The following is a 72089-nucleotide window of genomic DNA, read 5'->3' on the forward strand; positions in this document are numbered from 1 at the left end:
GAGTCTGGATAGTCTTTGTGGTTTGCAAAAGGAGCAAGGATAGTCCAAATTCCTAACGTCGGTTAACTTTTCTGTTAAATTTGGTCATGTGCAAAGTGTAACATCCCGCATTTTTTCCGTTAAATTTATTTTAACACTGTCTTTTTTTTTTAAATAATATCTTTCATTATTTAAATTCATAGTTTCCGTTGACTAACGTTCATAATATCCCCGTTATTTAATTATAACATCACTCGTTTACTCGAGCATTTTTAAAATATTCGTTTGGTTAATTCACGCACCCGCTTTCAAACTCGAGGGACTAATGTTGTCAAGTGAGCAAAATGGTAACTAGTGGTTGACTAAGTCAACCACCTCCCACCATCCTCATCCATTCATTCTCACTTCTCCTCCTACCTTCTTTTCTCTCTTCCATCTTTGAACTCAAAACACCCATTTCACTAAATCATCATCTAAATCCGAATCAAGAAGCAAACATCAAAACAAATTACATATTTGGAATCCTCTCTTCATCCTCTACATTTTGGTACCAATTTCATCACATTTGGGTAACATTTCTAAACCACTAGATTTCTCTAAATTCATTTTATATACTTGAAATGATGTTAGTTAGTGTCTATGGCTCGTGTATAACATGAATATATGTTTTGTTTGCTCGATTTGTTGTTTTGAGTAACTAGTTTAAACATTTGAAATGGGTTTGCTTAACCTTGTGTTTTGGGTGATTGAATGTTGTTAAATGAAATGTCCCGTTCTTATTGATTAAAAACGTTCCATATTAATTGATTTCGTTGCGAGGTTTTGACCTCTATATGAGACGTTTTTCAAAGACTGCATTCATTTTAAAACAAACCATAACCTTTATTTCATCAATAAAGGTTTAAAAAGCTTTACGTAGATTATCAAATAATGATAATCTAAAATATCCTGTTTACACACGACCATTACATAGTGGTTTACAATACAAATATGTTACAACAAAATAAGTTTCTTGAATGCAGTTTTTACACAATATCATACAAGAATGGACTCCAAATCTCGTCCTTATTTAAGTATGCGACAGCGGAAGCTCTTAATAATCACCTGAGAATAAACATGCTTAAAACGTCAACAAAAATGTTGGTGAGTTATAGGTTTAACCTATATATATCAAATCATAATAATAGACCACAAGATTTCATATTTCAATACACATCCCATACATAGAGATAAAAATCATTCATATGGTGAACACCTGGTAACCGACATTAACAAGATGCACATATAAGAATATCCCCATCATTCCGGGACACCCGTCGGATATGATATAAATTTCGAAGTACTAAAGCATCCGGTACTTTGGATGGGGCTTGTTGGGCCCGATAGATATATCTTTAGGATTCGCGTCAATTAGGGTGTCTGTTCCCTAATTCTTAGATTACCAGACTTAATAAAAAGGGGCATATTCGATTTCGATAATTCAACCATAGAATGTAGTTTCACGTACTTGTGTCTATTTTGTAAATCATTTATAAAACCTGCATGTATTCTCATCCCAAAAATATTAGATTTTAAAAGTGGGACTATAACTCACTTTCACAGATTTTTACTTCGTCGGGAAGTAAGACTTGGCCACTGGTTGATTCACGAACCTATAACAATATATACATATATATCAAAGTATGTTCAAAATATATTTACAACACTTTTAATATATTTTGATGTTTTAAGTTTATTAAGTCAGCTGTCCTCGTTAGTAACCTACAACTAGTTGTCCACAGTTAGATGTACAGAAATAAATCGATAAATATTATCTTGAATCAATCCACGACCCAGTGTATACGTATCTCAGTATTGATCACAACTCAAACTATATATATTTTGGAATCAACCTCAACCCTGTATAGCTAACTCCAACATTCACATATAGAGTGTCTATGGTTGTTCCGAAATATATATAGATGTGTCGACATGATAGGTCGAAACATTGTATACGTGTCTATGGTATCTCAAGATTACATAATATACAATACAAGTTGATTAAGTTATGGTTGGAATAGATTTGTTACCAATTTTCACGTAGCTAAAATGAGAAAAATTATCCAATCTTGTTTTACCCATAACTTCTTCATTTTAAATCCGTTTTGAGTGAATCAAATTGCTATGGTTTCATATTGAACTCTATTTTATGAATCTAAACACAAAAAGTATAGGTTTATAGTCGTAAAAATAAGTTATAAGTCATTTTTGTAAAGGTAGTCATTTCAGTCGAAAGAACGACGTCTAGATGACCATTTTAGAAAACATACTTCCACTTTGAGTTTAACCATAATTTTTGGATATAGTTTTATGTTCATAATAAAAATCATTTTCTCAGAATAACAACTTTTAAATCAAAGTTTATCATACTTTTTAATTAACTAACCCCAAAACAGCCCGCGGTGTTACTACGACGGCGTAAATCCGGTTTTACGGTGTTTTTCGTGTTTCCAGGTTTTAAATCATTAAGTTAGCATATCATATAGATATAGAACATGTGTTTAGTTGATTTTAAAAGTCAAGTTAGAAGGATTAACTTTTGTTTGCGAACAAGTTTAGAATTAACTAAACTATGTTCTAGTGATTACAAGTTTAAACCTTCGAATAAGATAGCTTTATATGTATGAATCGAATGATGTTATGAACATCATTACTACCTTAAGTTCCTTGGATAAACCTACTGGAAAATAGAAAAATGGATCTAGCTTCAACGGATCCTTGGATGGCTCGAAGTTCTTGAAGCAGAATCATGACACGAAAACAAGTTCAAGTAAGATCATCACTTGAAATAAGATTGTTATAGTTATAGAAATTGAACCAAAGTTTGAATATGATTATTACCTTGTATTAGAATGATAACCTACTGTAAGAAACAAAGATTTCTTGAGGTTGGATGATCACCTTACAAGATTGGAAGTGAGCTAGCAAACTTGAAAGTATTCTTGATTTTATGTAACTAGAACTTGTAGAATTTATGAAGAACACTTAGAACTTGAAGATAGAACTTGAGAGAGATCAATTAGATGAATAAAATTGAAGAATGAAAGTGTTTGTAGGTGTTTTTAGTCGTTGGTGTATGGATTAGATATAAAGGATATGTAATTTTGTTTTCATGTAAATAAGTCATGAATGATTACTCATATTTTTGTAATTTTATGAGATATTTCATGCTAGTTGCCAAATGATGGTTCCCACATGTGTTAGGTGACTCACATGGGCTGCTAAGAGCTGATCATTGGAGTGTATATACCAATAGTACATACATCTAAAAGCTGTGTATTGTACGAGTACGAATACGGGTGCATACGAGTAGAATTGTTGATGAAACTGAACGAGGATGTAATTGTAAGCATTTTTGTTAAGTAGAAGTATTTTGATAAGTGTCTTGAAGTCTTTCAAAAGTGTATGAATACATATTAAAACACTACATGTATATACATTTTAACTGAGTCGTTAAGTCATCGTTAGTCGTTACATGTAAATGTTGTTTTGAAACCTTTAGGTTAACGATCTTGTTAAATGTTGTTAACCCAATGTTTATAATATCAAAAGAGATTTTAAATTATTATATTATCATGATATTATGATGTACGAATATCTCTTAATATGATATATATACATTAAATGTCGTTACAACGATAATCGTTACATATATGTATCGTTTCAAAATCATTAAGTTAGTAGTCTTGTTTTTACATATGTAGTTCATTGTTAATATACTTAATGATATGTTTACTTATCATAATATCATGTTAACTATATATATAACCATATATATGTCATCATATAGTTTTTACAAGTTTTAACGTTCGTGAATCACCGGTCAACTTGGGTGGTCAATTGTCTATATGAAACCTATTTCAATTAATCAAGTCTTAACAAGTTTGATTGCTTAACATGTTGGAAACATTTAATCATGTAAATATCAATCTCAATTAATATATATAAACATGGAAAAGTTCGGGTCACTACAGTACCTACCCGTTAAATAAATTTCGTCCCGAAATTTTAAGCTGTTGAAGGTGTTGACGAATCTTCTGGAAATAGATGCGGGTATTTCTTCTTCATCTGATCTTCACGCTCCCAGGTAAACTCGGGTCCTCTACGAGCATTCCATCGAACCTTAACAATTGGTATCTTGTTTTGCTTAAGTCTTTTAACCTCACGATCCATTATTTCAACGGGTTCTTCGATGAATTGAAGTTTTTCGTTGATTTGGATTTCATCTAACGGAATAGTGAGATCTTCTTTAGCAAAACATTTCTTCAAATTTGAGACGTGGAAAGTGTTATGTACAGCCGCGAGTTGTTGAGGTAACTCAAGTCGGTAAGCTACTGGTCCGACACGATCAATAATCTTGAATGGTCCAATATACCTTGGATTTAATTTCCCTCGTTTACCAAATCGAACAACGCCTTTCCAAGGTGCAACTTTAAGCATGACCATCTCTCCAATTTCAAATTCTATATCTTTTCTTTTAATGTCAGCGTAGCTCTTTTGTCGACTTTGGGCGGTTTTCAACCGTTGTTGAATTTGGATGATCTTCTCAGTAGTTTCTTGTATAATCTCCGGACCCGTAATCTGTCTATCCCCCACTTCACTCCAACAAATCGGAGACCTGCACTTTCTACCATAAAGTGCTTCAAACGGCGCCATCTCAATGCTTGAATGGTAGCTGTTGTTGTAGGAAAATTCTGCTAACGGTAGATGTCGATCCCAACTGTTTCCGAAATCAATAACACATGCTCGTAGCATGTCTTCAAGCGTTTGTATCGTCCTTTCGCTCTGCCCATCAGTTTGTGGATGATAGGCAGTACTCATGTCTAGATGAGTTCCTAATGCTTGCTGTAATGTCTGCCAGAATCTTGAAATAAATCTGCCATCCCTATCAGAGATAATAGAGATTGGTATTCCATGTCTGGAGACGACTTCCTTCAAATACAGTCGTGCTAACTTCTCCATCTTGTCATCTTCTCTTATTGGCAGGAAATGTGCTGATTTGGTGAGACGATCAACTATTACCCAAATAGTATCAAAACCACTTGCAGTCCTTGGCAATTTAGTGATGAAATCCATGGTAATGTTTTCCCATTTCCATTCCGGGATTTTGGGTTGTTGAAGTAGACCTGATGGTTTCTGATGCTCAGCTTTGACCTTAGAACACGTCAAACATTCTCCTACGTATTTAGCAACATCGGCTTTCATACCCGGCTACCAAAAATGTTTCTTGAGATCCTTGTACATCTTCCCTGTTCCAGGATGTATTGAGTATCTGGTTTTATGAGCTTCTCTAAGTACCATTTCTCTCATATCTCCAAATTTTGGTACCCAAATCCTTTCAGCCCTATACCGGGTTCCGTCTTCCCGAATATTAAGATGTTTCTCCGATCCTTTGGGTATTTCTTCCTTTAAATTTCCCTCTTTTAAAACTCCTTGTTGCGCCTCCTTTATTTGAGTAGTAAGGTTATTATGAATCATTATATTCATAGATTTTACTCGAATGGGTTCTCTGTCCTTCCTGCTCAAGGCATCGGCTACCACATTTGCCTTCTCCGGGTGGTAACGAATCTCAAAGTCGTAATCATTCAACAATTCAATCCACCTACGCTGCCTCATATTCAGTTGTTTCTGATTAAATATGTGTTGAAGACTTTTGTGGTCAGTATATATAATACTTTTGACCCCATATAAGTAGTGCCTCCAAGTCTTTAATGCAAAAACAACCGCGCCTAATTCCAAATCATGCGTCGTATAATTTTGCTCATGAATCTTCAATTGTCTAGATGCATAAGCAATCACCTTCGTTCGTTGCATTAATACACAACCGAGACCTTGCTTTGATGCGTCACAATAAATCACAAAATCATCATTCCCTTCAGGCAATGACAATATAGGTGCCGTAGTTAGCTTTTTCTTCAATAACTGAAACGCTTTCTCTTGTTCATCCTTCCATTCAAATTTCTTCCCTTTATGCGTTAATGCAGTCAAGGGTTTTGCTATTCTGGAAAAGTCTTGGATGAACCTTCTGTAGTAGCCAGCTAGTCCTAAAAACTGGCGTATGTGTTTCAGAGTTTTCGGGGTTTCCCACTTTTCAACAGTTTCTATCTTTGCCGGATCCACCTTAATACCTTCTTTGTTCACTATGTGACCGAGGAATTGAACTTCTTCCAACCAAAATGCACACTTTGAAAACTTAGCGTACAATTCTTCCTTCCTCAATACTTCTAACACCTTTCTCAAATGTTCACCGTGTTCTTGGTCATTCTTTGAGTAAATAAGTATGTCATCAATGAAAACAATGACAAACTTGTCAAGGTATGGTCCACACACTCGGCTCATAAGGTCCATGAACACAGCTGGTGCATTATTTAAACCAAACGGCATGACCATAAACTCGTAATGACCGTAACGTGTTCTGAAAGCAGTCTTTGGAATATCATCTTCTTTCACCCGCATTTGATGATACCCGGAACGTAAGTCAATCTTTGAATAAACAGACGAGCCTTGTAGTTGATCAAATAAGTCGTCAATTCTCGGTAGTGGGTAGCGGTTCTTGATGGTAAGTTTGTTCAACTCTCGGTAGTCGATACACAACCTGAATGTACCATCTTTCTTCTTGACAAACAAAACAGGAGCTCCCCACGGTGATGTGCTTGGTCGAATGAAACCACGCTCTAAAAGTTCTTGTAATTGGCTTTGCAGTTCTTTCATCTCGCTGGGTGCGAGTCTGTAAGGAGCACGAGCTATTGGTGCAGCTCCTGGTACAAGATCTATTTGAAATTCAACAGATCGATGTGGGGGTAATCCCGGTAATTCTTTCGGAAATACATCGGGAAATTCTTTTGCAATGGGAACATCATTGATGCTCTTTTCTTCAGTTTGTACTTTCTCGACGTGTACTAGAACAGTATAGCAACCTTTTCTTATTAGTTTTTGTGCCTTCAAATTACTAATAAGATGTAGCTTCGTGTTGCCCTTTTCTCCGTACACCATTAAGGGTTTTCCTTTTTCTCGTATAATGCGAATTGCATTTTTGTAACAAACGATCTCTGCTTTCACTTCTTTCAACCAGTCCATACCGATTATCACATCAAAACTCCCTAACTCTACTGGTATCAAATCAATCTTAAATGTTTCGCTAACCAGTTTAATTTCTCGATTCCGACATATATTATCTGCTGAAATTAATTTACCATTTGCTAATTCGAGTAAAAATTTACTATCCAAAGGCGTCAATGGACAACTTAATTTAGCACAAAAATCTCTACTCATATAGCTTCTATCCGCACCCGAATCAAATAAAACGTAAGCAGATTTATTGTCAATAAGAAACGTACCCGTAACAAGCTCCGGGTCTTCCTGTGCCTCTGCCGCATTAATATTGAAAACTCTTCCGCGGCCTTGTCCATTCGTGTTCTCCTGGTTCGGGCAATTTCTAATAATGTGGCCCGGTTTTCCACATTTATAACAAACTACATTTGCATAACTTGCTCCGACACTACTTGCTCCTCCATTACTCGTTCCGACACCATTTGTTCCTTTTGTTCTATTAACCCCTGGTCCGTAGACCTCACACTTCGCCGCGCTATGACCATTTCTTTTACACTTGTTGCAAAATTTGGTGCAGAACCCCGAGTGATACTTTTCACACCTTTGGCATAGCTGCTTCTGATTATTGTTGTTGTTGCGGTTATTATTGTTGTTGGGATGGTTGTTGTAGTTGCTGCTGTTGTTGTTGTTGTTGTTGGGCCGTTTGTTGTAGTTGCGATTGATGTTGCGATTGTTGGGATAATTGTTGCGATTATTGTTGTAATTGCTGTTGTTGTTGTATTGGTGATTCTTATCACCGTTTTCCTCCCACTTTCTTTTAACTTGCTTCACATTGGCCTCTTCAGCAGTCTGTTCTTTAATTCTTTCTTCAATCTGGTTCACTAGTTTGTGAGCCATTCTACATGCCTGTTGTATGGAGGCGGGCTCGTGTGAACTTATATCTTCTTGGATTCTTTCCGGTAATCCTTTCACAAACGCGTCGATCTTCTCTTCCTCATCTTCGAATGCTCCCGGACACAATAGGCACAATTCTGTGAATCGTCTTTCGTACGTGGTAATATCAAATCCTTGGGTTCGTAACCCTCTAAGTTTTGTCTTGAGCTTATTGACCTCGGTTTTGGGACGGTACTTCTCGTTCATCAAGTGCTTGAATGCTGACCACAGTAGTGCGTACGCATCGTCTTGTCCCACTTGCTCTAGATAGGTATTCCACCATGTTAACGCAGAACCTGTGAAGGTATGCGTAGCGTACTTCACTTTGTCCTCTTCAGTACACTTACTTATGGCAAACACCGATTCGACCTTCTCGGTCCACCGTTTCAATCCGATCGGTCCTTCGGTTCCATCAAATTCTAAAGGTTTGCAGGCAGTGAATTCTTTGTAGGTGCATCCTACACGATTTCCTGTACTGCTAGCTCCAAGGTTATTGTTGGTATGTAGCGCAGCCTGTACTGCGGCTATGTTTGAAGCTAGAAAAGTACGGAATTCCTCTTCATTCATATTCACGGTGTGTCGAGTAGTCGGTGCCATTTCCTTCAAAATAGTCAAATGGAACAAGTTAATCATACAGAATATTAAGAGTAGTTAATAGTATTTCGTAGCATAATATGAACTCATTTATAAAAGCTTTTTCTTCATATTAGCGTTTTATAAGTTTAAATTCGGGTAGTACCTACCCGTTAAGTTCATACTTAGTAGCTAATATACAATTCAACTACTACAATTCTATATGAAAAACTGATTATAATGATATTTCGCGTTCAAACTTTTACACAATATTTTACAAACTTACAATACCGCTTATTTTACATATAGCATGAAATATAGCACACAATAAATTTGATACAAGATGGTTGTGAAGATAATTCTAGCTAGTACACAAGTCGTTCAGCAAAGGCAATAAAGACACGTAATTCATACGTCCAGAAACAAGTCATGCATTCTGGTTTTACTAGGATTACTTCCCATCCTTGGTCTTGTGGAACATAACCGTTATGGCCGTTGATAAGACATCGTGTTGTAACGTCGTCAAAGGGACGAGGGTTACGTAATGTCCAACAGTCCCGTAACAATCTAAAAACCTCATTTCTTACCCCAATTACCGACTCCGTCACTTGTGGAAACGTTTTGTTTAATAGTTGTAGCCCGATGTTCTTGTTCTCACTTTGGTGAGAAGCGAACATTACTAATCCGTAAGCATAACATGCTTCTTTATGTTGCATGTTAGCCGCTTTTTCTAAATCACGAAGTCCAATATTCGGATATATTGAGTCAAAATAATTTCTTAACCCATTGCGTAAAATAGCATTTGGGTTCCCCGCAATATATGCGTCAAAGTAAACACATCGTAACTTATGGATTTCCCAATGTGATATCCCCCATCTTTCGAACGAAAGCCTTTTATAAACCAAGGCATTCTTGGAACGTTCTTCGAATGTCTTACAAACTGATCTCGCCTTAAATAGTTGTGCCGAAGAATTCTGACCGACTCTAGACAAGATTTCTTCAATCATGTCTCCGGGTAGGTCTCTTAAAATATTGGGTTGTCTATCCATTTTGTGTTTTTATACTGTAAAATAGACAAGAGTTAGATTCATAAAAAAAAATACTTATTAATACAAGCAATTTTTACATATATCATAAAGCATAAGCACACTATATTACCTATATTACACCACACGAATACAACTATCTTATTCCGACTCGCTTGTTTCTTCTTCTTCGGTTTTGGTTCGTTTTGCCAAGTTTCTAGGGATATATGATGTTCCCCTAATACGAGCCGTAATTTTCCACATTGGTTTAGAAAAACCTGGTGGTTTAGAGGTTCCCGGGTCATTGTTACAACTTAAGGACTTCGGGGGTTGACGATACATATAAAGTTCATCGGGGTTGGAATTCGATTTCTTTATTTTTATGCCCTTTCCCTTATTATTTTCTTTTGCCTTTTTAAATTCAGTTGGGGTAATTTCTATAACATCATCGAAATTCTCGTCGGAATCCGATTCATCGGAGAATTGGTAATCCTCCCAATATTTTGCTTCCTTGGCGGAAACACCATTGACCATAATTAACCTTGGTTGGTTGGTTGAGGATTTTCTTTTACTTAACCGTTTTATTATTTCCCCCACTGGTTCTATTTCTTCATCCGGTTCTGATTCTTCTTCCGGTTCCGATTCTTCTTCTGGTTCCGACTCTTCTTCCGATTCCTCTTCGGGAACTTGTGAATCAGTCCACGAATCATTCCAATTTACATTTGACTCTTCATTATTATTAAGTGAGTCAATGGGACTTGTTCTAGAGGTAGACATCTATCACATAATATCAAACGCGTTAAGAGATTAATATATCACATAATATTCACATGTTAAAAATATATAGTTTCCAACAAAATTTGTTAAGCAATCATTTTTCAAGTAAACACGGTCGAAGTCCAGACTCACTAATGCATCCTAACAAACTCGATAAGACACACTAATGCAAAATTCTGGTTCTCTAAGACCAACGCTCGGATACCAACTGAAATGTCCCGTTCTTATTGATTAAAAACGTTCCATATTAATTGATTTCGTTGCGAGGTTTTGACCTCTATATGAGACATTTTTCAAAGACTGCATTCATTTTAAAACAAACCATAACCTTTATTTCATCAATAAATGTTTAAAAAGCTTTACGTAGATTATCAAATAATGATAATCTAAAATATCCTGTTTACACACGACCATTACATAATGGTTTACAATACAAATATGTTACAACAAAATAAGTTTCTTGAATGCAGTTTTTACACAATATCATACAAGCATGGACTCCAAATCTCGTCCTTATTTAAGTATGCGACAGCGGAAGCTCTTAATAATCACCTGAGAATAAACATGCTTAAAACGTCAACAAAAATGTTGGTGAGTTATAGGTTTAACCTATATATATCAAATCATAATAATAGACCACAAGATTTCATATTTCAATACACATCCCATACATAGAGATAAAAATCATTCATATGGTGAACACCTGGTAACCGACATTAACAAGATGCACATATAAGAATATCCCCATCATTCCGGGACACCCGTCGGATATGATATAAATTTCGAAGTACTAAAGCATCCGGTACTTTGGATGGGGCTTGTTGGGCCCGATAGATCTATCTTTAGGATTCGCGTCAATTAGGGTGTCTGTTCCCTAATTCTTAGATTACCAGACTTAATAAAAAGGGGCATATTCGATTTCGATAATTCAACCATAGAATGTAGTTTCACGTACTTGTGTCTATTTTGTAAATCATTTATAAAACCTGCATGTATTCTCATCCCAAAAATATTAGATTTTAAAAGTGGGACTATAACTCACTTTCACAGATTTTTACTTCGTCGGGAAGTAAGACTTGGCCACTGGTTGATTCACGAACCTATAACAATATATACATATATATCAAAGTATGTTCAAAATATATTTACAACACTTTTAATATATTTTGATGTTTTAAGTTTATTAAGTCAGCTGTCCTCGTTAGTAACCTACAACTAGTTGTCCACAGTTAGATGTACAGAAATAAATCGATAAATATTATCTTGAATCAATCCACGACCCAGTGTATACGTATCTCAGTATTGATCACAACTCAAACTATATATATTTTGGAATCAACCTCAACCCTGTATAGCTAACTCCAACATTCACATATAGAGTGTCTATGGTTGTTCCGAAATATATATAGATGTGTCGACATGATAGGTCGAAACATTGTATACGTGTCTATGGTATCTCAAGATTACATAATATACAATACAAGTTGATTAAGTTATGGTTGGAATAGATTTGTTACCAATTTTCACGTAGCTAAAATGAGAAAAATTATCCAATCTTGTTTTACCCATAACTTCTTCATTTTAAATCCGTTTTGAGTGAATCAAATTGCTATGGTTTCATATTGAACTCTATTTTATGAATCTAAACACAAAAAGTATAGGTTTATAGTCGTAAAAATAAGTTATAAGTCGTTTTTGTAAAGGTAGTCATTTCAGTCGAAAGAACGACGTCTAGATGACCATTTTAGAAAACATACTTCCACTTTGAGTTTAACCATAATTTTTGGATATAGTTTTATGTTCATAATAAAAATCATTTTCTCAGAATAACAACTTTTAAATCAAAGTTTATCATACTTTTTAATTAACTAACCCCAAAACAGCCCGCGGTGTTACTACGACGGCGTAAATCCGGTTTTACGGTGTTTTTCGTGTTTCCAGGTTTTAAATCATTAAGTTAGCATATCATATAGATATAGAACATGTGTTTAGTTGATTTTAAAAGTCAAGTTAGAAGGATTAACTTTTGTTTGCGAACAAGTTTAGAATTAACTAAACTATGTTCTAGTGATTACAAGTTTAAACCTTCGAATAAGATAGCTTTATATGTATGAATCGAATGATGTTATGAACATCATTACTACCTTAAGTTCCTTGGATAAACCTACTGGAAAAGAGAAAAATGGATCTAGCTTCAACGGATCCTTGGATGGCTCGAAGTTCTTGAAGCAGAATCATGACACGAAAACAAGTTCAAGTAAGATCATCACTTGAAATAAGATTGTTATAGTTATAGAAATTGAACCAAATTTTGAATATGATTATTACCTTGTATTAGAATGATAACCTACTGTAAGAAACAAAGATTTCTTGAGGTTGGATGATCACCTTACAAGATTGGAAGTGAGCTAGCAAACTTGAAAGTATTCTTGATTTTATGTAACTAGAACTTGTAGAATTTATGAAGAACACTTAGAACTTGAAGATAGAACTTGAGAGAGATCAATTAGATGAATAAAATTGAAGAATGAAAGTGTTTGTAGGTGTTTTTAGTCGTTGGTGTATGGATTAGATATAAAGGATATGTAATTTTGTTTTCATGTAAATAAGTCATGAATGATTACTCATATTTTTGTAATTTTATGAGATATTTCATGCTAGTTGCCAAATGATGGTTCCCACATGTGTTAGGTGACTCACATGGGCTGCTAAGAGCTGATCATTGGAGTGTATATACCAATAGTACATACATCTAAAAGCTGTGTATTGTACGAGTACGAATACGGGTGCATACGAGTAGAATTGTTGATGAAACTGAACGAGGATGTAATTGTAAGCATTTTTGTTAAGTAGAAGTATTTTGATAAGTGTCTTGAAGTCTTTCAAAAGTGTATGAATACATATTAAAACACTACATGTATATACATTTTAACTGAGTCGTTAAGTCATCGTTAGTCGTTACATGTAAATGTTGTTTTGAAACCTTTAGGTTAACGATCTTGTTAAATGTTGTTAACCCAATGTTTATAATATCAAAAGAGATTTTAAATTATTATATTATCATGATATTATGATGTACGAATATCTCTTAATATGATATATATACATTAAATGTCGTTACAACGATAATCGTTACATATATGTATCGTTTCAAAATCATTAAGTTAGTAGTCTTGTTTTTACATATGTAGTTCATTGTTAATATACTTAATGATATGTTTACTTATCATAATATCATGTTAAATATATATATAACCATATATATGTCATCATATAGTTTTTACAAGTTTTAACGTTCGTGAATCACCGGTCAACTTGGGTGGTCAATTGTCTATATGAAACCTATTTCAATTAATCAAGTCTTAACAAGTTTGATTGCTTAACATGTTGGAAACATTTAATCATGTAAATATCAATCTCAATTAATATATATAAACATGGAAAAGTTCGGGTCACTACATTAAATGGTTAAAGTTCATGTTTTAATTATGTTACTAGTATCACTAGCTTCATTTTGATGTGTAGGTTGATTAAGAAAACTTCAAGAACATGATTATTGATTTTTGTGAATTTTGGTTAGGGTTGATAGACTTAAAATGAACTTTTAATGCTTTGAATGCCATGAAATGTTATTAGTTAGTGATTAGTTGTATTGTATGTTTCATTACCTTCAAAACGGCGTATCGTATGTGTAAATTGGTTTCCCGAGTCAAGAAATGCGTTTTGTGAACTCGAAACTTTGATTTTGAACGTTTAATGAACATTTGATGAGATTTTCATTGTTGTTAATGATGGAATTGATTCATGAAATGTGTTTACTTATGTTCCTCTTTAAATTACCTTTACAACGATATAAGATACGTGTTTTGAATGTCTACGGTTCATAAGTTACGTTTGTTTAAAGTTTGGTTCGAGCATATACATGAAACTGCCCAGGTATTCTGTTGTGACACCGCTGATTTTTTTTTTTTTTTAAATACGTGGCGGAAGCATTTATATTAATTGAACCATTATAATAACATAAACATATAATATTTACATATCCAAAACATTTGACAGCTAGCATTAAACTAATACATCTGGTGTCACGTGACATTACAACAAAATTTAGTTTTAACAGAAAAGACACATCAGAGTTTCTTCATTGTCAAACACAACATCGCAAGCCCGTCTTCTCCCCAAAAGCATAATCTACAAAAGCTAATAACCTGCAGGGAGGAGATGGAGGGGAATTAGCACGAAGCTAAGTGAGTACGACTAACTACAGGCCATAGCATACATAAGTGTTATACTAATCATGTCACATAGTCTAACACACAAACATCACCCAGTAGTGCAGTCTACAGAGACTCCGGCGGTTCGGCCAAACCATTAACCTCCAGTTGATCGGGCTGGGGTTTACCGGAAGTTCCTCCTACATACCGTGCTGCATAAATCATCCACACGCGACGTACGCGTCATTCAAACATATACTACACGGATGCAAATAGGCTACCACATGAGGAACCCAACCCGCAGGTTGATCTCTCCTATCGAATTAGGCTACCACAAGATAGGGACGCACTGGGCTCCAGCAGACAAACATCAACTAACATGTAGTCATCACAACAACTAACTAACCACAACAATAAGTATATCTAACAAGCATGGCAATCATAATATAACATGCTTCTATATACTATATTCTCCAGTTAATCCCACTCACCAAATACCAGCAAACAAGAAGGTATTCAGCTATCTAATCACTGAACCTTCTCTTTCTCCTTTTCTCCTGAGAAAACATATACACAAGTTAGTTTCTGTCCGTTAACACCAAATAACACAATATAAAAATTTTTGTCAAAAAAACTGTCCGCTAAAATTTTTCTCCTTAAAATTTACATCAAAATCATCAAAATACAAACGGGCAGCATAACGGCTAAAACTCAACACTTTGGTAAAATATTCTGCCCTGGACACTCAGTCGGTCGACTGACACTGACAGTCGGTCGACTGTCTACACAATCGGTCGACTGACCTTCTCAGTCGATCGACTCACTTGGTATTACATCAATCGGCCGAATGTAATTCTCAGTCGGTCGGTCGGTCGGTTGTCTGTCAATCGGTCGGTTCACTACGTCGGTCGGTCGACTGTCGACTGACAGTCGGCCGACTGTGTTCATCTTCTTCAGAAACTGAACATAGGCTACGGACTTCAAGCTAAATTCACCAAAACTCGATCTAGAGCTCGTTTTCGACATCAAAACTTACCACAACTCAATTACTACATGTTATAGACTATAAACCCACAACAATTTGACCATAACAACACTTAAATCACTTGTTTTGACACAAATTCAAGCTTTTGAACAAATACACTTAAAAACACCATTTTAACACCAAATTGATCATGAAAGCTCATGATTCATACCTTAAATGAATCAGTAGAGTGTAAAGAACGTGATTCCAAGACCAATTCGAGCTCAAGATCAACAATGGGGAATTAGGGTTTTGGTAGTTGGAGAAGATGAAGAACGGGGTGGTTTGGGAAAATTCTGGAAAATGCAAGAAAGGGATAGACACAAGTCTATTATTTGGGATTAAATCCCATACTGTGTGACACACGGGTATTTATCAGTTATCTGATATCTTTCGTACATCATTTGGTAACCCAAACGAAGTCCAAATTAGATAAACAAACCTGTTCTGTGACCCTTGTCACAAACTGGTCCTAACCACATCATTATTTAATAATAAATATTAAATAAAAATAAAAGCACATAGTAACACAATACTAACTTAAGGGTACTTTAGTAATCTTACATCTAGGCCCGAATGAGGATGTTATAAATCTACCCCCTTAAGAAGATTCCGACCTCGGAATCTGGTCAAGGTCAAACAACTGGGGATAGCGTGCTCTCATTAACTCCTCGGTTTCCCATGTCAAGTTAGAACCTAAATTGTGCCGCCATTTCATCTAACACCATTGGAATCTGTTTCTTTCTCAACTTTGTGACTTTCTTGTCCACTATTCTAACCGGCTCTTCTACTAGTTTCTTAGTCAAGTCGACTTTCAAATCTTTCAATGGAAGAATCTGACTTTCATCGTCTATTTTGCACTTTCTCAGATAGCACACGTTGAACGTGTTGTGAATTCCTGCTAACTCTGATGGAAGATCTAAAACAACAGTTTGATCATTCAGAATTTCTATGATTGGAAATGGCCCAATAAACCTCGGAGCTAGTTTACCACGTTTGCCAAATCTGATCACCCCTTTCCACGGTGATACCTTCAAGTATACACGATCACCTACATGAAATGTTACCGGACGTCTGCACGGATCAGCATACATCTTTTGTCGATCTCTAGCTGCCTTTAATTTCTCACGTGCAATTTCAACTTTTTCTGCAGTTATCTGAACAATCTCGGGACCTGCAAATTGTTTCTCACCTGCTTCTAACCAACACGTAGGAGTTCTGCATTTTCGACCATACAACATTTCATACGGTGGCATTCCGATACTCGAATAATATGAATTGTTGTAAGCAAACTCTATCAATGGAAGATGTGAATCCCAAGAACCACCATACTCTAAGATACATGCTCTTAACATGTCTTCTAACGTTTGAATCGTTCGTTCACTCTGACCGTCTGTTTGTGGATGATATGCTGTACTTAAATTCACACGCGTACCCAGATTCTGTTGTAGACTGTTCCAGAAGTTCGATACAAACCTAGTATCTCTATCGGAAACTATTGACAACGGTACACCATGACGACTAACGATTTCTTTCAAGTACAACTCTGCCAAATCACTCAACGAGGCTGTTTCACGAGTAGCTAAAAAGTGAGCACTCTTTGTTAAACGATCCACAATCACCCAGATCATGTCGTGACCTTTATGGGTTCGGGGTAACTTGGTTACAAAATCCATCATTATATGATCCCATTTCCACTGAGGAATTTCTAACTGTCTTAGAGATCCATACGGTTTCTGATGTTCTGCCTTAACTTGCGCACAAATATGACATTTTTCGACAAAATTTGCAACATCTGTCTTCATTGTTGGCCACCAATACAATGTTTTCAAGTCTCTATACATCTTTGTACTACCTGGATGCACTGATAATCTCGATTTATGCGCTTCAGTAAGGATTAAATCCCTCAAATCTCCAAGCATAGGCACCCAAATTCGGTCATTATAGGTCTTTAATCCTCTAGAATCATTGCATAGGTCAAATTTTCTTTTAGTCATTTGTTCAGTCTTTAGGTTTTCGTCATTCAAAGCTACTAACTGAACGGTTTTCAATCGATCAATCAGGTCTGAAACTATCTTAATTCTCATAAATCTAACATTTTCGACTGTTTTCTTGCGACTCAGAGCATCTGCGACCACATTTGCTTTACCCGGATGGTATTTAATCTCACAGTCATAGTCTTTAATCAATTCTAAACATTGACGTTGACGCATATTTAATTCTTTCTGCGAAAAGATATATTGAAGACTCTTATGATCTGTATAGATTTCACAATGTGTACCATACAAATAATGTCTCCAAAGCTTCAAAGCAAACACAACTGCAGTTAACTCTAAATCGTGAGTAGGGTAGTTTCGTTCATGATTCTTCAACTGTCGTGAAGCATACGCTATGACTTTATTTCTCTGCATCAAAACACAACCCAGACCTGCGCGCGACGCATCACAATAAACTACAAAATCTTCTGATCCCTCTGGTAAAGCTAAAACCGGCGCTTGACATAACAACTGTTTGAGAGTTTGAAAAGCCTCTTCTTGTTCATCAGTCCATCGAAAGGCTACATCTTTTCTGGTTAACTTATTTAATGGACCTGCTATTTTAGAAAAGTCTTTGATAAATCTGCGGTAATAACCTGCTAAACCCAGAAAACTCTTGATTTCTGTCGGCGTTTTCGGCGATTTCCAATTCATTACGGCCTCTATCTTAGACTGATCCACTTTAATACCCTGTTCACAAATTACATGACCCAGAAACTGTACTTCCCGCAACCAAAATTCACACTTAGAAAACTTTCCGTACAACTGTTCCTGTTTCAAAAGTTCTAACACCAATCTCAGATGTGTAGCATGATCTTTCTCGGTTTTTGAATATATCAAGATATCATCTATGAAGACAATCACAAACTTGTCAAGATACTGACGACAAACCCTGTTCATGAGATCCATAAACACTGCTGGCGCGTTGGTTAACCCGAATGGCATAACTAAAAATTCATAATGACCATATCTAGTTCTAAACGCTGTTTTCGGTATGTCGATCTCTGCAACACGTACCTGATGATACCCTGAACGTAAATCAATTTTTGAAAAGTAGGAAGCACCCTGTAACTGATCAAATAAGTCATCTATTCTTGGTAACGGATACTTATTCTTGATTGTTCTCTTATTTAAGTCGCGGTAATCTATACACATACGAAGCGACCCATCTTTCTTTTTCACAAACAAAACAGGAGCACCCCACGGTGAAGAACTTGGCCGGATAAACCCCTTATCTAACAGTTCCTGAATTTGAGACATCATTTCTCGGATTTCTGACGGAGCTAATCTGTAAGGAGCTTTTGCAACTGGCGTAGCACCTGGAACCAAATCAATTTTATACTCTACTTCACGTACTGGAGGTAATCCTGGTAAATCATCTGGAAATACTTCTGGAAATTCTGACACAACGGGAATATCGGTCACCTGCTTCTTCTCTTTCTTAACATCAATCACGTAGGCTAAGAATGAATCACACCCTTTCGTTATTGCCTTCTGAGCTTTCATTAGGGAAACCATAGGGAAGTTAAATCCACTGCGCTCTCCCCTAGCTATCACTCGGGATCCGTCGGCCAAACGGAAAGAAATCATCTTCTTATAACACTTAATATTAGCCCTATTAGCTCTTAACCAATTCATACCTATGACTACATCAAAGCTAGGTATAGGCATCAACAAATAGGTTAAAGGGAAGGAATGGCCGTCAATTTCGATGGTAATTCCAGACACAGATGATGTGCATGGAACCATTTTACCACCAGCTACTTCTATTCCCAAAGGCTCATTTAACATCCTAACAGACAACTTCAACTTATCACAGAAGCCTAAGGACATAAAAGACCGATTCGCTCCAGAATCAAATAACACACGAGCTGGAAAGGAATTAACCAAGAACATACCGGTAATGACGTCATCGGTAGCGGTTGCAGCGTCTACCGTCATCTGAAACGCCCTTGCCTCTGCTGTTGGAGGATTCTTCCTCTTCTGCCCGGCAGAAGAAGCAGAAGATCCCCCGGAAGTAACTGACCTCGCCCCTGAACCTGCCCCAGAACTAGCTCTTGACGCAGATGGACAATCCGCCGATCTATGACCTTCCTTATGGCAACTCCAACAAACATTTGACTTAAAAGAACAAGTTGTTGATTCATGACCTTTCACTCCACATTTCAAACATCTTCGGGTCATTGGAGAACACGGTCCGGCATGAGTCGACTTACAAACATTACACCAATCAGGCTGACTTGAACCCGATCCGCTTATACCGGACTTACTCTTCTGTTTAAACCCACCTGACTTCTTCCCACGAAATCCTGATTGCTTACTTGATTGCTGACCAGACTGACCACCAGTTTGACTTTCTGATTTTCCCCCAAAAGATCCACTTTTTGAACTTTCTCTTTTCGCTGCCATGATATCACCTTCAGTAATCTTCGCCATCTCATGAGCCTGTGCCAACGTGGTTGCAAATCTCGCAACTGTTCTATATTCTGGCTTAATCACCCGCATAAAATGTTGAATCTTTTCCTTTTCAGTCGGTACCCACTGTTGAACAAACCTTAACTTCGATGTAAAATCTATGAAAACTTCATCAATCGTCATACTTTCTGTCATCTTCATACTCAGAAACTCAGTTTTCAATCTTTCCATCTCATACTCAGAACAATACTGCTCCCGAACCTTAGCAGCGAACTGTTCCCAAGTTATTTGACTGATCTGTTCTTTGGGTAAATATGCAGTAATAGAATCCCACCACTCCATTGCTTCACCTTTGAGAAGCCTACTAGCAAACAGTACCATAGATTCAGGCTCACAAAAACATGCTTCTAATGCTCGTTCTACTTCTCTTAACCAATTGAGCGTCGCTGTAGGGTTTGTGTGACCACTGTACTCAGGAGATTTGCAGTCCATAAACTGTTTATAGGTACACTTCCTTCTTGTCTCAGGGGCTTGAAATGGGTACATCATTTGATTAGGAAAAGTCTGGTTAAATGGAAATGGCATTTGATAGTTTTGATAGGTATTTTGTGGAAATTGTGACTGAGAACTGCCACCGGCTTGATTATAAAAATTAGGAGGAAAGGTTGTGTTCAACGCAGTGGTATTTGGGTTCCATTGCGCCCGTTCTTGTTCTAATTCCTTAATTTTCTCCTGAGCTTCTAGTAACCGACTTTGAAGTTCTATTACTTCTTGAGAAGTTTCTTCTTCTGAAGACACATGTCCATCTTCGTCAGGGGCTCTAAAAGTACCAGTTCCAGGGACAGTGGGGCCAGTAGCGTTAGCTTCGTTATCTGCCATTACTGCACTACCACAACACTCACACCAAAGCTTAGTATAAACTCTGTTAGTACTAACAACTAACACATAACCTGTCCTAATACTCACTTAACCCATCCCCAGCATGTTATGTTTGACATGACTCTTCTAAGTTTGGGAACATGACATGTAGATCACAATGCACATGCTGCCAAACTCAGCTCTGATACCAACTTGTGACACCGCTGATTTTTATTTTTTTTTAAATACGTGGCGGAAGCATTTATATTAATTGAACTATTATAATAACATAAACTTATAATATTTACATATCCAAAACATTTGACAGCTAGCATTAAACTAATACATCTGGTGTCACGTGACATTACAACAAAATTTAGTTTTAACAGAAAAGACACATCAGAGTTTCTTCATTGTCAAACACAACATCGCAAGCCCGTCTTCTCCCCAAAAGCATAATCTACAAAAGCTAATAACCTGCAGGGAGGAGATGGAGGGGAATTAGCACGAAGCTAAGTGAGTACGACTAACTACAGGCCATAGCATACATAAGTGTTATACTAATCATGTCACATAGTCTAACACACAAACATCACCCAGTAGTGCAGTCTACAGAGACTCCGGCGGTTCGGCCAAACCATTAACCTCCAGTTGATCGGGCTGGGGTTTACCGGAAGTTCCTCCTACATACCGTGCTGCATAAATCATCCACACGTGACGTACGCGTCATTCAAACATATACTACACGGATGCAAATAGGCTACCACATGAGGAACCCAACCCGCAGGTTGATCTCTCCTATCAAATTAGGCTACCACAAGATAGGGACGCACTGGGCTCCAGCAGACAAGCATCAACTAACATGTAGTCATCACAATAACTAACTAACCACAACAATAAGTATATCTAACAAGCATGGCAATCATAATATAACATGCTTCTATATACTATATTCTCCAGTTAGTCCCACTCACCAAATACCAGCAAACGAGAAGGTATTCAGCTATCTAATCACTGAACCTTCTCTTTCTCCTTTTCTCCTGAGAAAACATATACACAAGTTAGTTTCTGTCCGTTAACACCAAATAACACAATATAAAAATTTTTGTCAGAAAAACTGTCCGCTAAAATTTTTCTCCTTAAAATTTACATCAAAATCATCAAAATACAAACGGGCAGCATAACGGCTAAAACTCAACACTTTGGTAAAATATTCTGCCCTGGACACTCAGTCGGTCGACTGACACTGACAGTCGGTCGACTGTCTACACAATCGGTCGACTGACCTTCTCAGTCGGTCGACTCACTTGGTATTACATCAATCGGCCGAATGTAATTCTCAGTCGGTCGGTTGTCTGTCAATCGGTCGGTTCACTACGTCGGTCGGTCGACTGTCGACTGACAGTCGGCCGACTGTGTTCATCTTCTTCAGAAACTGAACATAGGCTACGGACTTCAAGCTAAATTCACCAAAACTCGATCTAGAGCTCGTTTTCGACATCAAAACTTACCACAACTCAATTACTACATGTTATAGACTATAAACCCACAACAATTTGACCATAACAACACTTAAATCACTTGTTTTGACACAAATTCAAGCTTTTGAACAAATACAATTAAAAACACCATTTTAACACCAAATTGATCATGAAAGCTCATGATTCATACCTTAAAAGAATCAGTAGAGTGTAAAGAACGTGATTCCAAGACCAATTCGAGCTCAAGATCAACAATGGGGAATTAGGGTTTTGGTAGTTGGAGAAGATGAAGAACGGGGTGGTTTGGGAAAATTCTGGAAAATGCAAGAAAGGGATAGACACAAGTCTATTATTTGGGATTAAATCCCATACTGTGTGACACACGGGTATTTATCAGTTATCTGATATCTTTCGTACATCATTTGGTAACCCAAACGAAGTCCAAATTAGATAAACAAACCTGTTCTGTGACCCTTGTCACAAACTGGTCCTAACCACATCATTATTTAATAATAAATATTAAATAAAAATAAAAGCACATAGTAACACAATACTAACTTAAGGGTACTTTAGTAATCTTACATCTAGGCCCGAATGAGGATGTTACATCTGTCTAGTGTTAAGCCGCGGCGCGGCTCCTCTAGCCACGGCGCGGCTTAAAGCGTGGAAATGCGGCTGTCCAAAATTTCCAATTTTCGTAAAAATCTAACTATGCTACGCAACTCCGATTGACATGAAACTTGGCCAACATGCTTAAATATGGATTCTAAGCTTAGAAATATTGTCCGAGACCCGACCCGAACACGCTGACTTTTTCGTTGACTTTGACAAAAGTTTGACTTTTAGTCAAACTTAACCAAACACTTATGCAATCCTTCTAATCTTCTTTTATACTTGTTTCTTGCATGAAACTTGACAACATGATTCACATGCTATATAATCGAGTCGTAACGAGCCATAGGACTAATTGAACACATTTCTCCCGATCTTGTGTCGTAACCAGTTAATTGATACAACTTACTTGTTTAGGTCAAGGCTAAGCAACAATCATGCATACGTTTACTTTGTGAAGTACTTTTATACTCGTGCACTCGAGGTGAGATCATAGTCCCACTTTTACTCTTTTGAACTTACATTTGGGATGAGAAAACATAAACATTACTTTTAAACTAAGTGAACACAAGTAGAGGAAAACAAACATTCTACATACGAGTTTAGAACAAAATCCTCAATTCGATTATCATTAGTTACTCTTGCAGTGTGTAAGTGTAGGCGTGAACTTATGTTGTATGGCCATATGGGTTTGACAAACCCTCATCTAGGACGGTTCGCTACCGTCTACGGATGAAATATATTTTCGAGAAACAGTGTTGTTCTAGCACTATTAATGGGGTATCAACGGACGGAATGTTAAGCCTTGATAATTGGGTGCTCGTGAATATTAACTTTTAGAATGTATTACTATTTTATCAATGTTGCAAATCTTGTGGTTCGACTTACTTTTACTCACTTACTTACTTAAACCTATGATTTCACCAACGTTTTCGTTGACAGTTTTCTATATGTTTTCTCAGGTTCATACTTGGTTACTTGTTACATGCTTCCGCTCTCTTTGATTACTTGATTGGAGTCAACCATGCATGCATACGCTAGGGATAGCACTTTTGGATTCAAACTTTTGTCTACATACTTACGCTATTTATAGCAACTGGGATTTTAAACTAATTATGTCGCGAGTTATTTCATTCATACTTTATAACTTTTGTAAACTTGAACATATTGTCGATCCGTTTGGTAAACTAAACTTTGCAAGTTTTGTACATTTCAAATGAATGCGACATAATTTTGGTCAAACGAGTCTCTTATAGGGACTACGACCACGTAACGGGACCTCAGTTAGCGACGCCGTCAATGACGTTTTTGGTCGGGTCGTTACAGATGGTATCAGAGCGTTGTTTGTAGGGATCTAGGATGTGCATTAGTGTGTCTAACAGAGTCGTTAGGACGCATTAGTGAATCTAGACTACAACTGGATAGTTAATCATTGCATTCTGACATACATTTGCTATAGATAGCACTTACTTGACTACTTGTACATTATACTTGAATCATTCTTAGGAAAACTTTTTAATGGTACCAGGTTTTCATCATACGAATCTGTAATCTACCACTTTCGAGTAACACTCGTAAACTTAAGATTCATACGCGTAAGGACGACGACGACTTCATTAGTCATACTTGTTCGGGAACTCTGTTTCCCAGATTGTTATTTGCCACCGTTTCAACTTACTATCGGTGTCACACCGGTGTTCCTTACTATCTACCACTTCTTGTTACTACCATCACTACTTGAGGTGAGTATCATCATCACCATTTTATCACTACGGTTGCGTACTATCCGTTATCATGATTCGTTACACTTCTCGTACCGGAATACATTATTGTTTGACTTGAACCGCTTTGACGTGAACAATCATTTATACACTTCCCTTGGGGAACGCTTCTTTAGAGTTGCACTAATTCTTTCGATTAATACTAGTCACGTTAGAGACGTCATTACACTTTGTTCATTTTAAAACTTCACGATTACACGAACTTGAATCTATGGAGTGATGTGGGAATGGAGGTATGAGTTAGCGTAATATAACGACACTCGATCAACGTGGTTATATTACGGTAAGTCATACCAAAGTTCTAATTACTCGTGATGGTGATTGGACTCGATCAACCTAATCACCACCATGTGCCATGTACATGACTTCATCTTTTCATGTTTGGACATCTGAAAACTCCGAAAGTACTGACAACAACCATACCGGGGACACACCTTAGATTATTGTCGAACTATATTTATGCTTCCGAATGAATGACAAATTCTTTCGACTTCAACCATATATTACACGTGTATACTATCTCGTCCTCGCACAGTCTTATTGATTAACTACAATTTACTCGTTATGCTTACATCGGGGCAGAAACTTCTCTTGCATCACCCTCATAATTTCGGTTCAGGAAATCTTTTATTCTAAACTCTCAATGGAGAGAGAGACTCTCCACGTTATACTAGTATTCGCCTCGAGGGTGAATAGTCCCGACGAACGTTTTTGGAAATCGATAAATCTTCCGTGACGCGAATTTCTTGAGAAATTTGTTCTAACTAACGTTTTCGAGTCCTAACGGACTTGTTCAAACATACCTTACAGAAATGTACCTCGTTTCAGATCGAGATTCTCGTTTCACTTCTAGATTTCGGAGTGCCCTACAAAAAGCCTCGGGACCACATTTAGACATGAGTACCGCATATCATCCACAACCCGATGGACCCAACAAACACATGATTCCAACCTTGGGAAAACATACCACGAACTTGTATTTTTATCCTTTAGACGATTCCCCTTACAATGATGGTTATCATTCGAGTCTTAACGTCACACCTTTTGAAATCTTATATGACTGGAAACGTCATTCTCCTTTGTCGAACCACGTAAACAATGATCAATTCACCGGGCCCGAGTTTATTCAGGAACGACCGAGAAAATTATTCAAATCCTAGAAAGTCTCGAGACGGCCCGTAGTCGCCAAGGGAGCTATTCCGATGTTAGACGTAAACATTTCGGATTCCAAGTGGGTAACCGTGTAACGTTAAAAGCCGCACCTTGGAAAGGTGTAATCCGTTTCGAGAAACGTACAAAGCTAAATCCGTGATATTTTGATCCTTTTGAAATCTTGGAGCGTTTTGGACCCGTTGCTTGCCGTTTAGAATTTCTGACTCATTTGAGTCTCCGTTCATCCTACATTCTATGTATCAACTTAAAGACGTGTCTTGCGAAACAAGAACTTGTTATTCCCTTTCGATGAGCTTACTAACGACGATAAACTTCATTTCCTAGGAGGACCGGTTGAAACTATGAATCGTGAAACCAAACTCCAATACAATGTAAAATCCCGACTGTCAAAGTTCGTTGAAATGCCCAAGGGAGTGCCTTCAACTATTCGTAGAATTGGCAACGCAAGATCTCGATGAAGAATCAACAACTACTACTTCCAACTAAATTTCGGGACGAAATTTCTTTTAAGGTGTAGGTAATGTAACATCCCGTATTTTTCCGTTAAATTTATTTTAACACTGTCTTTTTTTTAAATAATATCTTTCATTATTTAAATTCATAGTTTCCGTTGACTAACGTTCATAATATCCCCGTTATTTAATTATAACATCACTCGTTTACTCGAGCGTTTTTAAAATATTCGTTTGGTTAATTCACGCACCCGCTTTCAAACTCGATGGACTAATGTTGTCAAGTGAGCAAAATCAACCACCTCCCACCATCCTCATCCATTCATTCTCACTTCTCCTCCTACCTTCTTTTCTCTCTTCCATCTTTGAACTCAAAACACCCATTTCACTAAATCATCATCTAAATCCGAATCAAGAAGCAAACATCAAAACAAATTACATATTTGGAATCCTCTCTTCATCCTCTACATTTTGGTACCAATTTCATCACATTTGGGTAACATTTCTAAAACACTAGATTTCTATAAATTCGTTTTATATACTTGAAATGATGTTAGTTAGTGTCTATGGCTCGTGTATAACATGAATATATGTTTTGTTTGCTCGATTTGTTGTTTTGAGTAACTAGTTTAAACATTTGAAATGGGATTGCTTAACCTTGTGTTTTGGGTGATTGAATGTTGTTAAATGGTTAAAGTTCATGTTTTAATTGTGTTACTAGTATCACTAGCTTCATTTTGATGTATAGGTTGATTAAGAAAACTTCAAGAACATGATTATTGATTTTTGTGAATTTTGGTTAGGGTTGATAGACTTAAAATGAACGTTTGATGCTTTGAATGCCATGAAATGTTATTAGTTAGTGATTAGTTGTATTGTATGTTTCATTACCTTCAAAACGGCGTATCGTATGTGTAAATTGGTTTCCCGAGTCCAGAAATGCGTTTTGTGAACTCGAAACTTTGATTTTGAACGTTTAATGAACATTTGATGAGGTTTTCATTATTGTTAATGATGGATTTGATTCATGAAATGTGTTTAGTTGTGTTCCTCTTTAAATTACCTTTCCAACGATATAAGATACGTGTTTTGAATATTTACGGTTCATAAGTTACGTTTGTTTGAAGTTTGGTTCGAGCATATACATGAAACTGCCCAGGTATTCTGTCTAGTGTTAAGCCGCGGTGCGGCTCCTCTAGCCACGGCGCGGCTTAAAGCATGGAAATGCGGCTGTCCAAAATTTCCAATTTTCGTAAAAATCTAACTATGCTACGCAACTCCGATTGACATGAAACTTGGCCAACATGCTTATATATATGGATTCTAAGCTTAGAAAAATTGTCCGAGACCCGACCCGAACACGTTGACTTTTTCGTTGACTTTGACTAAAGTTTGACTTTTAGTCAAACTTAACCAAACACTTATACAATCCTTCTAATCTTCTTTTATACTTGTTTCTTGCATGAAACTTGACAACGTGATTCACATGCTATATAATCGAGTCCTAACGAGCCATAGGACTAATTGAACACATTTCTCCCGACCTTGTGTCGTAACCGGTTAATTGATACAACTTACTTGTTTAGGTCAAGGCTAAGCAACAATCATGCATACGTTTACTTTGTGAAGTACTTTTATACTCGTGCACTCGAGGTGAGATCATAGTCCCACTTTTACTCTTTTGAACTTACATTTGGGATGAGAAAACATAAACATTACTTTTAAACTAAGTGAACACAAGTAGAGGAAAACAAATATTCTACATACGAGTTTAGAACGAAATCCTCAATTCGATTATCATTAGTTACTCTTGCAGTGTGTAAGTGTAGGCGTGAACTTATGTTGTATGGCCATATGGGTTTGACAAACCCTCATCTAGGACGGTTCGCTACCGTCTACGGATGAAATATATTTTCAGGAAACAGTGTTGTTCTAGCACTATTAATGGGGTATCAACGGACGGAATGTTAAGCCTTGATAATTGGGTGCTCGTGAATATTAACTTTTAGAATGTATTACTATTTTATCAATGTTGTAAATCTTGTGGTTCGACTTACTTTTACTCACTTACTTACTTAAACCTATGATTTCACCAACGTTTTCGTTGACAGTTTTCTATATGTTTTCTCAGGTTCATACTTGGTTACTTGTTACATGCTTCCGCTCTCTTTGATTACTTGATTGGAGTCAACCATGCATGCATACGCTAGGGATAGCACTTTTGGATTCAAACTTTTGTCTACATACTTATGCTATTTATAGCAACTAGGATTTTAAACTAATTATGTCGCGAGTTATTTCATTCATACTTTATAACTTTTGTAAACTTGAACATATTGTCGATCCGTTTGGTAAACTAAACTTTGCAAGTTTTGTACATTTCAAATGAATGCGACATAATTTTGGTTAAACGAGTCTCTTATAGGGACTACGACCACGTAACGAGATCTCAGTTAGCGACGCCGTCAATGACGTTTTTGGTCGGGTCGTTACACAAAGCATGTGAGGGTATTTTTGACATTTGATCTTAAAATCATCCCTGCACTTGCACTTTTTCTCTCCAACTCAAATACAAGTCGAGATTAAAAACCAATATCAAATATTCAATATTCAATAAATAAGATCTAAACTAATTGGAGATATAAACTTAAAATGGGTTTTGCAACTTGATATGAGGGTTCGTCATATTAAAGTTGGTATGGCCATACGCAGCATATTTAAATGGTTCATCTGAATCTCCATTCAATATATTAATGGTTCATCAGCTAGCATTTCCAGATCTAAGTTCAAAGCTTTCAAGCTTTCAAGGTTTTGTGCTCTAATACAGGTGCACGCAAAGCCATTCAGATTTCATATATATTTTTCAATTCAGAGGCAGGTACGATCACATGATGGCCCATAGGTTGGTGAATATATATCTACTTCACAAAATTCCAAAATACAAATCAAAATTTTAAATGAAACCTAAAGTATACTTCAAACCTGTATTTTTTCAACCAAACCATTTTGCTGGAAGCCTTTAAGTATATCGATGGAACTCAAATCCAGAAACGAAAACGACACTGTCCAGATCCATAAAGTTTGATTTTTGAATCTGCTGTTGGTGGTGTCCGCTGCCTTCGTTCTCTTCCGTCGCCGTCCTTCCACCCAATCGGACCTCTGAATGAAAACCCAAATGAATCTCCGGGCTAATGACGGTAACACTCAGCTTGGCTGAAATGAGATTGAAAAAGAACAACGGAGCTGGTATGATGCGTTTGGGCAACTAACAGTTTATGGTTTTTGATTTTGATTTTGAGTGGGTTATAAATTTAGGGTTTTAATTTGGAGTTATGAATTTTGGTTTTGATTTGGAGTTTTATGTTTTAGAGTTGTGTGAACCCATCTTTATTAATTTTGGGGTTTTATGTATTTTCAATTTGGGGATGAAAGAGAAGTCGGAATGAAGTTAGGATGAAGGTGATTGTAAAAGGACATATTTACCCTCACGTGCTTGTCACATGAATAACTTTAACAGAAAAAATTAACAGAGTTAGTGAGTTGGACTATCTTTGCTCCTCTTGCAAACCACAATTGCTATCCACACTCAAAACTGATACTATGGTTAACCGTGCAATATGGTACAAACTACATGGACTATCCGCGCAATTTTCTCTTATAAGAGAAAGTCATCCCTCTTTCTTCTATAGGGTAGAGAGATTGCTTCCGTGAGGACCTCCGGCAAAAAAAAGTAATACAAATAAAACTAATAATAAAAAGAGACATAATGAAAATGGTGGGATTAAATTTTTATGGGTTTTAAAGCCTGTATGCGATTAAATTTAGGCTCAAAGCGACAGTCAAGTCGTAAATGAATCGACGTTTGTTGTTCCAATAAATAGAACCAAAAGGCATTGAAAACAAAAATCGAAAGACATGCCAGGTAAAAGTTGTTGTGCAAGTAAAAAGCCAATCACCAGTAACAAACCAAACACGACTCATTCACTTTTATCCCCGAGATCAGATAGTGAAAACCATCCGAGAGCAAGGTCATAGGGGCTGTTTATTTATGGCTTATTGACCTTAATTGACCACAAGCATTATTCGGTCACCATGGTGGGTCGTTTACTTTAGCATTATTGATTAATACATGCTGATTGGAGGACTGTCTGATACATCTACAAATGCTATGTCCTCCCCATATAGCTCAAACTTTTTCAACATTTACCAACAATACCCTTTTTTTCTTTTCTTTTTTCTTTCTTCCAATCTTTTTTTTCCAAAAACATTTCCATTCGTTCATCTTCTGTATATCAAAGACCAAATTGGTTGAAAAAACAAAAACATTTCTTATCTTCCATCTTTTTCTTATGAACCACAGATCTCGATGATGCATATGCACGGTAACCACATATCTCGAAACCCACAATCACTTGAAAGCCAACTTCATTTGTTCCTCTATGAGAGCACGATTATGTTACCGTATATTCTGATTACGATACACGAATTTCAGATATCGATATTTTTTGAATACTAGGGTGAAATGTTTTTCAAAATCAAGGGTTTTAGAACTAATTCAAGTTACATAACTGATGAAAAGTTTGAATGATTTAAGAATTGCTTGTAGCATCTATTGTATGATTACTTTACTTGGTTAATTATTAGATAATAGTGCATGACGGATTGACGACGATGGTGAGTTCTAAAAGATGAAGCGGTGTTTTTTTTTGGTTTAAAAGGAGACAAATGTCCAACCATTTTTATGATAGCTATCTTTTTTATTTATTAATAAAGGAATTCGAGTTAAATTTATAGATTATATATATGAGAAATGATTTTATGAGTGTAAAGGTATATACTCTAATAATTATTTCATTGTAATGTAAAGGTTAATATAGTAATTTATTATCATTCGTCAATTTATTTAGCAAAAAAGTAAACTTCGATTTCCATTATCTTCTTAGTACATATAACTCTTCATTACCCATATTGTCATCTATACCCATCCAAAACTTAATGAAAAAAAGTAAACTGATCGTAGCGACCCCATATAGTGAAGTCTTAATTAATTCATACGGAAACAAAAGGAGACATGATTGACGGGGGTTTCTAGTACTCACTCAATTTCCGCGGGTATCTTTCACCCTAAACCCTCCCACCCATTTCATTTCCACCTCTCATCGATCATCATGCTCTCTTCCGATTCTTCTAAATCCAGAGTCTGTTTTTCCCTCTTTCCCTCTCTCTTTATATATATATATATATATATATATATATATATATATATATATATATATATATATACACACACACACACACACACGTTTATATTGATATTGATTCATCTGCTAATGCATTGTTCGTTTTCTATTTCAACTATTCGTGTGTTTAATTACCTATTTATTAATGAATTTTCAACTTGTTAGTCTATAGTAATTCAATTGATGATCGCGACTGTTTATTTACGCTATACGATCGAATACGATCAATTTTAGATTATCCTCATCATATATAATCACGTAAAGTTCACTCTCATATGTGATATGTGAAATTGAAGTTAATTTAATTTGGTACTATGCTGTCTATGTGCTTTATTCGTTGATAATAGTAACTCCTTTGACTATGATTACTGCTTAAACTCTTACCTTGTTTCAATTATGTAAACAAAAACAAGCATTTTAGGCTGATTATTTATAATTCACGTAATGCAGAGTTATAATTTACTTTATCTGGTTCTATATTGTCTTTCTGTAGATAATTGTTCAATTGACGATCAGTACTGCGAAGTGATGTTGTTTGTTCGGCCTATATGAAAATTAGTATATTAGGCTGAATATTTGTATCTGGCATAAAAGTGTTGTTGGAAGTTGCTAGGAGCAAGTTCAACTGATTAGCTTTATTCTTTAAAATGTTGTGATATTTTGTTTGAGTTACTGGAATTTGGAAGCTGCAGATCATATTTATTTGCTAACTGTATGATACTTATCGTTGTTGTGATATCGTTATGCTTTTTATTGACAGAATTCTCGAAGAGAGCAACTAGCGGGTGATTTAGATGGATTAGCAACTAAGATAAATCGACTGAAGAAGCAGATTCAAGCAGAAAGGGCTCTTTTTATTAAAGTGAGTTGATATCGGATAAGTTTTTGAATTGTTTCTTTTATATTCTTGCTGTATAACCTGATTTAGTATTCTCTTACTTCGAGATAGTAGCTTATATACAGCATATTTTATTTCTTCACATGTGATATGCGTTACATATGACCAAACTTACACTTAGCCTGCTACAAATGGAAGTGTTCAACACAAGGAAACACTACCTTCTAACACTTGTTACTTACTTGTACTTGCACCTACTAATTACCACTTACACCCGGACTTACATACATTTGATGCTGGTTAGTATTACTTTTCATGCACTCAGCTGACAAAGTAGAACACTTCTAATGAGAGCAAAAAGTTGTGAAGGTTGCATTTGATATGCGGTTGAATCAAATAACAAAAAAACATGCAGTCATGTAATGTAACTTCAATGATTGTGGTTGTGCACACAGGGGCGGACCATAGAATGGGCGGACCATAGAAGGGTCAACAGGTTTTCGGCCGCCCCCGACTCGACGTTTAGTGTATTTATATGTTAAAAGTCGACATTTTGCCCCCGTTTTCTTGTTTTTGCTTTCGTTGAAATTTGTGTGCATGTTAGGGGCGATGTCCTAAACACTTTTGGTTGAAATAGTGTTAGTGAGATGAAGGATAGAGTATCGGTTTTCCATGCCTCTATTTCCTTTTAAGTTATTGAATTCATTTTATGCAGACACAATCTTGGTTCAAGTCTTGACCATGTATCCAGTAACATACAACACTACTCTGCACAAAACTATGTGCCACTAACAATTAGATTCACATAACCTTTATCATAACTAGTATGGAAAGCAATTTTACGTGCTACTGTTTATGAAATTTGTGAACTATGATTTAATCACTGAAGTACCCCACAAATCATTTTCTAAAGCACAGGTTCAACTATTGTCAAGTACTTGTAGCATTTTTATTACGTATAAAAGAAAATAGATAAAAATGAATGGTATCATGGTAATGTTAATTTGGATGTCATGTAATAGTATCACTTCTACTATTGTACAGGATAGAGTTGAGAAGAACAGGGAGAAGCTAAGAAATGATGTATCACAGCTTCTGTCATTATTCGTTATTAGAAATGATGATACATCTAAAGAAAACAGTGACACGGGTAAAATGTTATCTTCTAGAATTAAAAATCCCATGTGCATTCTTACTGCGCCAGGCCAAGTATTGGGTGATGATACCACCAGCTCCCAAGAAGCAGCTATTTCAATAACTGCTAAGCTTCCAGTTGTGGATACAATACCACCTTATACTACATGGATCTTTTTGCACAGGTTTTTGTCATCTACTTTTTTAATTTGAATATTATGTTTTCCTTTTTTTTTTTTTTTTTTGATGAATCTGATAGTTGCTCAGTTTCTTTTTACGGATTACAGAAATCAGAGAATGGCTGATGACCAATCTGTTGTTGGGAGGCGACGTATCTATTATGATCAAAATGGAGACGAAGCTCTGATCTGTAGTGACAGTGAGGAAGAGAATACTGAACTAGAGGAAGATAAGCATGAATTTTCTGATGCAGAAAATCGCATCATGCGGTTAGTTCAGATGTACACTACTTTTTTGATTTTGAAAACCTTTGCTTAATAATAACAGTCTATTTGAGCTAGTTAAACAATTCTCCTTTGGTGCAAAAAGTACTTAATTTTATGATTATAGCTTACTCTTCAGTTTTCATGCATATTTAATCAATATTAATATAATTCTAGTGTTTGTAACTTAATGTCTAGAAAGGATTTTTGCAAATTGCACAACTGTGCTTGTAATGATGATTATCAGGGAATTATGTCATTTCAGTTTGAAAAAACTTTACCATTAAAGAAGTCTATCCTTAATACAAGACTTGCTGAAATGGAATATTTAGCAATCATAATGAAATGGATGTGTATCTTTATAGAATCTGTTTGAGTTGAGGGCATCATTAAAGAGTGTTACAGCTTATTTATGAAGAATTCTTGTACCCCCTTTTCAAGCTGTTATGGTATCATTAGCACAATAAAGGTTAACAGATAGTTATGGAAACTATCACAATCGTCACACTTCTTAGCAGTTTATCTTTTATGTCCCTGGCTTGTTGGATGATTATCTAAAAAATTTTATATTGCCCCATTGTGATCTATAAATGCATGACCTGATTTTCCTATTAAGATACAGTGGTTTTTCTTTCTTATATCCGGATTTACTTTTGTAGCACACACTACATTGAGCACATCATGCATATAGTTTATAATGTATTGACTACATGTAATTTCATTGTTGAAATCTTCAGGATGGTTTGTCATGACTATGAGCCAAGTGAGGAAGTAATTAAAATCTTGAGACAATATATCAGTGGAAGCTTTTCAGAAATCTATGTATGTAAGCCACCCTCATACCTTAATCACGAACCATTTTCTCATGTCAAGTATTATCTTTATACTTTAATGATATTGTTGTTGTTTTTTATGTAATGCAGGAGGCTTTTAACACGTTGAAAACAGAAGGTGAAGAAAAGTTGAACCATGAGCATGATAAGAGAATATCTCTAGACAGAAGCCTTAGTTCTTCATTGGATTCTCTTGATAATCTCTTTTGTCGTCGGTGTTTGGTACGTTTGGTTAATTGTATCACATTATACTACAGAGTATTAGATTTGTCATATGTATGTTCATTTCTTTTATTTGTTTTAAAGGTATTTGATTGTCGTCTTCATGGCTACTCTCAAACTGTTATTAATCCTGTAAGCATTTGTGCTCTTTGTACTGTTGCCTTTTGTAGTGAATTTTACTACATTTCAAAATAATGTGCTTGTATTTGCATCATAAACAGACCGAAAGACAGTACTGTCCTCTTGAGCCTCAAGAAAGTGTGAAACCATGTAGCGATCATTGTCACCTTCAGGTATGGCATTCCTATTGAATGTTTCGTTAAATTTCAATGCTCGTGGCTTTATCTTTTTTTTTTTTTTTTAAATTACTTGTTACATGTTCTTTTGTTGAACTTTTTCCTCTTGTTGTACGTTGTATAGATGTATACACGTCTTCATATGCTGCTTCTAAGCTAACCCTTCTTTGATTCTTACTTTGGGGTTACTTGGTCTTTCAAACTACTTAATTTTTTACATAAGTAGTACATGTTAAAAGTTTCTTATCGTATTTCATAACAAGTCTAGTAATTTTTCAGTTTCAAAATGTGAAGAAGCATTCGGATCATTTAATGATCTTAAATGAGTCACACAATACAACTTCGGATGAGTGTATGCACAAGATCCATATAGATGCTGATCCAGGTGATGATTTCACAAAACATTATTCTAAAGGATATACGGGACTTGGCTGTAGTTTCCCGTGTTTTGACTTGTTTATTGTTCGGTATTTGGTCCTTATTTCTGGCTTTTGGGTGAAATTGGGATTTTGTTTTGCCAAGTCAAGTGTTTTTTTTCATATACGAACTGTTATGTTTGTCTATATGACGGTGCAATCCTTTGAAAATACAGGAAAGCGCAAGGTATCTGAGCAAACGATAACAATGTTAGAAGAACCAAAACATGTTACTGATAACCAACAAGAATCTTCCTTAAAAAAACAAAAAACGTTGTCCGTACCTGATACAGTTTCAATTACAATTGAGAATACACAAGTTTCTGATGATAACATAAACGAAAAGAAATTGGAGGTTGATGTTACTATGACCCGTGACCAAATGGACACCAACGATGATGCAACTAGTTCCGCTGTTCAAATTAGTTCGTCTCCATGTGGTTCAGCAAATATGATTAATAACACAAAAACAATCGATGAAACTCCTAAAAGTTCAAAATGGAAGCCGCTTGAAAAAGAACTTTACTTGAAGGGACTAGAGATTTTTGGAAGAAACAGGTACAAGATCTCTCTCCCCAGCATCATCTGTCAGTTCTTCTGGTTTGATATTAGTTCCATTGACCAACTTTGACTTCTAAATAAAAATATATCAAATATAAATACTTCAAACCCAAAAAAAAAAAAAAAAAAAAAAAAAAAAATTTAAAAATTACATGATATAGAAATAAGATGATGTGATATAAGTCTAAATAACTTATAGGTTTTTAATAATGTTTTCTACAATTATAGTTTATTTATTAATTTATCTTTAAGGGATACTATATAAGTTGGTGTTTTTCCTAGTTAATTTCTAAATGGGATTGGGATTTTCGTTAACACTAGAACAAGCCCAGACAAATATTCAACTTTTGACTGACGTTGACCAACTTTGTCTTGACTTCTTATCGTTGACCGACTAATTAGACTTTTTGGGGCGAAACGGGACGTGCTAGTCACCAAACTGTCGCAACGACCGCCACAACCGCCTTTTGCAACCATGCTTGAGAAAATGAATCACTGAAGTAAACGATTGACATAAATGATATATACATGTGCAGTTTACTGCCGCTCACCTGTTGTTGCTACATTAAGCACTAAATATTTTGTTGTTTGGCTTTTTGTAACCTCGTGATTTGCAGTTGCCTTATAGCCAGAAACTTACTTTCTGGCTTAAAAACTTGTATAGAGGTAGCCAATTATATGTATGATGGTGGAGCAGCTACGTCACATAGATCGCTTATGTCATGCTCCACGTCAGCTGGCAATGAGATACCTGATGCAGATCCCAAGGTTTGCTTTTGTCTTTTAGTTTATAGTTAAATATTCAATTGATTTTTTGAAATGATAATGGATGCATTAACGTGTTTATTGGAGCAAATTATTAATTTTTATTTATTTTTTCTATGTCTTCTAGGATCAAGAAACGCAGGTGAGGTCACGATTGCTTCGCAGAAAGGGTAGAGCTAAGAAGCTTAAATATTCTTGGAAATCTGCGGGCCATCCATCTATGTGGAGACGAATTGCAGATGGAAAGAACCAGTCTTGCAAGCAATATATTCCATGTGGATGCAAATCAATGTGCGGAAAAGAATGCCCTTGTTTAGATAATGCCACTTGTTGTGAAAAATATTGTGGGTATGTAAAATACAACATAATTTCATCTAGCCAATTTTTTTGAAAGGTCCATGTTCTTTATGTGTTTTGGAAATATTAATGGTTGTCTGAACTTTTAGCGTGTACCTAATAAACTGTATTAGGTGCTCGAAAAGCTGCAAGAATAGGTTTAGGGGATGCCACTGTGCGAAGAGTCAATGCAGAAGCCGGCAATGTCCGTGTTTTGCTGCTGGACGTGAATGTGACCCGGATGTTTGCCGAAATTGCTGGGTGAGGTAATTGAATTTTCATTTTTATTTTAAAAATGTAACCAAGATGGTCCATGTTTTTATGATCTCTTATTCTTCTAATAATGTAAGAGATCGGGGAGTTTAGTTTCTTCTTGTCAAGTTAGACTCGAAACATTTTAGATTATTAAAAAAGGCATATCATACCGATGTTACTGTTATTTATTCCCCCTTTTTTAGTTGTCTTTGAGCTGCATTCAAATATCCATCATGTAGAATGAGTGCAAAATGTGTAACACAACTTTTAAACATATGAACCTGTACAAGTATATTAGATACAGTATCGGTTTTCAAAGATAAAAAACAGTTTCAAGTACAGTTCTGTGTGGTACTGATCCAGTCTGAACTAGATTATAATGAAGTGGTTCAGGTGATAAATTAGCTTGAATCGCTAGTCCAAATTTTAAGGCTGGTTCACGGTCTGATATGGTACCAAACCTGTTCTAACCGGTACTATAAAGTCTGATTGTTGGTTCTCATATTCTCGAATTACTGGTTTGGTAAGGTCTAATTTTATATCGTTGATACTCAACTTCCTATATCATGCAGTTGTGGTGACGGTTCATTAGGAGAGCCCCAAAGAAGAGGTGAAGGCCACTGTGGTAACATGAGGCTTCTTCTCAGGCAGCAGCAAAGGGTAAACAATTTCAAGGCATCTTTACAATTGTAAAGATTTTTCAAATGTATATCGATACAAAAAATATGTTAAAGTTTTGAACTTTTTGTCTTTAGATTCTTCTGGCTAAATCTAACGTTGCTGGTTGGGGAGCATTTTTGAAGGTAGATATCGAGTTTATTTTCTTTTCAATTGTTTTGGATTGTCTCTTCCAACTTAAACTTTTTTTGTTATTATTCTTAGAACTCTGTCAACAAAAATGATTATCTTGGAGAGTACACGGGCGAATTGATCTCACACCGAGAGGCAGATAAGCGAGGGAAAATTTATGACCGTGCCAACTCATCTTTTCTCTTCGATTTGAATGATCAGGCAAGTGGTTTCATTTACATTGTTTGTATACATGTTAACCTTAAAAAAATATACCATTTTTGATTTCTTTTGGCAGTATAGAAGGTTTAGTTTTATATGGTAAGCATTTAAAACCTTATTGCAGTTTGTTCTTGATGCTTACCGCAAAGGAGACAAACTGAAATTTGCCAACCATTCATCAAACCCAAACTGTTATGCAAAGGTAATTACTTTTGGTCTAATCTCTATGAAAAGGTATCTTAGGTCCTTAAAAAAAAATGAAACTTGGATTAGGTTTCATGTGGTACATTGTAATCTGGATGCCCAAGCCTAAAGTGGGCTACTTTTTCCTGCAATCAGATTGTTTCTTTTGCCTATGCCTAAACGGGTTGGTGTGTACAGGTAATGATGGTGGCGGGTGATCACCGGGTTGGCATTTTTGCTAAAGAGCGTATTGAAGCTGGTGAAGAACTTTTCTATGATTACCGTTATGGGCCTGATCAAGCACCTATATGGGCTCGCAAACCTGATGGTTCTAACCGAGACGACCTCTTAGTCCCTCAAGGTCGAGCTAAGAAGCATTAATCTTTCGATAAACCATAACAAGTTATGTTACTTCAGGTTGGGACTGAAGTACATGCGTAACAAATATACTTGTATGCGTTACGGACTACATACATAGAAGAAGATATAGAGTAATAACAACGCCGAGCATTCGGACACCTTTTACTATACTATAGTAACCATAAATAAGAGATTTGGTAGAACTACAACAGTATAATGTATGTAATTATGTATCACTTTTTAAGAGTCTATATTATGCGTATATATTATAGCTTATTTAGTTAGTATGCAACAAAGATCAAATGTTTTTCATCCATAAATAATGTATCGCAACCGTGGATTGTTATACAACATGAATCAATATGCTAAAACTCGAAAAAAGGTATTTAAGAAAATGCAGCTTCAAGAAAAACATGTTTCTTCTTTGGGTACCCCATACCAAGTGCATGGTTAATATACACCATCCCATCCTTAACCATTGCAGCAGTCGCAATCCGATGTGTAAGTATGGGCGATCTTCCGACAAGCGAAGCTGTTTCCCAATCATCATCACTCTCAACTAACTTTACACCGTTCGCTCCAGCCACAACAAGTTTAGTCGCCGATAAAAGTTCCATTCCGTCAGCAACTTTTAAATTATTGTCAATCTCAACCAATGTGACTTTGTTTCCATTATTGATTTCAACCTTGAACAGGTTACCGGTGATCGTGTGACACACAATCAAGTACCCATTCGGGTGGTAGACGATACCGTTAAGGGTAATTATGTCATTGTACCACTTATCCGCATGAAAAAGTGGGCTTTTTATAACCGATAAAAGCTCTCCGTCTACCCCAACTTTCCATATCTGAGTACCTTTAGCGTCTGTTACATATGCGTTTCCTTCTGCATCAACGGTTACATCGTCTGCAAAGCTTTTTGGGCCACCTGCAGCAATAAAGGCAAACATAATCAACTTGGGTCATAAAAGTAAAACAAAAAAGAATTGTAACAAGTAAACCGGAGGTGGACAGGGAAAATGGTCGGAAACGGTCACGACTAACCCGATTTAGCTGCATACATCTGAATAAAAATACTCTCTTTCCAGAACCTTATCCCTTTACCTGTTGGCGTTATGCTATAGAATCCATACTATTTTACAACTTCACTAGCAAAATATGAAATCTAGTGTCTGGGTCACAAATTGCTTTGGAACTATGTTTGCCCAATTATCATCTATAGAATATAGTCCATGTTGTAAAAAGACTTGAGTAAAGTCAAAGGTCAAATTATAATTGGTAATGTATAATACATATGCCCACTAATCTTGTGATATTCGAATCTCAACAAAAATGTAACTTTATATAACATGGTTGGTGAGCCTAAGACCTCAAACAAATACTACAAACTTAAATAATTCATTTCAAGAAACAACTTTTACCTATTTTTCAAAACATATGAAGATGCTCCATGCTCTTTAATATTGTTCCAAAATAATAGTTTATTGAAATTGATAATTAATAATAATTAATATAATTATAATTATAATTGATAATTATAATAATAAATAGTACTACTAGTATTTGTATACATAAAGTATAAGTGTAGGGTTAACAAATATTTTAGGGATATGCAGCATTTTTTATTTGAAAGGCAAAGAAGACAGGATGGGCAAAGCGAGACTCGTGACAGGATGGGCAAAGCGAGACTCGAACACGAGTCCGTGCATTACTAAAATAAGTTATCAGATAAAAAACTGGTATTTGTAGCATGCAATCAGTTATTGATATACAGCGTCATGTACTCCGCATTACATAATGTTTTAGGAGTAATAATTAAAGCGAGGGGTCACTGACATTAATTGGTTGTACCACATTTCACCTAAAACGACTCCGTGGTGTATATTTCCAAGTTTGTTGTTGTTGGAATTTTGTTCTAAGATGGTAGGAAATTATGAATCTGCCACTGCCGGTACAAGTACAACTTATTAAATATCTCACCCACTTACAAAAATACCACGTAGTACAAAATAACAAAAACTTATTAATCACGATAATATCAATCATCTACTCCTTTAGCCCAAAATCATTCCATTCTTGCTTGCAACCGTTACAACTTTAAAAATAACATAATGTGGTTTGTAAGCTTCCTTATTTCCCCCAATTAATTTACCAAAACTCTCAATATACAGGGTTAAAATACATTTGAACATCTAAAATTGATATTTTAAAACTGTGTGTATATCATTTAACAAACATAGTATTAAGTTTCAATAAAATAAATGGGTAAACAAATACTTTTCAAAAAAACTATCCAACTTATTATTTTTGTTAATCTCAAAAATATTATCCCTTATTTTGAATAACGATAAAAAACCATTGAAGTTCCGATTATACCATATTATTATTGAAAATTCGACAATAAATATATCATCAATTAATTTATTAACTAGTCTTTAATAACATTAATTGAGGGTCAAATTAGACAATTCACTAATATATCTTAAATCTTAAATACAATATAAAGTAAAACCACACATTTTTTGTGGGACGAAGGGAGTAAGGTTTTTGCTTTTCAGTCTATTCGGACAATATTTTACTTAGATATACACAACCTAATCGATTTATGTCGTGACTATTTTCGACATTTCCTGATATACTATTCTAGTTATGATGCTAGTATATCAAACCCCAACTGCCCTAACCAACAGGCTATCTTGAAATGGTTATTTTCGATCAAAATATATAAACATAAGTTTTCGCGATCTTACAAAAAGGGAATCAACATACCTGGTAAACTAAGCTGCGTAAAATACAGCCGTTTCCACGAATCCAAATCATAAGCTGCAACCGCGCTATACTTGTTGCCAAACACATCTGCAATAGCAACCACAACTCGGTTCCTAGGCCGATCAATAAAAAGGCCACAAGTCCCATTTCCAACAGCATCAGTATTTGTTACAACAACAATTTCTTCAAGAACATCATTGGTGTTGTGATCATCAGGAACATGAACAACACCAAGACCACCAGTGTCGGTAAAAGAGACAATAAAACGACGGTTGACTTGGTCCCATTTGCTAGATTCTCGGAACCAACCAGTACTATGAAACTGGTAGTAGTGAGTTGAAGGAGTTGATGATTCAAGAGATATGATTATAGCTATTGGGATTGCAGATACTAATATCAGTAACAGCAAAAACTTGGTGGAACAGAAAAAAGATGCCATTGAAACGAAATAGATATGGAAACAGTTGTGAAAATATATTTTCTTTTATAGAACTTCACGCATAAGATGTGTGTTAGGTATCAATTGAAGAAGCGGATTATTTATTTCTACTCATTAATTATTAATTAATGTTTGCTATAAAAATTGACAAAAGGTTGTTTGTTAACGAGAAAGCTAGAAATAAATAAGACTTTTTTTTTTATTTTTTTTTTATTTTTTATTTTTTTGCCGTTGGTCCTTCCATTATACATCAAAAAGTGGACAATATCCCTTTCATTTTTTTTCTTTTTACAACATCCCTCTATTTTTCAAATTTGTGTTTCAGTGTCCCTCCGTCAACCAAACGTTAACTTTGGACGTTTAGTCTCATCACGTGTATGAAATGTGATGGGTAATTTCGTCTTTTTTTTTTATCATCTGGCAATATTATACCTTAATTGAAAACCCTAATTCCTCATTTCACACAGCATCCTCTCATTTGTCTCTAAAAAATTAAAAATTGAAGATCATAACCGCCATGTCTTGGCAGATTCGTGCACCAGAGTTGGATCCAATGTCAATCGATGACATATACGGTATGTATTTATATACTTATATACTTTAAATTTTGCAATTGCAGATATAAGAACCCTAGACCCGATTAAACCCTAATTTTATTATTATTATTATTATTATTTTTTATTTTTTCTGAAGATTGTTACCCTGATTTGTTCACAATTATCTTACATCATGGTGGTTATCTAATGAAAAAAGGGACTGGATTGGTTTATACTGGTCAAACCACCATAATGCAATTGAATGCAGTTCTTAGGAAATTAGGTTATGATTATGAAAAAGTGGTTACATTTAGGTTTCTTGAACCGAATAAACCGTTGGATGTTGGGTTACAACTTTTAGTTGACCATGAAGATATTACCCGGATGCTTATGCATATGGAAATGGACTCATCAATTAGGCAATTTAATGTGTATGTTGAGCATGAGAATACAACTGAAAAGAGGTTACTAATTGAAAAAAATGATTATATCCCAGTTAATGAAGAAAATGATGATATCCCAGTTAATGAAGAAAATGAAGCCGAAGATATTGATTATCTAGATGATGAGGATCATTACCTTGAAGATGCTGATGTAGACATGAAACGTTCAGGTTTAACATTGATAAAGAAAGTGAGTTTATGGGCAATGGTTCTAAGGTGTTCAACAATGATGAGGTTGAAACTGAAGTGGATTGTGAGGTAGAGGAATTGAATATTGATGGGTTTGAGAGTTATGATGATGAAAGTGATGCGGAAGCAGTTAGGAAAAAGAAAATTAGTTGCATAAAACAACAAGTTGAAGCAAATGCAGAGATAGGAAAGACCTTCTTTTATCTAGGGCAGAAGTTTGAATCTAAAGAAGAGGTTAAGGATGCAGCTATACACCGTGCTATTAAAACTAGGAGAAAACTTGTTTTTGTTAAGAATGATAAAAAAGGATTAGGGTTAGATGTGAAGGACTTGTAACTAAACCTGTTGTTGAAAATTCAAAGTCAAACAATGAGGATGGTAGTCAAAAGAGTGATGTGGGACCTAGTGAGGTGGGAAGAAAAAAGAGATGTGTGAAGAAAAAAAGCATTAAAGTCGATTTATGTGGGAAGAAAAAGGACAAAACAGTGAAGGGTAAATCCAAGAAAGTTGATAAGGGGGAATCTTCTTGCTCCAAAAAAAAAAAATAAAAAAAAATAGAGTGGGTAAAAAGAAAATTGAATATTAAATGTGACTGGGTGTTGTTGGTGTCAAAAGCCAATGGTTCTAATGAATGAGTAGTATCAACCTACAAACCCCATCACACATATAAAAAACCAGACACCTACCATTCTGCAATTACAAGTTCTTAACAACCAAAGTCTTGCCTCAATTATCAACCAATCCTAAAATACCAATTAAAGCTGTGAGAGCTAATTTGGAAACAGATCTTGAACTTCAGATCTCAGAATATAAAGCATATCAAGCTTTCAGAACTGCAACTAGGATAATGCAAGGTGGTATCAATCACAATATGGGGAACTTAGAGATTATATCTTGGAACTGAAGAGGTCTAATCATGATATAACTGTGAAACTTGAAGTTGAGTCTGGAAACCTTAAATCTACAACTAGGGTTTTTAAAAGAATTTACATATGTATTAGTGCATTGAAGAAAGGGTTTAAAGAGATAGGCAGAGATTTGTTGGGATTAGATGGTTGTTTCATGAAGGAACCAGCCGTTGGTTGTATTTTAACAGTTGTAGGTATAGATTCTAACAATGGCATTTATCCTCTTGCCTATTCCATTGTTGAGAAAGAACAAGGGTCATCATGGACTTGGTTCTTAGGGTGTTTGGGTGAAGATCTAGGATTGTGCACCAACTCTAACTTCACATTCATATCAGATAGAAAAAAGGTTTGACCTTTCTAAGCTTTAACTTTTTAATTTGTATATTTAATTTGTATAGTTAATTTGTATAGTTAGTCTGTAATTAGTTTTAACTTTGCTTAATTTGTATTGTTGTGGTTTGATACAAGCTGTTGATAAGTTGTTTCCATGTGCTGAGCACATACATTGCCTTAGACATATTCATGGCAATATGAAAGGTCAGTTTAGGGGTGTTGCATATAAAAACCATTTATGAAGGTGTGCTACTGTGACAACAATCCCTGAGTTTGAAAATGCAATGAGAGAGCTAAAGGAATTTGATAATGCTGCTTTATGAATGGTTAATTAAGATTCCACCTCATCAATGGGCTAGAAGTCATTTCACTAGAAGAGCACTATCTGATGTCTTGCTTAGCAACATGTGTGAGGGTTTTAATAGGTGGTTGGGTGATGCCAGGGATAAACCCATTGTGACAGCTTTGGAGTAAATTAGGAAATATTGTATGAAAAGGATAGTTAATGTAATCAAGAAAAAAGACAAGTGAGATGGACCTTTAATCATTGCAGCTACCAAGTTGTTTGAAAAAATCAAATCTGATGCTAACAGATGCTTTGTTTTATGGGGAGGAAACCAAAAATATCAAGTTAGTGGACAATCAATGAATGGACAACCATAAGAACAATGTGTTGTTGACATGGAGACTAGGAGTTGTGCATGCAGAAAGTGGGAGTTAACTGGCATGTCTTACAAACATGCAGTGGCAGTGAACTGGAATATGGTGGAAAATGGTACGGAAGTTGGTGATCTAGAATCATGGTGTCATGATGTTTATAAGTTGACCACTTTGAACAACACCTACCAGTTTACAATTGAGCCCTTGAGTGGAAGGCATTTATGGCCATCAGCTGGGAATTCGTACAAACTAGTAGCCCCAAAAAAGGTTTCTATTCCTGGGAGACCTAAGAAAAAAAGAAGGTTGTCTGCTAATGAGATTGATGACATTGGTGAAGGAGGTAAACTTTCAACACAAGATATGTAGTGTAAACTTTCATTCATGTTACTTATTAGACTAGTCTACTTATTATTTAGTGTAAACAGTCACTCATGGTTAATTTGGGTAACTATTTTACAGGCAAGTTAAAGAAATATGGTAAGTGTGGAAAATTTGGGCATAATAGGAGAGGTTGTGATGGAAGTGGGAATGGGAAGAAGGTCAAGGCTGCTGGAAATGTGAATGGGAAAAAGAAGAAGTGAATATCAAGTTAATTGCTTTTGAGATGTCTTTTTTGGAACTATGTAATGCTATGTAATGGCAGTTTATGTATTAGGATTGAACATGTCTTTTATTGAACTTGTAATGGCAGTTTATGTCTTTGTTATGGGTTGAACATGTCTTTTGGGATGTCTTTTGTGGAACTTGTTACTTTAATGACACTTGTTATGGTTTATGTAATGGTTTGAACTTGTTACTTTAATGTCTTTTGTGGAACATGTCTTTCTTTGTGGAACATGTCTTTTGAACATGTGTGAGGTTTTTAATGGTACTTTAATGGTACTTTGATTGCAAGTGTTAATGTCAAAACAAATGGTACTTTGATTGCAAGTGTTAATGTCAAAACAAATGGTACTTTGATTGCAGGTGTTAATGTCACAAACAAAGACAAAGTGTTAACAATGTGACCAAAAGATTCATTCTTTACTAATGCACCATTGTAACAACCAAAACAAAAGAGATGAACATAAGTGATCAAAAGATACTAAATTTCAACCCAAACACATTACATAATTCTTACATTGTTCATCTTGTTAAAGAAGTAAATTGCAAACAGAAACCAGCTAACAAAGAACATTAACTTCCATTTCCTAGCTCTTTCTTCTTGATTTCTAAGCCTTTCATAAACTGAAACTAACACTGAATTCGGAGGATCGCACCAAGCAAAGAAAGAGCAACCTGACCTCTGCAACATATAAAAATGAATTTAAGTTTAGCAATTTGAATTTTTTACGAATTAGGGTTTTAATCGTTGCAATTACCTGTGAGGAACAACAATAAAAATGACGATCAGGGTTAGCATCAGTTTTTGATAAACGAATAACAGCAGGACGACCACACCAACATTCCATTTTGTACAAATTTTGGAATCAATTGAGGTGAAATCGAATTGGGGTTTTTTCTAGGGATTGAAATCAAACGGGTGTAGAAGATGAGAGGATTTGGGGGTTTTTATATGGAGCATCTGTAGTGACCCGAACTTTTCCATGTTTATATATATTAATTGAGATTGATATTTATATGACTAAATTTTTCCAACGTGTTAAGCAATCAAACTTGTTAAGACTTGATTAAATGAAATAAGTTTCATATAGACAATTGATCACCCATGTTGACCGGCGATTCACGAACGTTAAAAAATTGTAAAAACTACATGTTGTGGTATATATAGACATATATATATGGTTGACATAAGATTATGATGAGTAAGTATCACACTAAGTATATTAACAATGTGTGATATACATAAGAAATGAGATTACTAAGTTAAGAAACTCGAAATGATATATATAACGATTATCGTTATGATAACGTCTACTAAATACATATGTATCATATTAAGATATTGATACACTATATTTAACATGATAAAATTATATTTAAATATATCATTAAGTGTGTTAACAATGAACTACATATGTAAAAACAAGACTACTAACCCAAGAATTACGAAACGAGACTTATATGTAACGATTATCGTTGTAATGATATTTTAATGTATATATCATATTAAGAGATATTCATACATCATAATATCATGATAATATAATAATTTAACATCTCATTTGATATAATAAACATTGGGTTAACAACATTAATTGAGATCGTTAACTTAAAGGTTTCAAAACAACACTTACATGTAACGACTAACGAAGACTTAACGACTCCATTAGAATGTATATACATGTTTTGTTTTGATATGTATTCTTAAACTTTTGAAAGACTTCAATACATATATCAAAGTACTTCTACTTAACAAAAATGCTTACAATTACATCCTCGTTCAGTTTCATCAACAATTCTACTCGTATGCACCCGTATTCGTACTCGTATAATACACAGCTTTTAGATGTATGTACTATTGGTATATACACTCCAATGATCAGCTCTTATCAGCCCATGTGAGTCACCTAACACATGTGGGAACCATCATTTGGCAACTAGCATAAAATATCTCATAAAATTACAAAAATATTAGTAATCATTCATGACTTATTTACATGAAAACAAAATTACATATCCTTTATATCTAATCCATATACCAACGACCAAAAACACCCACAAACACTTTCATTCTTCAATTTTCTTCATCTAATTGATCTATTTCAAGTTCCATCTTCAAGTTCTAAGTGTTCTTCATAAATTCCATAAGTATAGTTTTATAAAAATCAAGAATACTTCCAAGTTTGCAAGTCTACTTCCAAGCTTTCTAATCCATTCCAAGTAATCATCTAATATCAAGGAACCTTTGTTATTTACAGTTGGTTATCTTTCTAATTCAAGGTAATATTCATATGCAAACTTTGATTCAATTTCTATAACTATAACAATCTTATTTCGAGTGAAAATCTTACTTGAACTGTTTTCGTGTCATGATTCTGTTTCAAGAACTTTCAAGCCATCCAAGGATCCTTTGAAGCTAGATCCATTTTTCTCATTTCCAGTGGTTTTATCCAGAAAACTTGAGGTAGTAATGATGTTCATAACATCATTCGATTCATACATATAAAGCTATCTTATTCGAAGGTTTAAACTTGAAATCACTAGAACATAGTTTAGTTAATTCTAAACTTGTTCGCAAACAAAAGTTAATCCTTCTAACTTGACTTTTAAAATCAACTAAACACATGTTCTATATCTATATGATATGCTAAATTAATGATTTAAAACCTGAAAACACGAAAAACACCGTAAAACCGGACATACGCCGTTGTAGTAACACCGCGGGCTGTTTTGGGTTTGATAATTAAAAACTATGATAAACTTTGATTTAAAAGTTGTTCTTCTGGGAAAATGATTTTTCTTATGAACATGAAACTATATCCAAAAATCATGGTTAAACTCAAAGTGAAAGTATGTTTTTCAAAATGGTCATCAAGACTTCGTTCTTTCGACTGAAATGACTACCTCTTATAAAAATGACTTGTAACTTATATTTCTGACTATAAACCTATACTTTTTCTGTTTATATTCATAAAATAGAGTTCAATATGAAACCATAGCAATTTGATTCACTCAAAACGGATTTAAAATGAAGAAGTTATGGGTAAAACAATATTAGATATTTTTTTGATTTTTGTAGCTACGAGAAATATTAACAATTCTATACAAATCATATAATAGCTAACTTATATTGTATTATACATATATTCTAATATATTATGTAATCTTGAGATACCATAGACACGTATGCAAATGTTTTGACATATCATATCGACCCATATATATATATTATTTGGAACAACCATAGACACTCTATATGCAGTAATGTTGGAGTTAGCTATACAGGGTTGAGGTTGATTCCAAAAATATATATACTTTGAGTTGTGATCTAGCCTGAGACGTGTATACACTGGGTCGTGGATTGATTCAAGATAATATATATCGATTTATTTCTGTACATCTAACTGTGGACAACTAGTTGTAGGTTACTAACGAGGAAAGCTGACTTAATAAACTTAAAACATCAAAATGTATTAAAAGTGTTGTAAATATATTTTGAACATACTTTGATATATATGTACATATTTGTTATAGGTTCGTGAATCGACCAGTGGCCAAGTCTTACTTCCCGACGAAGTAAAAATTTGCGAAAGTGAGTTATAGTCCCACTTTTAAAATCTAATATTTTTGGGATGAGAATACATGCAGGTTTTATAAATGATTTACAAAATAGACACAAGTACGTGAAACTACATTCTTTGGTTGAATTATCAAAATCGAATATGCCCCTTTTTATTAAGTCTGGTAATCTAAGAATTAGGGAACAGACACCCTAATTGACGCGAATCCTAAAGATAGATCTATTGGGCCTAACAAACCCCATCCAAAGTACCGGATGCTTTAGTACTTCAAAATTTATATCATATCCGAAGGGTGTCCCGGAATGATGGGGATATTCTTATATATGCATCTTGTTAATATCGATTACCAGGTGTTCACCATATGAATGAATTTTATCTCTATGTATGGGATGTATATTGAAATATGAAATCTTGTGGTCTATTATTACGATTTGATATATATAGGTTAAACCTATAACTCACCAACATTTTTGTTGACGTTTAAAGCATGTTTATTCTTCGGTGAATATTAAGAGCTTCCGCTGTTGCATACTAAAATAAGGACAAGATTTGGAGTCCATGTTTGTATGATATTGTGTAAAAACTGCATTCAAGAAACATATGTCGATGTAATATATTTCTATTGTAAACCATTATATAATGGTCGTGTGTAAACAGTATATTTTAGATTATCATTATTTGATAATCTACGTAATATTTTTAAAACCTTTATTGATAAAATAAAGGTTATGGTTGTTTTAAAAATAAATGCAGTCTTTGAAAAACGTCTCATATAGAGGTCAAAACCTCGCAACGAAATTAATTAATATGGAACATTTATAATCAATATGAACGGGACATTTCAGTTGGTATCAGAGCGTTGGTCTTAGAGAACCAGAAAATTGCATTAGTGTGTCTTACCGAGTTTGTTAGGATGCATTAGTGAGTCTGGACTTCGACCGTGTTTTTCTTAAAAAAAAAAAAACGATTGCTTAACATTTTTTTTGTTGGAAACTATATATTATTAACATGTAAATATTATGTGATATATTAATCTCTTAACGTGTTTGATATTGTGTGATAGATGTCTACCTCTTGTACAAATCTCATTGATTAACCTAATAATAATGAAGAGTCGAATATATTTTGGGAAGATTCACAAATTCCCGAAGAGGAACCGGAAGAAGAGGAACCGGAAGAGGAGGAACCGGAAGAAGAGGAACTAGAAGAGGAGGAATCGGAAGAGGAGGAACCAGAAGAAGAAGAAGAGGTTCCGGAGGAAGAAATATTGATACCTATAGTAAATCGATTAAATAAAAGAAAATCCTCAACCAACGGACCAAAGTTAATAATGGTCAATGGTGTTTCCGCCGAGGAAGCAAAATATTGGGAAGATTACCAATTTTACGATGAATCGGATCTCGATGAGGATTCCGATGATGTTATAGAAATTACCTCGACCCAATTTAATAAAGCGAAAGAAAACAATAAGGGAAAAGGTATAAAAATAGAGAAACCCGATTCCAACCCCGATGAACTTTATATGTATCGACAACATCCGTATTTCCTAAAATGTAACAATGACCCGGGAACCTCTAAACCATCAGGTTTTTCTAAACCATTATATAAAACGATGGCTCGTATTAGAGGAACACCATATATTCCTAGAAAATTAGGAAAACGAACCAAGTCCGAAGAAGAAGAAACCAGTGATTCAGATTAGAGGGTTGTAATCATGTTGTGTATTATATGTATTGTAGTGTGCTTGTATTTTTTTTTGTTCTATGTAAAAATTACTTGTATTGTTTGTTAATTATCTTTTACGAATCTAATTCTTGTCTATTTTACAGTATAAAAACAAAATGGACGTTAAGGGTAGACAACCAAATATTTTAGAAGACCTACCAGAGGATATGATTGAGAAAATCTTGTCTAGAGTCGGTCAGAATTCATCAGCACATTTAGTTATGGCGAAATTAACTTGTCAAACATTTGAAACACTTTCCAGAAATGCCTTAGTTTATAAAAGGCTTTCCTTTGATAGGTGGGTATATCACATTGGGGAGACCGTAAGTTACGCCATGTTTTCTTTAAAGCGTTAAATGCGGGGAACCCAAATGCAATTTTACGCTACGGGTTAAGAACCTATTTTGACTCAACATATCCCAACATAGGATTTCGTGAATTAGAAAGAGCTTCTAACATGCAACATAAAGAAGCATGTTATGCTTACGGGTTAGTGATGTTCGCTTCTTACCAAAGTGAGAAAAAGAATATCGGATTGCAACTTTTAAATAAAACCTTCCCACAAGTGACGGATTCAGTAGTTGGGGTGAGAAATAAGGTTTTTAGATTATTACGGGGCTGTTGGACATTACGAAACCCTCGTCCTTTTGACGACGTTACAACATGCTGCCTAGTTGTCATAACCCGACCTTAACCATAAGGACGAATACAATAACATATGATTTCATCGCGAGGTATTGACCTCTATATGCGACATTTTTCAAAAACTGCATTCATTTTTACAATACAAACCATAGCTTTTATTACAAATACAAGGTTTAAACAACTTAATAATGATTATCGTTTAGCGATAATCTTAGACTTACAAACTTTACATGTGATAATAACAATACGACTTCCAACATATTTTACATTACAAATCCTCCGATATGCAGTTTTATTTTTGACACAAATATGCATACTCAAGATCTTGCTTAAATTCAACATGTTGCAGCGGAAGCTTTTAGTTATCACCTGAGAATAAACATGCTTAAAACGTCAACATAAAGTTGGTGAGATATAGGTTTAATGCCGGCAGCGTTATAAATATAGACCACAAGATTTCATATATAAACGTTTTAATAAAAATATTCTAAGTTGTTGAGCACTTGATAACCATACTTAACATTTAATCAACGTCGCATATTCCCTTTATTATTAAATCTTACTACACCGTACCAAGTGTAGTCACCGAAACGAAGTACTGTGCAACCGTTGAATACTGGTCATCCAGTCCGGTTGGGGTTGTCAGGCCCGATAGACCTATCAACAGGATTCGCGTTTACAATACCTCATGTAAATAATAGTTACCAAGTTACAGGGAAGTATGCTAGTGGTACAACTCAACGTAGAATATATATTTTTAATCACTTGTGTCCATAACGTAAATCATAAAATGCATGTATTCTCATCCCGAAATATTTAGAGTTTAAAAGTGGGACTATATACTCACTTTTGCCTTGAAGGTATTTATCACGACTTGGTCTCCGATAGATATCACGAACCTAACCATATATATAATATATCAACATATTTTCTTTTTAAGTAATCGTTACATATATATATATATATATATATATATATATATATATATATATATATACATTTAATACGTTTAATATTTTCTTAGTCCGTAGTTAGCAGTCCGATGTTAGTGGTCCACAATTAGTTACTTAAATAAAATAAATAAAGACCCCATCGTATTCGTATTGATCAGAATTAATCTCGACCCATGGTACCATGTTGTCAAGTGACGTGTTGCGTACATAAAGTACCGTGTTGTCAAATGACGTGTTGCGTACAATCATGAGGTCTTATGATTAATCTTCTCGTGTTGTTTACGGGTGGTCCTGAAATATATAAAATCAAATCATAAGTAAATATATATGAAATATCATATTAATTAGAAATATATGATTAATTTAATTTTTCTCCAAATATTTTTGTAGCTAAACTAGCTTCGGATACCCGATCTTGTTTTAGTCGTAGTTTCTTCATTACAACTCCGTTTTTGTTGGTTCAACTTGCCACTTCCTTGAATCGAGTCAAATTTTAAGAATATTAACTGAAAATACCTTAGGTTGTATTCGAAATCATAGGTTATAGGTCAAACTTTGGTGAAACTTATGAAAGTGATCATTTTCCATCATAAAAACAACATTTAATGATCATTTTTCTAAAAATACTTACACTTTGAGTTAAACCATGAACTTTTTATGTGTTAACGTATTCATAAGAAATATCATTTTTCCAGAACATGAACTTCCAATTCAATGCTTAAGATGGTTTTTAATTATCCAACCCAAAACAGCCCCCGGTTGCACTCCGACGACGTAGATTCAGTTTTTAAGATGTTCTTTGTAAAACCAAGTTATATCTTATTAAGTTAGCATATCATTATGATATATTACAGGTCTTGAAGTGTTTTAAAAGTTAAGTTAGAAGGATCTATTTAGTTTGCAAACAAGTTTGAAATCATTCAAACTATGTTCTTGTTGTTAAAATTTTACAACACAAAATAAGATAGCTATATAAATATGAATCGAATAAGGTTATGAACAAGGTTACTACCTTAAGTTACTTGGACAAAGTTACTGTAAAAGATGAGAAAAATCTTAGAACCAAAAGAGTGGTGGAGTTGGATCAAAAGGTTGGAAGTAAACTTGTATTTTTGGAAGGATTATTGAAGTTTTCTTGTAAGGAATTTATTATGATGATTAAGGCTTGTTTTTGAAGCTAGATCTTCATGGTTATTTGCTGAGATTGTGAAGAACACTTAAGGTTCCTAAGAGTGTATTTTTGGTTAGAGAAAATGTGTAGTAAAAATGAAATTGGAATGGAGTATAAATGGTGGTGAAAAGATGTATAAATTTGTAATATTGTGCAAAAGTCTTGTAATATGCCAAATTGATTAATCATGCATGTTAAGATCTAAAATTGGCTGACTCATGGCTGCTAATAAAGTGATTGTGATGTGTATATACTAATAGTAAATACGTATAGAAGCTGGGTATGATACGGGTACATATACCCTAGATATACGTATAAAAATCTTGAGAAAACGGAATGAGGATTCCAATATAGCTATCTTTTGTTAATATACTTATATTGTTTTATGTATATAAAACCTTTAAAAGTGATAAAATACATATCTATACGATACATGTATAAGCATTATAAGTTTTAAGTATTTAAGTCGAAGAACGTCACATATAGTTATCGTTTTGAAAACTTAAGTTAGTAGTCTCAAAATATACTTATAACTCATTGTTATTAGTACACAATGAGATGTTAAAACATTCTTAGATCATGTTAAATATATAAAAATACATATATATACACAAACGTATAATTATCGTATGTTATATAGTTCGTGATATCATCGGTCAAATTGGACGGTCAAACGTTGTGTAAAACTCTTTTCAAAAACATAAGTCTCAACAATTTAGATTGCTTATCATGTTGGTAAGGTTTAATTTATGTAAATATTAATCTTATAAGTGTAAAACGATATGAAAAATCCGGGTCGTTACAGTACCTACCCGTTAAATAAATTTCGTCCCGAAATTTTAAAGTTGTACCTATTTTGCGTTCTCGGGAAACAAATGTGGGTACTTTTGTTTCATCTGATCCTCTCATTCCCAAGTAAACTCGGGACCTCTTCGAGCATTCCAACGAACCTTAACGATTGGTATGTTGCTCTGCTTGAGCCGTTTAACTTCACGGTCCATGATTTCGACTGGTTCTTCTATGAATTGTAGTTTCTCATCGACTTGGATTTCTTCAAGAGGAATGGTGAGATCTTCCTTTGCAAGACATTTCTTGAGGTTTGAGACGTGAAATGAATTATGTACTCCGGCGAGTTGTTGTGGTAACTCGAGTCGATAGGCTACCGGTCCGATGCGTTCGATGATCTTGAACGGGCCTACATACCTTGGGTTCAGTTTACCCCTTTTTCCAAAACGTATTACAGCTTTCCAAGGTGACACCTTTAGCATAACCATGTCACCGATCTGAAACTCTAATGGTTTCCTTCGGACATCCGCGTAGCTCTTTTGGCGACTACGGGCTGTTTTCAATCTCTCCTTGATTTGTACTATCTTCTCAGTCGTTTCATGTATGATCTCGGGACTAGTTAATTGTCGATCTCCTACTTCATTCCAACAGATAGGGGATCTACACTTCCTTCCATACAGTGCTTCAAATGGTGCAGCTTTAATGCTCGCATGATAACTGTTATTATACGAGAATTCTGCTAATGGTAGATACTTATCCCATCCGTTTCCAAAATCAATCACACATGCCCTGAGCATGTCTTCAAGAGTCTGAATTGTTCTTTCACTCTGCCCGTCAGTTTGTGGATGATATGCGGTGCTCATATCCAAACGAGTTCCCAGGGCCTCCTGTAGTGATTGCCAAAACTTTGATGTAAATCTACTATCACGATCGGATATAATGGAAATAGGTATTCCATGCCTTGAAACAATTTCCTTTATGTATAATCATAATAGTTTCTCTATTCTATCTATTTCCTTTATAGGCAAGAAATGTGCAGATTTGGTGAGACGATCAACTATTACCCAAATGGTGTCATAACCCCAGGCAGTCTTAGGTAACTTTGTGATGAAATCCATGGTAATACCATCCCATTTCCATTCTGGGATTTCTGGTTGTTGAAGTAACCCTGACGGCTTCTGGTGTTCTGCTTTAACTTTGGAACAAGTTAAACATTCCCCAACATATGTTGCAACATCTGTCTTTAAATTAGGCCACCAATAATGCGTCTTAAGATCTTGATACATCTTTCTAACTCCAGGATGTATCGAGTATCTTGTCTTATGTGCCTCATTCAATATCAACTTCCTTAATCCACCCAACTTCGGTACCCAAATACGGTTTGCAAAATATCGAATTCCGTCTTCCCGTATAACGAGTTGCTTCTCATACTTCTTCATTATTTTATTTCCTATGTTTTCTTTAGTAAGAGCTTCTCGTTGAGCCTCTTTGATTTGTGAGTTGAGATTCATGCAAATTTTTATGTTCATCGCTCGTACTCGAATTGGTTCTCGTTCCTTTCTGCTTAGAGCGTCGGCCACTACATTCGCTTTCCCGGGATGATAGCGAATCTCACAATCGTAGTCGTTTATCAGCTCGACCCACCTACGTTGCCTCATGTTCAGCTGTTTCTGATCGAAGATATGTTGAAGGCTTTTATGATCGGTAAACACAGTGCATTTAACCCCATATAAGTAGTGTCTCCATATCTTCAATGCAAACACTACTGCTCCAAATTCTAAATCATGCGTCGTATAATTCCGCTCATGAATCTTCAATTGTCGGGATGCGTATGCTATAACTTTCTTCCGTTGCATAAGGACGCAACCAAAACCTTGTCGCGAAGCGTCACAATATATCTCAAAATCATCGTTCCCTTCAGGTAACAATAAAATAGGCGCTGTAGTCAACTTCTTCTTCAGTAATTGAAATGCACTCTCCTGCTCAGAAGTCCATTCGTACTTCTTCCCTTTTTGCATTAACGCTGTTAATGGTTTAGCTATTCGGGAAAAATCTTGAATAAACCTTCTATAATAACCAGCTAAACCCAAAAATTGGCGTATCTGCGTTGGTGTCTTAGGAGTCTCCCATTTTTAAATGGCCTCAATTTTAGCTGGATCAACCTGAATTCCTTTGCTACTAACAACGTGGCCAAGAAATTGCACTTCTTTCAACCAAAATGCACACTTTAGAAAATTTGGCGTATAACTGTTCTTTTCTTAACAATTCTAATACCATCCTTAAATGCTGCTCATGCTCTTGCTCACTATTGGAATAGATAAGAATATCGTCAATGAAAATGATAACAAACTTATCTAAATACGGACTACAAACTCGATTCATGAGGTCCATGAATACAGCTGGCGCATTCGTTAATCCAAACGGCATGACCAAAAATTCATAATGACTGTAGCGTGTCCGAAAAGAAGTTTTCGGAATATCTTCTTCTTTGACGCGTAGTTGATGATAGCCCGACCTTAGGTCGATTTTCGAGTAAACACATGATCCTTGCAATTGATCAAATTAGTCATCAATTCTCGGTAGTGAATACCGATTCTTGATAGTTAACTTATTTAATTCACGATAATCTATACACATTTGGAAAGATCCGTCTTTCTTCTTGACGAATAAAATCGGAGCTCCCCACGGTGAAGTACTTGGTCGTATGAATCCACGGTCCAGTAATTCTTTTAACTGACTCTGAAGTTCTTTTAACTCAGATGGTGCAAGTCTATATGGAGCACGAGCCACTGGTGCAGCTCCTGGTACTAGATCTATTTGAAATTCTACAGATCTAAATGGAGGTAATCCCGGTAACTCTTCCGGAAATACTTCAGGAAAATCTCTTGCCACAGGCACATCGTTGATGCTCTTCACTTTTTCCTTCGTTTCGACTTTATTAACATATGCTAAGATGGCATAGCACCCTTTCTTCAAGCACTTTTGAGCTTTCAAACAACTAATGAGTTTTAGCTTTGAGTTACCCTTCTCTCCATAAATCATTACTGGCGTTTTATCCTTACGAGGAATGCGAATTGCCTTCTTGGTGCACATAACTTCAGCTCCTATTTTGGACATCCAGTCCATGCCGACTATTACATCAAAACTTCCTAATTCTACGGGTATCAAATCAATCTTAAATATTTCTCCGGCTAAATTTATTTTACAATCACGGCAAATTTTATCGGCTTTAATTAGTTTACCATTAGCTAACTCAATCATGTACTTAGCATCTAGAGGTAATGATGAACAATTCAATTTAGCGTGAAAGTCTCTACACACGTAACTTCTATCAGCACCAGTATCAAATATAATAGATGCGGATAAGTTATTAATGGTAAACGTACCCGTAACAAGCTCTGGGTCTTCGCACGCCTCTCTAGCATTAATAACAAATGCTCTTCCACGTGCAGATCTGTTATTCTTCTCTGGATTCGGGCACTGACTCTTATAATGACCCTGTTTCCCACACCCATAACAAGTAACAGTGGCCAAGGCAGTTCTATTTGCATTGGTGGCAGGAGTCTTGATACCGTTTGTATTTGTAGCGGGAACCCTACAATCTTCAGCAAGATGACCTTTTCGATTACAATTGTTGCACACCACATTACAATAACCAGAGTGATGTTTGTGGCATCTGTTACATAAAGGATTTCGTCCTTTGTAACCTGAGTTCGAACAGCTACCCGCACCTTGCGTGGTTTCTTGTTTCTTGTTGGATTGTTGATGATTACCTTCCCACTTTCTTTTGTTTCCCGATGTCTTGACATCGGTGTTCTTATCCAGAATAATCTGGTCCATCAACTCGTTCGCCATGGTGATAGCTTCATGAATAGTCTTGGGTTTGGATGCTGTAACATTTGCTTTGACATTTTTAGGCAAACCATCTTTGTACAGTTCTATCTTCCGTTCTTCGGTTGGTACCAATTCGGGACATAGCAAAGCTAATTCCATGAATCGCTGATTGTAGTTGGTGAGTTCAGTACCAACAACTTTCAAGCTTCGTAATTCAGCTTCCAACTTCCTAACCTCGTTCCTTGGACAATACTCGTTGATTAGCATTGTTTTGAATTCTTCCCAGGGAGTATCATAAGCTACATCTCCTCCTAAGGCCTTCACATAGTTTTTCCACCACGTGAGTGCACTATCTTATAAGGTGCACGATGCATACTTGGTCATGTCCTTCTCAATACAACCACTGATTTTAAACACAGACTCAATCTTTTCGATCCACCGGGTTAAACCGACCGGTCCTTCTGTTCCACTGAATGATGAGGGCTTGCAACCTTGAAAAGTTTTGTAAGTGCATCCCACACGAGGATTTGGGTTAACTGCAGCACCTCTTGCAGCCTCGACCCATAATATTCTGTCGTTCACTCGCTGATTGATGAGTTCCTGGATTTCTTGTTCCGTCATTCGGTTCAATCGCGCCATAATCTTCGATAAAAATGGAAAAAAAAATAATTATTCACATGGAATATTATAGATGTAGTATGTATTTACCGTACATCGTATCTTATTAATAATATGAACCAGTTATTATTATAAAAGCCTTTTCTTCTTATTAGCATTTTATAATTATACCTAGGGTAGTACCTACCCGTTAAAGTTCATACTTAATAGCTTAGTACGAAAATCAATTACTATTACCCAAATAATACTCAACCATGGAAAATTATTGCATTTCACACTTCACTATTTTAAATATGCTTATCTTACATCAAACATTAAGCAAACCACACTAGTAATATTATACAAAACGTTATATGATTCCATGGTTTAAAACAACAACGTATCATTTAACCAAAAGCGTTTGTGTTCAAAGGAATCGCTTAAAGGTTATCATGGTTGTCTCCCTGCATTTTGACTGAGGGGCTGAAGAACTGGATGCCGGGATAGAACTAATAGGAATAGCGGGAATAGGTGTGGAAGTATCTGGTGGAGTTGGTGCCACAACATCCTCTCTAAACTCGGGATTTGGATTTTTCAATTCAGTAGCCTTTCGTTTCTTTCCTCGTTCGAACTTGTCTTTCGTAATTTCCTGTATTTCTTCCTCCTCAGGATCACCTTCCGGTTCCTCTTCAATTGATTCATCCGGAACTTGTGAGTCTTTCCCAAAGGTGTCGTTTTCATCATCGGATAGGTTAATGACTGGAACACCATCTGAAGATTCTGGTTCGGAGTCGCTGAATGTGATAACAAGTTCTAAGCTAGACATCTATCACATAACAACTAGCATGTTAGTATAACATAATATTTACATATTAATTTTTTTAACCAACAGGGATAAGCAATAGTTTTCGAAATCAAACACGGTCAAAGTCCAGACTCACTAATGCATCCTAACAAACTCGATAAGACACACTAATGCAAATTTTCTGGTTCTCTAAGACCAACGCTCTGATACCACATGTCATAACCCGACCTTAACCATAAGGACGAATACAATAACATATGATTTCATCGTGAGGTATTGACCTCTATATGCGACATTTTTCAAAAACTGCATTCGTTTTTACAATACAAACCATAGCTTTTATTACAAATACAAGGTTTAAACAACTTAATAATGATTATCGTTTAGCGATAATCTTAGACTTACAAACTTTACATGTGATAATAACAATACGACTTCCAACATATTTTACATTACAAATCCTCCGATATGCAGTTTTATTTTTGACACAAATATGCATACTCAAGATCTTGCTTAAATTCAACATGTTGCTGCGGAAGCTTTTAGTTATCATCTGAGAATAAACATGCTTAAAACGTCAACATAAAGTTGGTGAGATATAGGTTTAATGCCGGCAGCGTTATAAATATAGACCACAAGATTTCATATATAAACGTTTTAATAAAAATATTCTAAGTTGTTGAGCACTTGATAACCATACTTAACATTTAATCAACGTCGCATATTCCCTTTATTATGAAATCTTACTACACCGTACCAAGTGTAGTCACCGAAACGAAGTACTGTGCAACCGTTGAATACTGGTCGTCCAGTCCGGTTGGGGTTGTCAGGCCCGATATATCTATCAACAGGATTCACGTTTACAATACCTCATGTAAATAATAGTTACCAAGTTACAGGGAAGTATGCCAGTGGTACAACTCAATGTAGAATATATATTTTTAATCACTTGTGTCCATAACGTAAATCATAAAATGCATGTATTCTCATCCCGAAATATTTAGAGTTTAAAAGTGGGACTATATACTCACTTTTGCCTTGAAGGTATTTATCACGACTTGGTCTCCGATAGATATCACGAGCCTAACCATATATATAATATATCAACATATTTTCTTTTTAAGTAATCGTTACATATATATATATATATATATATATATATATATATATATATATATATATATATATATATATATATATATATATACTTTTAAAACGTTTAATATTTTCTTAGTCCGTAGTTAGCAGTCCGATGTTAGTGGTCCACAATTAGTTGCTTAAATAAAATAAATAAAGACCCCATCATATTCGTATTGATCAGAATTAGTCTCGACCCATGGTACCATGTTGTCAAGTGACGTGTTGCGTACATAAAGTACCGTGTTGTCAAATGACGTGTTGCGTACAATTATGAGGTCTTATGATTAATCTTCTCGTGTTGTTTACAGGTGGTCCTGAAATATATAAAATCAAATCATAAGTAAATATATATGAAATATCATATTAATTAGAAATATATGATTAGTTTAATTTTTCTCCAAATATTTTCGTAGCTAAACTAGCTTCGGATACCCGATCTTGTTTTAGTCGTAGTTTCTTCATTACAACTCCGTTTTTGTTGGTTCAACTTGCCACTTCCTTGGATCGAGTCAAATTTTAAGAATATGAACTGTAAATACCTTAGGTTGTATTCAAAATCACAGGTTATAGGTCAAACTTTGGTGAAACTTATGAAAGTGATCATTTTCCATCATAAAAACAACATTTAATGATCATTTTTCTAAAAATACTTACACTTTGAGTTAAACCATGAACTTTTTATGTGTTAACGTATTCATAAGAAATATCATTTTTCCAGAACATGAACTTCCAATTCAATGCTTAAGATGGTTTTTAATTATCCAACCCAAAACAGCCCCCGGTTGCACTCCGACGACGTAGATTCAGTTTTTAAGATGTTCTTTGTAAAACCAAGTTATATCTTGTTAAGTTAGCATATCATTATGATATATTACAGGTCTTGAAGTGTTTTAAAAGTTAAGTTAGAAGGATCTATTTAGTTTGCAAACAAGTTTGAAATCATTTAAACTATGTTCTTGTTGTTAAAATTTTACAACATAAAATAAGATAGCTATATAAATATGAATCGAATAAGGTTATGAACAAGGTTACTACCTCAAGTTACTTGGATAAAGTTACTGTAAAAGATGAGAAAAATCTTAGAACCAAAAGAGTGGTGGAGTTGGATCAAAAGGTTGGAAGTAAACTTGTATTTTTGGAAGGATTATTGAAGTTTTCTTGTAAGGAATTTATTATGATGATTAAGGCTTGTTTTTGAAGCTAGATCTTCATGGTTATTTGCTGAGATTGTGAAGAACACTTAAGGTTCCTAAGAGTGTGTTTTTGGTTAGAGAAAATGTGTAGTAAAAATGAAATTGGAATGGAGTATAAATGGTGGTGAAAAGATGTATAAATTTGTAATATTGTGCAAAAGTCTTGTAATATGCCAAATTTATTAATCATGCATGTTAAGATCCAAAATTGGCTGACTCATGGCTGCTAATAAAGTGATTGTGATGTGTATATACTAATAGTAAATACGTATAGAAGCTAGGTATGATACGGGTACATATACCCTAGATATACGTATAAAAATCTTGAGAAAACGGAACGAGGATTCAAATATAGCTATCTTTTGTAAATATACTTATATTGTTTTATGTATATAAATACTTTAAAAGTGATAAAATACATATCTATACGATACATGTATAAGCATTATAAGTTTTAAGTATTTAAGTCGAAGAACGTCACATATAGTTATCGTTTTGAAAACTTAAGTTAGTAGTCTCAAAATATACTTATAACTCATTGTTATTAGTACACAATGAGATGTTAAAATATTCTTAGATCATGTTAAATATATAAAAATACATATATATACACAAACGTATAATTATCGTATGTTATATAGTTCGTGATATCATCGGTCAAATTGGACGGTCAAACGTTGTGTAAAACTCTTTTCAAAAACATAAGTCTCAACAATTTAGATTGCTTATCATGTTGGTAAGGTTTAATTTATGTAAATATTAATCTTATAAGTGTAAAACGATCGGAAAAATCCGGGTCGTTACACTAGCCAATGGTCATAACGGTTATTTTCCACAAGACCAAGGATGGGAAGTCGTCTTAGTAAAACCAGAATGCATGACTTGTTTCCGCACTTATGAATTACGTGTCTTTATTTCCTTTGCTGAAAAACTTGCGTATTAACTAGATTTATCTTCAAAACTGTCCTGTATCATAGTGTACTATATTTCATGTTATATGTAATATAGCGAAGTTGTAAGTTTGAAGAATATTTGTATGTGATATATTATTATAATCAGTTTTTCATATGGAATTGTAGTAGTTGAATTGTATATTAGCTAATAAGTATGAACTTAACGGGTAGGTAGTACCCGAATTTAAACTTATAAAACACTAATATGAAGAAAAAGCTTTTATAAATGAGTTCATATTATGCTACGAAATACTATTGACTACTCTTAATATTCTTTATGATTAACTCGATTCAGTTGTCTATTTTGAAGGAAATGGCACCGACTACTCGACACACCATGAATATGAACGAAGAGGAATTTCGTACCTTTCTTGCTGCAAACATAGCCGCAGTACAGGCTGCGCTACATACCAACAATAACACTGAATCTAGCAATGCAGCTAACGGCGCAAGAAATCGTATAGAATGCTCCTACAAAGAATTCACTGCCTGCAAACCTTTAGAATTTGATGGAACCGAAGGACCAATTGGATTGAAATGGTGGACCGAGAAAGTCGAATCGGTGTTTGCCATAAGTAAGTGTACTGAAGAGGACAAAGTTAAGTACGCTACGCATACCTTCACAGGTACTGCGTTAACTTGGTGGAACACCTATCTTGAACAGGTAGGACAAAATGCTGCTTACGCACTACCGTGGTCGGCATTCAAGCAATTGATGAACGAGCAGTACCGTTCTAGAAACGAAGTCAATAAACTCAAGGCAGAACTTAGAGAGTTACGAACACAAGGGTTCGACGTTACCACATATGAACGACGATTCACAGAGTTGTGCCTATTGTGTCCGGGAGCATTCGAAGATGAAGAAGAGAAGATCGACGCGTTTGTAAAAGGGTTACCAATAAGGATTCAAGAAGATGTAAGTTCACACGAGCCCGCTTCTATATAGAAGGCAAGTCGAATGGCTCATAAACTCATAAATCAGATTGAGGGAAGAATTAAAGAACAGGCAGCCGAAGAGGCCAACGTGAAGTTAGTCAAAAGAAAGTGGGAGGAAAACGGTGATAAGAGTCGCCAAAACAACAACAACTATCCCAACAATCGCAACATCAATCGCAACTACAACAAATGGCACAACAACAACAACAACAACAACAACAACTACTACAACAATCATCCCAACAACAATAACAACCGCAACAACAACAACAATCAGAAGCAGCTATGCTAAAGGTGTGAAAAGTATCACTCGGGGTTTTGCACCAAATTTTGCAACAAGTGTAAAAGAAATGGTCATAGCGCGGCAAAGTGTGAGGTCTACGGACCAGGGGTTAACAGAACGACAAGAACAAATGGTGTCGGAACGAATAATGGCGGAGCAAGTAGTGTCGGAGCAAGTTATGCCAATGTAGTTTGTTATAAATGTGGAAAACCGGGCTACATTATTAGAAATTGCCCGAACCAGGAGAACACGAATGGACAAGGCCGCGGAAGAGTTTTCAATATTAATGCGGCAGAAGCACAGGAAGACCCGGAGCTTGTTACAGGTACGTTTCTTATTGACGATAAATCTGCTTATGTTTTATTTGATTCGGGTGCCGATAGAAGCTATATGAGTAGAGAATTTTGTGCTAAATTAAGTTGCCCATTGACGCCTTTGGATAGTAAATTTTTACTCGAATTAGCAAATGGTAAATTAATTTTAGCAGAAAATATATGTCGGAATTGAGAAATTAAACTGGTTAGCGAAACATTTAAGATTGACTTGATACCAGTAGAGTTAGGGAGTTTTGATGTGATAATCGGTATGGACTGGTTGAAAGAAGTGAAAGCAGAGATCGTTTGTTACAAAAATGCAATTCGCATTATACGAGAAAAAGGAAAACCCTTAATGGTGTACAGAGAAAAGATCAACGCAAAGTTAAATCTTATTAGTAACCTGAAGGCATAAAAACTAATAAGAAAAGGTTGCTATGTTGTGGTAGCACCCGTCGAGAAAGTCAATTCCGAAGAAAAGAACATCAATGATATTCCCGTCGCAAAAGAATTTACCGATGTATTTCCGAAAGAATTACCCGGACTACCTCCACACCGATCCGTTGAATTTCAAATAGACCTTGTACCGGGAGCTGCACCAATAGCTCGTGCTCCATATAGACTCGCACCCAGCGAGATGAAAGAACTGCAAAGCCAACTGCAAGAACTATTAGAAAGTGGTTTCATTCGACCAAGCACATCACCATGGGGAGCTCCTGTTTTGTTTGTCAAGAAGAAGGATGGTACATTTAGGTTGTGTATTGACTACAGAGAGTTGAATAAACTTACCATCAAAAACCGTTATCCACTGCCGAGAATTGACGACTTATTTGATCAACTACAAGGCTCGTCGGTTTATTCGAAAATCGATTTACGTTCTAGATATCATCAAATGCGAGTAAAGGAGGATGATATTCCAAAACTGCTTTTAGGACGCGTTATGGTCATTACGAGTTTATGGTTATGCCATTTGGATTGACTAACGCACCAGCTGTGTTCATGGACCTTATGAACCGAGTGTGTGGGCCATATCTTGACAAGTTTGTCATTGTTTTCATCAATGACATACTTATTTACTCAAAGAATGATCAAGAGCACGAAGAACATTTGAGAAAAGTGCTAGAAGTATTGAGGAAAGAAAAAATGTACGCTAAGTTTTCAAAGTGTGCATTTTGGTTGGAAGAAGTTCAATTCCTCGGTCTTATAGTGAACAAAGAAGGTATCCAGGTGGACCCGGCAAAGATCGAAATCGTTGAAAAGTGGGAAACCCCCAAAACTCCGAAGCATATACGTTAATTTTTAGGATTGGCTGGTTACTACATAAGATTCATCCAAGATTTCTCCAAAATAGCAAAACCCTTGACTGCATTAACGCATAAAGGGAAGAAATTTGAATGGAAGGATGAACAAGAGAAGGCGTTTCAGTTATTGAAGAAAAAGCTAACTACGGCACCTATATTGTCATTGACTGAAGGGAATGATGATTTTGTGATTTATTGTGACGCATCAAAGCAAGGTCTCGGTTGTGTATTAATGCAACGGACGAAGGTGATTGCTTATGCGTCTAGACAATTGAAGATTCACGAGCAAAATTATACAACTCACGATTTGGAATTGGGTGCTGTTGTTTTTGCATTAAAGACTTGGAGGCATTATTTATATGGGGTCAAAAGTATTATATATATCGACCACAAAAGTCTCCAACATATATTTAATCAGAAGCAACTGAATATGAGACAACGCATGTGGATTGAACTGTTGAATGATTATGATTTTGAGATTCGATACCACCCGGGGAAGGCGAATGTGGTAGCCGACGCTTTGAGTAGAAAGGAAAGAGAACCTATACGGGTAAAAGCTATGAATATAATTATTCGTACTAACCTTACTACTCAAATAAAGGAGGCGCAACAGGGGGTTGTAAAAGAAGGAAAGTTGAAGAATGAGATACCCAAAGGATTAGAGAAACATCTTAATATTCGGGAAGACGGAACCCGATATAGGGTTGATAGAATTTGGGTACCAAGGTTTAGAGATGTGAGAGAAATGGTACTTAAAGAAGCACATAAAACCAGATATTCAATACATCCCGGAGCGGGGAAGATGTATAAAGATCTCAAGAAACACTTTTGGTGGCCGGGTATGAAAGCCGATATTGCTAAATATGTAGGAGAATGTTTGACGTGTTCTAAGGTCAAAGCTGAACATCAGAAACCATCAGGTCTATTACAACAACCTGAAATACCGGAATGGAAATGGGAAAACATTACCATGGATTTCATTACTAAATTGCCAAGGACTGCAAATGGTTATGATACTATTTGGGTAATAGTTGATCGTCTCACCAAGTCAGCACACTTTCTGCCAATGAGAGGAGATGACAAAATGGAGAAGTTGGCGCAATTATATTTGAAGGAGGTTGTCTCCAGACATGGAATACCCGTCTCTATTATCTCTGATAGGGATGGTAGATTTGTTTCAAGGTTCTGGCAGACGTTGCAACAAGCATTGGGGACTCGTCTAGACATGAGTACTGCCTATCATCCACAAACTGATGGGCAGAGCAAAAGGACGATACAAACGCTTGAAGACATGCTACGAGCATGTGTTATTGATTTCGGAAACAGTTGGGATCGACACCTACCGTTAGTAGAATTTTCCTACAACAACAGTTATCATTCTAGTATTGAGATGGTGCCGTTTGAGGCACTTTATGGTAGAAAGTACAGGTCTCCGATTTGTTGGAATGAAGTGGGGGATAGACAGATTACGGGTTCGGAGATAATACAAGAAACTACCGAGAAAATCTTCCAAATTCAACAACGATTGAAAACCGCCCAGAGTCGACAAAAGAGCTACGCGGACTGTAAAAGAAAAGATATAGAGTTTGAAATTGTAGAAATGGTCATGCTTAAGGTTTCACCTTGGAAAGGCGTTGTTCGATTTGGTAAACGGGGGAAACTAAATTCAAGGTACATTGGACCATTCATGATTATAGATCGTATCGGACCAGTAGCTTACCAACTGGAGCTACCTCAACAACTCGTGGCTGTACATAACACTTTCCACGTCTCGAATTTAAAGAAATGTTTTGCTAAAGAAGATCTCACTATTCCGTTGGACGAAATCCAATCAATGAAAAACTTCAATTCATTGAAGAACCCGTCGAAATAATGGATCGTGAGGTTAAGAGACTTAAGCAAAACAAGATACCGATTGTTAAGATTCGATGGAATGCTCGTAGAGGACCCGAGTTCACCTGGGAGCGTGAAGATCATATGAATAAGAAATACCCGCATCTATTTCCAGAATATTCGTCAACACCTTCAACAGCTTAAAATTTCGGGACGAAATTTATTTAACGGGTAGGTACTGTAGTGACCCGAACTTTTCCATGTTTATATATATTAATTGAGATTGATATTTACATGACTAAATGTTTCCAACGTGTTAAGCAATCAAACTTGTTAAGACTTGATTAAATGAAATAAGTTTCATATAGATAATTGATCACCCATGTTGACTGGCGATTCACGAACGTTACAAAATTGTAAAAACTACATGTTGTGGTATATATAGAATTATATATATGGTTGACATAAGATTATGATGAGTAAGTATTGCACTAAGTATATTAACAATGTGTGATATACATAAGAAATGAGATTACTAAGTTAAGAAACTCAAAATGATATATATAACGATTATCGTTATGATAACGTCTGCTAAATACATATGTATCATATTAAGATATTGATACACTATATTTAACATGATAAAATGATATTTAAATATATCATTAAGTGTGTTAACAATGAACTACATATGTAAAAACAAGACTACTAACCCAAGAATTACGAAACGAGACTTATATGTAACGATTATCGTTGTAACGATATTTTAATGTATATATCATATTAAGAGATATTCATACATCATAATATCTTGATAATATAATAATTTAACATCTTATTTGATATAATAAACATTGGGTTAACAACATTAATTGAGATCGTTAACTTAAAGGTTTCAAAACAACACTTACATGTAACGACTAACGAAGACTTAACGACTCCATTAGAATGTATATACATGTTGTGTTTTGATATGTATTCTTACAATTTTGAAAGACTTCAAGACACATATCAAAGTACTTCTACTTAACAAAAATGCTTACAATTACATCCTCGTTCAGTTTTATCAACAATTCTACTCGTATGCACCCGTATTCGTAATCGTACAATACACAGCTTTTAGATGTATGTACTATTGGTATATACACTCCAATGATCAGCTTTTAGCAGCCAATTTGAGTCACCTAACACATGTGGGAACCATCATTTGGAAACTAGCATGAAATATCTCATAAAATTACAAAAATATTAGTAATCATTCGTGACTTATTTACATGAAAATAAAATTACATATCCTTTATATCTAATCCATATACCAACGACTGAAAACACCTACAAACACTTTAATTCTTCAATTTCCTTCATCTAATTGATCTCTCTCAAGTTCCATCTTCAAGTTCTAAGTGTTCTTCATAAATTCCATAAGTATAGCTTCATAAAAATCAAGAATACTTCCAAGTTTGCAAGTCTACTTCTAAGCTTTCTAATCCATTCCAAGTAATCATATAAGATCAAGGAACCTTTGTTATTTACTGTAGGTTATCTTTCTAATTCAAGGTAATATTCATATTCAAACTTTGATTCAATTTCTACAACTATAACAATCTTATTTCGAGTGAAAATCTTACTTGAACTGTTTTCGTGTCATGATTCTGTTTCAAGAACTTTCAAGCCATCCAAGGATCCTTTGAAGCTAGATCCATTTTTCTCATTTCCAGTAGTTTTATCCAGAAAACTTGAGGTAATAATGATGTTCATAACATCATTCGATTCATACATATAAAGCTATCTTATTCGAAGGTTTAAACTTGAAATCACTAGAACATAGTTTAGTTAATTCTAAACTTGTTCGCAAACAAAAGTTATTCCTTTTAACTTGACTTTTAAAATCAACTAAAAACATGTTCTTTATCTATATTATATGCTAACTTAATGATTCAAAACCTGGAAACACGAAAAACACCGTAAAACCGGACATACGCCGTCGTAGTAACACCGCGGTCTGTTTTGGGTTTGATAATTAAAAAATATGATAAAATTTTATTTAAAAGTTGTTCTTCTGGGAAAATGATTTTTCTTATGAACATGAAACTATATCCAAAAATCATGGTTAAACTCAAAGTGGAAGTATGTTTTTCAAAATGGTCATCAAGACGTCGTTCTTTCGACTGAAATGACTACCTCTTACAAAAATAACTTGTAACTTATATTTCCGACTATAAACCTATACTTTCTCTGTTTAGATTCATAAAATAGAGTTCAATATGAAACCATAGCAATTTGATTCACTCAAAACGGATTTAAAATGAAGAAGTTATGGGTAACAAGATTGGATATTTTTTGATTTTTGTAGCTACAGGAAATATTAACAATTCTATACAAATCATATCCTAGCTAACTTATATTGTATTATATATGTATTCTAATATATTATGTAATATTTGGATACCATAGACACGTATACAAATGTTTTGACATATCATATCGACCCATGTATATATATTATTTGGAACAACCATAGACACTCTATATGCAGTAATGTTGGAGTTAGCTATACAGGGTTGAGGTTGATTCCAAAAATATATATACTTTGAGTTGTGATCTAGCCTGAGACGTGTATACACTGGGTCGTGGATTGATTCAAGATAATATATATTGATTTATTTCTGTACATCTAACTGTGGACAACTAGTTGTAGGTTACTAACGAGGACAGCTGACTTAATAAACTTAAAACATCAAAATGTATTAAAAGTGTTGTAAATATATTTTGAACATACTTTGATATATATGTACATATTTGTTATAGGTTCGTGAATCGACCAGTGGCCAAGTCTTACTTCCCGACGAAGTAAAAATCTGCGAAAGTGAGTTATAGTCCCACTTTTAAAATCTAATATTTTTGGGATGAGAATACATGCAGGTTTTATAAATGATTTACAAAATAGACACAAGTACGTGAAACTACATTCTATGGTTGAATTATCGAAATCAAATATGCCCATTTTTATTAAGTCTGGTAATCTAAGAATTAGGGAACAGACACCCTAATTGACGCGAATCCTAAAGATAGATCTATTGGGCCTAACAAACCCCATCCAAAGTACCGGATGCTTTAGTACTTCGAAATTTATATCATATCCGAAGGGTGTCCCAGAATGATGGGGATATTCTTATATATGCATCCTGTTAATGTCGGTTACCAGGTGTTCACCATATGAATGAATTTTATCTCTATGTATGGGATGTATATTGAAATATGAAATCTTGTGGTCTATTATTACGATTTGATATATATAGGTTAAACCTATAACTCACCAACATTTTTGTTGACGTTTAAAGCATGTTTATTCTCAGGTGAATACTAAGAGCTTCCGCTGTTGCATACTAAAATAAGGACAAGATTTGGAGTCCATGTCTGTATGATATTGTGTAAAAACTGCATTCAAGAAACATATGTCGATGTAATATATTTCTATTGTAAACCATTATATAATGGTCGTGTGTAAACAGTATATTTTAGATTATCATTATTTGATAATCTACGTAATATTTTTAAAACCTTTATTGATAAAATAAAGGTTATGGTTGTTTTAAAAATGAAAGCAGTCTTTGAAAAACGTCTCATATAGAGGTCAAAACCTCGCAACGAAATTAATTAATATGAAACGTTTATAATCAATATGAACGGGACATTTCAGCATCCATCTCAGCAAATAAAAAAAATGAATTTACCCATCACGTTTCATGCACGTGATGGGATTAAATGTCCAAAGTTAACGTTTGGTTGACGGAGGGACACTGAAGCACAAATTTGAAAAATAGAGGGATGCTGTAAGCAGAAA

The 72089-nt window shown here is 35.2% G+C and overlaps 3 protein-coding genes across 4 annotated transcripts; 2 read left to right on the forward strand and 1 right to left on the reverse strand.

Annotated features, from left to right (window-relative positions):
• The first annotated feature begins 31482 nt into the window (after positions 1–31482).
• On the forward strand, positions 31483–39650 carry LOC139886620 (histone-lysine N-methyltransferase EZA1). 2 transcript variants are annotated; one of them, XM_071870541.1, is made up of 18 exons: positions 31483–31620; positions 32423–32524; positions 33545–33819; positions 33922–34083; positions 34815–34899; positions 35001–35132; positions 35217–35264; positions 35354–35425; positions 35708–35813; positions 36021–36402; positions 37023–37173; positions 37298–37518; positions 37641–37772; positions 38334–38421; positions 38517–38564; positions 38644–38772; positions 38897–38974; positions 39154–39650. In XM_071870541.1, the coding sequence occupies exons 1-18, from the start codon at positions 31591–31593 to the stop codon at positions 39334–39336; spliced, it is 2424 nt and encodes an 807-aa protein (XP_071726642.1). In that variant the 5' UTR covers positions 31483–31590; the 3' UTR covers positions 39337–39650. The 2 variants fall into 2 exon arrangements, with proteins under 2 accessions (XP_071726642.1, XP_071726641.1); XM_071870540.1 differs by lacking the exon at positions 39154–39650 and having other exon boundaries at positions 33922–34095; positions 38644–38963.
• LOC139886621 (uncharacterized) lies at positions 39498–42607 on the reverse strand. Its single transcript, XM_071870542.1, has 2 exons — positions 42085–42607; positions 39498–40243 (listed from the first exon to the last, which is right to left on the reverse strand). The coding sequence occupies exons 1-2, from the start codon at positions 42521–42523 to the stop codon at positions 39702–39704; spliced, it is 981 nt and encodes a 326-aa protein (XP_071726643.1). The 5' UTR covers positions 42524–42607; the 3' UTR covers positions 39498–39701.
• A 3006-nt stretch (positions 42608–45613) lies between these two features.
• LOC139840508 (uncharacterized) lies at positions 45614–46173 on the forward strand. Its single transcript, XM_071830775.1, has 2 exons — positions 45614–45932; positions 46052–46173. Exons 1-2 carry the CDS (start codon positions 45614–45616, stop codon positions 46171–46173), a joined length of 441 nt encoding a protein of 146 aa, XP_071686876.1.
• Positions 46174–72089: the final 25916 nt, after the last annotated feature.

Source organism: Rutidosis leptorrhynchoides, chromosome 1, assembly GCF_046630445.1.
Source record: "Rutidosis leptorrhynchoides isolate AG116_Rl617_1_P2 chromosome 1, CSIRO_AGI_Rlap_v1, whole genome shotgun sequence".
Classification (NCBI taxonomy): domain Eukaryota; kingdom Viridiplantae; phylum Streptophyta; class Magnoliopsida; order Asterales; family Asteraceae; genus Rutidosis; species Rutidosis leptorrhynchoides.

Coding starts and splice junctions, on each gene's coding strand:
- LOC139886620 (XM_071870541.1), top strand. CDS start 31,591: ATGCTCTCTTCCGATTCTTCTAAATCCAGA. Junction 35,814..36,020: donor CCATATAGATGCTGATCCAG/GTGATGATTTCA, acceptor TTGAAAATACAG/GAAAGCGCAAGGTATCTGAG. Junction 38,773..38,896: donor TCTTCGATTTGAATGATCAG/GCAAGTGGTTTC, acceptor ACCTTATTGCAG/TTTGTTCTTGATGCTTACCG.
- LOC139886621 (XM_071870542.1), bottom strand. CDS start 42,523: ATGGCATCTTTTTTCTGTTCCACCAAGTTTTTGCTGTTACTGATATTA. Junction 40,244..42,084: donor TACGCAGCTTAGTTTACCAG/GTATGTTGATTC, acceptor TTATTGCTGCAG/GTGGCCCAAAAAGCTTTGCA.
- LOC139840508 (XM_071830775.1), top strand. CDS start 45,614: ATGGAGACTAGGAGTTGTGCATGCAGAAAGTGGGAGTTAACTGGCATG. Junction 45,933..46,051: donor TGATGACATTGGTGAAGGAG/GTAAACTTTCAA, acceptor ACTATTTTACAG/GCAAGTTAAAGAAATATGGT.